This window comes from Megalops cyprinoides, chromosome 16 (genome assembly GCF_013368585.1).
Source record: "Megalops cyprinoides isolate fMegCyp1 chromosome 16, fMegCyp1.pri, whole genome shotgun sequence".
NCBI classification, from domain to species: Eukaryota; Metazoa; Chordata; class Actinopteri; order Elopiformes; family Megalopidae; genus Megalops; species Megalops cyprinoides.
In genome coordinates this window covers 5,873,385-5,934,023 of record NC_050598.1, presented here as the reverse complement: position 1 = coordinate 5,934,023, position 60,639 = coordinate 5,873,385, and the positions used below count along the sequence as shown (strand labels likewise).

The 60,639-nt window shown below is 45.3% G+C and overlaps 7 protein-coding genes across 7 annotated transcripts in view; 3 read left to right on the top strand and 4 right to left on the bottom strand.

Moving 5' to 3' along the window:
* Positions 1-4,224: 4,224 nt before the first annotated feature.
* LOC118791162 (transmembrane protein 272-like) lies at positions 4,225-13,677 on the bottom strand. The gene is made up of 6 exons (XM_036548443.1): positions 13,647-13,677; positions 13,150-13,278; positions 12,807-12,872; positions 8,542-8,730; positions 8,211-8,326; positions 4,225-4,242 (listed from the first exon to the last, which is right to left on the bottom strand). The coding sequence occupies exons 1-6, from the start codon at positions 13,675-13,677 to the stop codon at positions 4,225-4,227; spliced, it is 549 nt and encodes a 182-aa protein (XP_036404336.1).
* Positions 13,678-16,770: 3,093 nt separating this feature from the next.
* LOC118791160 (transmembrane protein 272-like) lies at positions 16,771-18,128 on the bottom strand. Its single transcript, XM_036548440.1, has 4 exons — positions 18,062-18,128; positions 17,680-17,730; positions 17,365-17,571; positions 16,771-16,976 (listed from the first exon to the last, which is right to left on the bottom strand). The coding sequence occupies exons 1-4, from the start codon at positions 18,126-18,128 to the stop codon at positions 16,771-16,773; spliced, it is 531 nt and encodes a 176-aa protein (XP_036404333.1).
* A 3,981-nt stretch (positions 18,129-22,109) lies between these two features.
* On the bottom strand, positions 22,110-35,541 carry LOC118791181 (calpain-5-like). Its single transcript, XM_036548464.1, has 13 exons — positions 34,801-35,541; positions 31,919-32,084; positions 29,866-29,997; positions 29,538-29,749; positions 28,400-28,592; positions 27,875-28,068; positions 27,221-27,298; positions 26,284-26,743; positions 24,775-24,897; positions 24,457-24,653; positions 23,556-23,674; positions 23,168-23,304; positions 22,110-23,022 (listed from the first exon to the last, which is right to left on the bottom strand). Exons 2-13 carry the CDS (start codon positions 32,081-32,083, stop codon positions 22,846-22,848), a joined length of 2,187 nt encoding a protein of 728 aa, XP_036404357.1. The 5' UTR covers position 32,084; positions 34,801-35,541; the 3' UTR covers positions 22,110-22,845.
* Positions 35,542-38,377: 2,836 nt separating this feature from the next.
* On the bottom strand, positions 38,378-46,463 carry taf6 (TAF6 RNA polymerase II, TATA box binding protein (TBP)-associated factor). Its single transcript, XM_036548518.1, has 15 exons — positions 46,242-46,463; positions 45,306-45,491; positions 44,981-45,067; positions 44,348-44,501; positions 44,088-44,144; positions 43,653-43,772; positions 42,879-43,000; positions 42,626-42,703; positions 42,335-42,436; positions 41,845-42,027; positions 41,448-41,522; positions 41,070-41,195; positions 40,180-40,353; positions 39,611-39,814; positions 38,378-39,113 (listed from the first exon to the last, which is right to left on the bottom strand). The coding sequence occupies exons 2-15, from the start codon at positions 45,459-45,461 to the stop codon at positions 38,790-38,792; spliced, it is 1,962 nt and encodes a 653-aa protein (XP_036404411.1). The 5' UTR covers positions 45,462-45,491; positions 46,242-46,463; the 3' UTR covers positions 38,378-38,789.
* Positions 46,464-46,777: 314 nt separating this feature from the next.
* cnpy4 (canopy FGF signaling regulator 4) lies at positions 46,778-49,909 on the top strand. The gene is made up of 6 exons (XM_036548840.1): positions 46,778-46,932; positions 47,150-47,276; positions 47,412-47,508; positions 47,669-47,791; positions 48,096-48,213; positions 48,568-49,909. Exons 1-6 carry the CDS (start codon positions 46,848-46,850, stop codon positions 48,687-48,689), a joined length of 672 nt encoding a protein of 223 aa, XP_036404733.1. The 5' UTR covers positions 46,778-46,847; the 3' UTR covers positions 48,690-49,909.
* Positions 49,910-53,295: 3,386 nt separating this feature from the next.
* LOC118791159 (zona pellucida sperm-binding protein 4-like) lies at positions 53,296-58,042 on the top strand. The gene is made up of 10 exons (XM_036548438.1): positions 53,296-53,500; positions 53,760-53,947; positions 54,027-54,124; positions 56,591-56,718; positions 56,792-56,981; positions 57,050-57,197; positions 57,274-57,349; positions 57,442-57,564; positions 57,733-57,831; positions 57,918-58,042. The coding sequence occupies exons 1-10, from the start codon at positions 53,296-53,298 to the stop codon at positions 58,040-58,042; spliced, it is 1,380 nt and encodes a 459-aa protein (XP_036404331.1).
* Positions 58,043-59,719: 1,677 nt separating this feature from the next.
* ntn5 (netrin 5) overlaps positions 59,720-60,639 on the top strand; it is a 16,568-nt gene continuing 15,648 nt past the window's right edge. Inside the window, exon 1 of the mRNA XM_036548167.1 lies at positions 59,720-59,858. The gene's annotated coding sequence lies outside the window, so the exon portion shown is untranslated. The remainder of the gene's footprint in view (positions 59,859-60,639) is intronic.

Here is a 60,639-nt window from a genome sequence, read left to right as displayed (position 1 = left end):
CTCTTTTCCATCCTGTACAGCTCACACTCCAATAGAACATACAAAGCTGTTTCAGGGACTCTACAGCGTCTCCACAGACTGCCAGAGTGTTTGCCCACAAACTGCAGACCTATCCCCAGCCCCCAGCCCCCGGTCCACCCCTATCCTATATTTCAGCTCAGCTCTGCCAAAACGGATGGAGACTCTTACCTGTGCTCATTCTAAGGATGCATTTTGCAGCCCAGTCTGCCATCTCATTCCCCTCCACTCCCCTCCCAACACGAGCTGGCAGGCACCTTTCCTCTCCTCTCCGAAATGTTCCCTGACAGTTCCCACAACTCTAATTTATGCTGCAGAGGAAAATATGGCTACTAGCCACCAGGTGTCACCAGTTACATGTTGCTAGTCTCTTTCAAACATGACGTAAAAATGCAACGTGCTAACACAGAATAGGTATTCATTTTATGTTAACACGTTAGTTCTTTCTAGTTAGCCAGATACTGCAGTTTCGAAAGAATTGGTTGTATTCACAGGTTGGTCAATACTATCTTCCCTTGAAAGCAATGGTCTTATAGAACCAAATCACAATGCAGAGGTTTAAATACTTGCAGGAAATAGTGTAAGTTGTACTACATTGTGAGATTGCGAGATTGTGTATGGGATATTAGCTACAAACAGGCAGAAGGCACACCTGGATCCAGAGATGGGAGAGGGGTGTCTCTTTTGTCAGGCTGAAGAATGTATGTATGTGTGCCTAAGAGCTGTATTTTATTAATTTTGGCCAATGGCTACAGTATTACCACAATTCTTTTTGAGTTTGATTTGAAACTCACATCACAGCAATTTTCAGGTTAATTAAAACCAAATGCAGTTCATAGTACGCAAGTCCTCATATCTGATGTCAATAGCATTTAAGATCAGAAATAAGTAGATTAATTTTCTTACCTGTTGTAATATATGTGTAAGTGGCGAGAAAGCTACAAGTGGCAGCTCCTTCACTCAAGACTCTTGTGTCACCAACAGTAAATGTGACAGTAAGGTATATGTCAGCTATTAAGGACCAAGGTCAGATCAGAATACTTCCCTATTCATTTACGGTAATTAAGGGTTGGGGTCTGGAGGCTATGTGCTTCAGAAAGGGAAGAGGGTAAGAAACGTGATCAGTGCATGTGAAAAAGACCTTGCTGTCTGTCATAGTCATGAACTTTGTGTCCGAGCACAGCTTGGGTCAAACAAAAGACACCTCGAAAAATATGCAGTCTTAGTAAGACATGGTGTTTTTCTTCTGGATTTTGGATTCACGCAAGATTTGCATAACATGCATGTAGGTTAGGCCTTTTCCCTCAACAGCCAGCATACCTTTTAGGTTCCCTAGCGTATATAGAGCCCATCTGCTCAAGCTGAAGGTTGTTTTCTGGTTTGTGCTGTATTGCTTCTGTAAGGACCACTTCTTTGCGTGTTGTTGCATTGCTTCCTTTTGCATAGCGGTAGAGTTTGCTGTATTCACAGAAGATTTTTTTAAAAATGCAAAGATTTAAATACTTGCAGGACATAGCGTAAGTTATACCTACAGGATAACAAGATTGTGCATGGGATATGAGCTACAAACAGGCAGAAGGCACACCTGGATCCAGGAGTTTCGTCAGGCTCAGGAAAATTGCACCTGTTCATTGACTTTGTTTGCTCATGGCAAACATACTGGCATATTCCCAGTGGTTGGGGTGGTGGAAGTGTTTGGGGGAGTGTTTCTGTTGGGGATTGTTTATTTATCTCCCAAAGTATGCCGTGTCAAGAACACAGAAATAATTCCACTGAATTATCTTTCCATCTACTATTCATTGATTAAGAACTTGGTTGCTTTCAAGGAGTCATGTGGGGTTGAGGAGTGCATTTGTGAGGTGAATGAGGGTGGGACACTCAAATGTTTAATTTTCCTCCTGGAGGTTTAAATGCAGTCAGTTGCATGGCACTTTAAAACATTGTGGCCACTGGAGTTTGCCTGGTTAAAGTATGGTAAGGTGAGACAAACAGCTTGTTGGTATTTTTGTGAAACAGCAGGCCACAAAATCAATACGTTTCCAAAATTTTCACAAATGTTTATTTGGCCTCAGTGTACAGACCAGGTTGTCCGATTAGCAGTCAGAAATTTGCGTTCTGCTTGTCCATGCTTGTCCTAATATAAAATGCAACACAAACTCTGTGTGTAACACACATAGCATTGTCAAACAGTCCATGTAGGATTTTCCTTTCAGAATCTACCATGACAAGTCACTGGAATGCCAGATTGTTATTAGAAATGTTTATTAGCAATTCTTGCCAGTTGGAACACTTTCATGTTCAATGAGAAACATTGTTACAACATTAACACTCTTTAATGTGTATGCAAGTAGTTGTACGAACAGCAATATTGCGTTGCATCCTGTCCCTATTTCTTCAAACACAGCGAGCAGAACAGATCTTTGTTCCGGCAGTCCTTGATCGCGGCTTCTCTACTTCTATCCCTAGGCATCAGATTAGCGTAGCATGTTTTATACCGTGACATACAGTGTGAATCTAAATTAAGCAAGTGAATCTAAATCAGTCAGCTGATAGGATGTCGCACCTTTTGGGCATTATAGAGAGGGAGATATGGGAGAGGAAAGAGAGGAAAATGGCACTGTTCACAGCATCAGAGACAGGGAAAACAGAGATTTTGGCTCCTACAAATTTGTTTTAGAAATGAATGGTTTTGGTTTAGGAAGCAATGGCTCCATGGGTAAATCTGTGTCTGCAGCCAAAATGATGAAGTGTCACTTGTATGAAATTCTGTAGGTTAATCTTGTTGCGCTTAGCCAAATTTCTTATTTGGGTATTTCATAGAATGATAGAGTGATGAGCCCAAACTCAACAGGCCCAACTCATCAACAGAAGAACTCCCTCTTCAGACTGGTATACTTCTAACAGAATTCCTTTCTGAGGCTTGTAGAGATGCAGACACCCTGTTCTTCAAACACACTTTCTCCTTGAGGGAATTTTATCATTTACTCTTATGACTTTGTTGGCTGAGCTTCACTGCTCGAGTTTTAGCTCTGCTACATACATTGTCCTTTCTTGTTTAATAAATTTAAATGCAACCTCTGATGCTTCAGCGTCTTTTACAGAAACAAATTCATCAAGAAAAGGCTTGAAAAATGTTTTAAAAAGGCTTTAAAAATGCTCATACATCCCCCATTAGCAGTATGCAGACAGCTGAGCAAATCCCAAGCAAGATAGATGCAAGCATAAATATGTAAGGCAGTGTGGTGATCCAGAAGGCAAACTGATACAGGGTCTTGTCACAGTACTCTGGGTTGGGCTGGGTCTGATTGTAGCTGGGAGGATAGATGGAGTAGATCCACACGTTTCCTGCAGACAAGCAAAGACAGAAAGTTGGTGGGTTATGGATTTCAGGCTGCTGTTCATGCTTGAGTCTCACTCTGTTCCATCCTTCATTTTTTCCTTCTTCAGCACCCCCCCCCCCCCCCCCCATTCAACCTAACCCCTTTTCTTTCCCCTGTCCTCCTGTCTCCTCTACCCTTTCCCCATCTTCTCTTCTGCTCCCCTCCCTTTTCCTTTTCCCTCAGTTTGTCCACACTCACCCGCAATGAACCAGCAGGAGGTGAAAAGAAACAACAGGACACAGCAACCAATACCAAAATATCTTCCTGCTTCCTCCGCCAGGCAGCAGCTCCAATTCAATAGGGCATTTGCAACCAGGCAGAACACCCCAGTTACTATTAGGTAAATGGGGATGTAGGGCTGTTTGGGGCAGTCGTGGAGGTACAAGGCTCCTGGGAGAAATAGCAGAAAATGAAATGGAAGTGGGTATACAAAACAGGGAGAACACAGTTCCAAAAGGCATGTTCCCCAAAAATTCTCATCAGTGGTCTGTCAGGTTTTGTATTATTTAAGAGTACATGACCTTTGACTAAATTGTGACATGCACAATATGTCATATATGGAAATGTTACCTGTTAGGAATGAAAGGATTCAGGTAATTAGAGCTCACCTATAGCAATCATGGCAATGGTCAGAATGTTTGAGAAAACTGTGGTGCAAATGCATGTTCCTGAGGGAGAGAAACATTAAAGATAGTCAGAGGATCACTCCTGCATTTATCCTCCAGAGTCCCACATAAAAAGAGATGCTTTGTTCACAGATGCACATTACCTAGCCCAAACACCTTAGGAACTTCTGTAGGAAGAAACCTTTGTAGGTTGGCCATTCTTAGTGATACTTATTGATCTGCAAGAGAACGTATTGAGTGTCAGAACTGCTTAGACACAGTAACTTAACTTTCTTACTTTAATTATTCAGCATGGTACTACAGGTTGCTTCTCTGACATCAACAACCAAGGTCTAATAAGCCCAATTTAAAAAAGTGGCGACAAACTTGCCGTCAATAATAACCCAGGCATCTGTGTGAGCAGTGAATTAAAATGAATTCCAAAATAAAAGGCTTGCTGAACAAACACAGAGATTTGAGTAAGAGGTAAGCATGGCTTCTTTCCAAACACAGCACTCGTGATCAAATTTAAAGTTTGCACACAATATTTTTTTTCTCCCTTATCTACCCCTAACTTTGGAATCAACAGCTGTACATTCGGTTTGTCTCACTACAACATCCTCTACACTCACGCAAAAGCTCAGGGGTGAGATGAATGTAGCCCTCTGATACACTCACAATCAGCCAAAGACTGTTTTTTGCACTGCACGTCACACCATCTAAATGGACGAAGAGGAGTAAGATGAGGGAGCCCTGGCCCTGTATTTTTAACCCAGGTGGAATGAATTTGTTCAGCCACTGTGCAATCCTGGTCACTGCCAGCAGATGACACAGCCACTTTCAAACTTGGGTCGTAGGGTTCAGCCTGCACTCATGACGAGCCCCTTCAAGACTGAGCTACTCATGAACCCACGTTCATTAATGTTAAAAATGCATTTAAGATTTTTTAACAAGGCTACACCATTCATGAGATAAAAAATTAAATTGCAGACACAAATTGTGAGGATTGTGAGGTACACCTTAGGTAAGTATTGCAGAGCACTCTTAATATATTGTATTTTTACTCATTTAGCTGAAACAGGTCATTGCAGATATCATATATTGAAAGGGACATAATAATATAATGTTCTTCATTGTCTGTTTCATTGTATAAATCTGTTGTTTTGGTCTTGGTAGGCTCTTTTCTGAACTGTTTTCCCCAAAATTCATTCTCAGCACTTTCACTAAAGAATTCAAATTGTAATAAGACATTCATATATAACCCATTCAGGTGTGCCTAAGACCTCTATTTGATTTATTTTGCCCAGCGATGGCTAGAATATTACCACAATTTTTTTGATTGACATGAAACTCACACCACAGCAAAATTCAAGTAATGTGAAATATAATGCAGTTCCTGGTATGCAAGTCCTTGTATCTGATGTCAATAACATTTAAGATCAGAAATAAGTAGATTCATTTTCTTACCTGTTGTAATATATGTGTAAGTGGCGAGAAAGCTACAAGTGGCAGCTCCTTCACTCAAGACTCTTGTGTCACCAACAGTAAATGTGACAGTAAGGTATATGTCAGCTATTAAGGACCAAGGACAGATCTGAATGCTTCCCTATTCATTTACAGTAATTAAGGGTTGGGGTCTGGAAGCTACTTGCTTCAGAAAGGGAAGAGGGTAAGGAACGTGATCAGTGCATGTGAAAAAGACCTTACTTTCTGTCATGTCATGAACTTTCTGTCCGAGCATAGCTGGGGTCAAACAATAGACACCTCGAAAAAATGCAGTCTGAGTAAGACATTCCATTTTTCTTTTGGGTTTTGCATTCACACCAGATTTTCTCAAAATGCGTGTAGGTTAGGCCTTTTCCCTCGCCAGCCAGCATACCTTTTAGGTACCCCGGGGTATGTAGAGCCCATCTGCTCAAGCTGAAGGAATAAACTTGTGACGACTGGGGGCTTGTCTGGGATGTGTTTCCTGGCTTGTGCTGTATTGCTTCTGTAAGGACCACTTCTTTGCATGTTGTTGTGTTGCTTCATTTTGCATAGCGGTAGAGTTGGCTGTATTCACAGAAGAATTTTTTAAAATGCAAAGATTTAAATATTTGCAGGACATACGTAGCGTAAGTTATACCTACAGGATAACATGATTGTGCATGGGATATGAGCTACAAACAGGCAGAAGGCACACCTGGATCCAGGAGAGGGAGAGGGGTGTTTCTTTTGTCAGGCTCAGGAAAATTGCACCTGTTTATTGACTTTTGTCACTCATGGCAAACATAGTGGCATATTCCCAGTGGCTGGGGGTGGTGGAAGTGTTTTGGGGGATTTTTTCTCTTGGGGATTGTTTATTTGCCTCGCAAAGTATGCCGTGTCAAGAACACCAAAATAGTTCCACTGAACTTTCTGTTCGGCCAAGCCAGGATGGCAATATGGCTGTCCAGAGAGAATAGGATGGGGTTCAACTGATCCTGGACAGGTTTTGAGAAGGCTTCTAAAGTCAAAGTTAAACACTGAGTTCATCTACTATTCATTGATTACGGACTTGGTTGCTTTCAAGGAGTAATGTAGAGTTGAGGAGTGCATTTGTGAGGTGAATGAGGGTGGGACGCTCAAACCTTTTTCCTTCCAGTCCTCCTGACGGATTGTGGTTTTAATGTTTTTGTTACATGTTTGCTCCTTTTGGATACTTTGTAATGCTCTTTTATGTTTGCTTTTCTTGTTTTATCCCCTTGTCCCCCTTTTACATTTATTTTTAATGTGTTTTTAAATCTGATGAGTAACAATGTTTGCTGACTTTAGTGGTTTTTGTTGCGTTAATAGCAATGGCCCAAAAGTCAAAAGTCAAACCTTGGTTGCTCCTAATCAGCAGATTGAGACTCCCTTCAGACTAGCTGAGACAAATTGAATGTGAGATATCTCTGCACTCTCTACAGGGGTCGGTGCAGTCAGTTGCAAGGCGGGTTAAAACATTGTGGCTGCTGGAATTTGCCTGGTTAAGACACGGCAAGGTGAAACAGATGGCTGATTGTGATTCTTGTGCAACAGCAACAAAATTGAAAAGGAAGCAGAGTTTTCACAAATGTTTATTTGGCCTCAGTGTACAGACCAGGTTGTCTGATTAGCAGTCAGCAATTTGTGTTCTGCTTGTCCATGCTTTTCCCAATATAAAATGCAACACATACTCTGTGCATAACACACATAGCATTGTCAAACAGTCCATGTAGGATTTTCCTTTCAGAATCTACCATGACACTGGAATGCCAGATTGTTATTAGAAATGTTTATTAGCAATTTTTGCCAGTTGGAACACTTTCTTGTTCAATGAGAAACATTGCTACAACATTAACACTCATTAATGTGTATGCAAGTAGTTGTACGAACAGTAATGTTGCGTAGCATCCTGTCCCTATTTCTTCAAACACAGCGAGCAGAACAAATCTTTGTTCTGGCAGTCCTTGATCGCGGGTCCTCTACTTCTATCCCTATGCATCAGATTAGCGTAGCATGTTTTATACCGTGACATACAGAAAGTGAATCTAAATTAAGCAAGTGAATCTAAATCAGTCAGCTGATAGAACATTACACCTTTTGGGAATTATAGAGAGGGAGATAAGGAAAATGGGACTGTTCACAGCATCAGAGACAGGGAAAACAGATTTTGGCTCCTACAAATTTGTTTTAGAAATGAATGCTTTTGGATTAGGAAGCAATGGCTCCATGGGTAAATTTGTGTCTGCAGCCAAAATTATGAAGTGTCACTTGTATGAAATTCTGTAGGTTAATCTTGTAGCGTTTAGCCAAGTTTCCTATTTGAATATTTCATAGAATGAGGTGATGAGCCCAAACTCATCAGGTGAATCAACAGAAGAGCCGCGTTTTCAGACTGGAATACTTCTAACAGAATTCCTTTCTGAGCCCTGTGGAGATGCAGACACCCTGTTCTTCAAACGTCTTCTACTTTTCCTTGGGGGAATTTTATCATGTACTCTTGGCACTTTGTTGACTGAGCTTCATTGCTTGAGGCTTAGTCCTGTGTAACAAAATAAATTGTCCTTTCTTGTTTAATAAATTTAAGTGCAGGCTATGAATGTAGCATCTGATGCCTCAGTGACTGTCTGAGAAATGAATTAATCAAGAAAAGGCTTTAACTATGTTCAGAAGACATTGAAATGTTTTCACAGCAGCAGGCACAGCAAGTCAGAAACATAAACACGTAAGACAGTGTGGTGGTCCAGAAAGCAAACAGGTACAGGGTCTTGTTACAGTACTCTGGGTTGGGCTGGGTCTGATTGTAGCTGGGAGGATAGATGGAGTAGATCCACACGTTTCCTGCAGGCAAAGACAGAAAGTTGCCAGTTTATGGTTATCAGGCTGCTGTTCATGCTTGAGTCTCACTCTGTTCCCCCCTTCATTTTTTCCTTCTTCAGCCCCCCATTCAACCTATCCCCTTTTCTTTCCCCTGACCTCCTGTCTCCTCTATCCTTTCCCCATCTTCTCTTCTGCTCCCCTCCCTTTTCCTTTTCCCTCAGTTCGTCCACACTCACCCGCAATGAACCAGCATAAGCTGAAAAGAGAGTACAGGAAGCTGCAGGCAATAAAGAATTTGTTGACTCCGTCCTCGCCCTTGCTGTAGCTCCAATAAGACAGTGTGTTCACGAGCAGGCAGAACACCCCACTCACTATCAGGTAAATGGGGATGTAGGGCTGTTTGGGGCAGTCGTGGAGGTACAAGGCTCCTGGGAGAAATAGCAGAAAATGAAAAGGAGGTGGGTATACAAAACAGGGAGAACACAGTTCCAAAAGGCATGTTCCCCAAAAATTCACATCAGTGGTTCTGTCAGGTTTTGTATTACTTAAGAGTACATGACCTTTGACTAAACTGTGACATGCACAATATGTCATATATGAAAATGTTGCCTGTTAGGAATGAAAGGATTCAGGTAATTAGAGCTCACCTATAGCAATCATGGCAATGGTCAGAATGTTTGAGAAAACTGTGGTGGAAATACATTTTCCTGCAGGAGAGAATGGTTAAAGATAGTCAGAGGGTCACTCCTGCATTTATCCTCCAGAGTCCCACACAAAAAGATATGTTTTGTTCACAGATGCACATTACCTAGCCCAAACGGCCTGGGAAAAAATCTTGAAGCGGAGACCATTCTCAGCGATACTTTCTGACGTGCAAGAGAAGACACTGAGAACCACTTAAACACAGACACTGAACTGCCATCGTTTTGATCATTCAACATGGTACTACAAACAGACTGCTTCCCTGACATCAACAACCAAGGTCTAATAAGCCCAATTTAAAAAAGTGGTGACAAACTTGCCGTCAATAATAACCCAGGCATCTGCGTGAGCAGTGAATTAAAATGAATTCCAAAATAAAAGGCTTGCTGAACAAACACAGAGATTTGAGTAAGAGGTAAGCATGGCTTCTTTCCAAACACAGCACTCGTGATCAAATTTAAAGTTTACACACATTCATTTTTTTCTCCCTTATCTACCCCTAACTTTGGAATCAACAGCTGTACATTAGGTTTTTCTCACTACAACATCCTCTACACTCACACAAAAGCTCAGGGGTGAGATGAATGTAGTCCTCTGATACACTCACAGACAGCCAAAGACTGTTTTTTGCACTGCACGTCACACCATCTAAATGGACGAAGAGGAGTAAGATGAGGGAGCCTTGGCCCTGTATTTTTAACCCAGGTGGAATGAATTTGTTCAGCCACTGTGCAATCCTGGTCACTGTCAGCAGATGACACAGCCACTTTCAAACTTGGGTCGAAGTGTTCAGCCTGCACTCATGACGAGCCCCTTCAAGGCTGAGCTACTCATGAACCCACGTTCATTAATGTTAAAAATGAATTTTAAAGTTTTGAACAAGGCTACACCATTCATGAGATAAAAAATAAAATTGCAGACACAAATTGTGAGGATTGTGAGGTACACCTTAGGTAGGTATTGCAGAGCACTCTTAACATATTGTATTTTTACTCATTTAGCTGAAACAGGTCATTGCAGATATCATATATTGAAAGGGACATAATAATATAATGTTCTTCAGTGTCTGTTTCATTGTATAAATCTGTTGTTTTGGTCTTGGTAGGCTCTTTTCTAAACTGTTTTCCCCAAAATTCATTCTCAGCACTTTCACTAAAGAATCCAAATTGTAATAAGACATTCATATATGTCCCATTCAGGTGTGCCTAAGACCTCTATTTGATTTATTTTGCCCAGCAATGGCTAGAATATTACCACAATTTTTTTGATTGACATGAAACTCACACCACAGCAAAATTCAAGTAATGTGAAATGTAATGCAATTCCTGGTATGCAAGTCCTTGTATCTGATGTCAATTGCATTTAAGATCAGAAATAAGTATATTCATTTTCTTACCTGTTGTAATATATGTGTAAGTGGCGAGAAAGCTACAAGTGGCAGCTCCTTCACTCAAGACTCTTGTGTCACCAACAGTAAATGTGACAGTAAGGTATATGTCAGCTATTAAGGACCAAGGACAGATCTGAATGCTTCCCTATTCATTTACAGTAATTAAGGGTTGGGGTCTGGAAGCTACGTGCTTCAGAAAGGGAAGAGGGTAAGAAACGTGATCAGTGCATGTGAAATAGACCTTGCTTTCTGTCATGTCATGAACTTCCTGTCCGAGCATAGCTGGGGTCAAACAATAGACACCTCGAAAAAATGCAGTCTGAGTAAGACATTCCATTTTTCTTTTGGGTTTTGCATTCACACCAGATTTGCTCAAAATGCGTGTAGGTTAGGCCTTTTCCCTCGCTAGCCAGCATACCTTTTAGGTACCCTGGGGTATGTAGAGCCCATCTGCTCAAGTTGAAGGAATAAACTTGTGACGACTGGGGGCTCGTCTGGGATGTGTTTCCTGGCTTGTGCTGTATCGCTTCTGTAAGGACCACTTCTTTGCATGTTGTTGTGTTTCTTCATTTTGCATAGCAGTAGAGTTGGCTGTATTCACAGAAGAATTTTTTTAAAATGCAAAGATTTAAATATTTGCAGGACATACGTAGCGTAAGTTATACCTACAGGATAACATGATTGTGCATGGGATATGAGCTACAAACAGGCAGAAGGCACACCTGGATCCAGGAGAGGGAGAGGGATGTTTCTTTTGTCAGGCTCAGGAAAATTGCACCTGTTTATTGACTTTTGTCACTCATGGCAAACATAGTGGCATATTCCCAGTGGCTGGGGGTGGTGGAAGTGTTTTGGGGGAGTGTTTCTCTTGGGGATTGTTTATTTACCTCGCAAAGTATGCCGTGTCAAGAACACCAAAATAGTTCCACTGAACTTTCTGTTCAGCCAAGCCAGGATGGCAATATGGCTGTCCAGAGAGAATAGGATGGGGTTCAACTGATCCTGGACAGGTTTTGAGAAGGCTTCTAAAGTCAAAGTTAAACACTGAGTTCATCTACTATTCATTGATTACGGACTTGGTTGCTTTCAAGGAGTAATGTAGAGTTGAGGAGTGCATTTGTGAGGTGAATGAGGGTGGGACGCTCAAACCTTTTTCCCTCCCAGTCCTCCTGACGGATTGTGGTTTTAATGTTTTTGTTACATGTTTGCTCCTTTTGGATACTTTGTAATGCTCTTTTATGTTTGCTTTTCTTGTTTTATCCCCTTTTCCCCCTTTTACATTTATTTTTAATGTGTTTTTAAATCTGATGAGTAACAATGTTTGCTGACTTTAGTGGTTTTTGTTGCGTTAATAGCGATGGCCCAAAAGTCAAAAGTCAAACCTCGGTTGCTCCTAATCAGCAGATTGTGACTCCCTTAGTAACAGACTAGCCGAGAGAATGAATGTGAGATATCTCTGCACTCTCTACAGGGATCGGTGCAGTCAGTTGCAAGGCAGGTTAAAACATTGTGGCTGCTGGAATTTGCCTGGTTAACATATGGCAAGGTGAAACAGATGGCTGGTTGTGATTCTTGTGCAACAGCAACAAAATTGAAAAGGAAGCAGAATTTTCACAAATGTTTATTTGGCCTCAGTGTACAGACCAGGTTGTCTGATTAGCAGTCAGCAATTTGTGTTCTGCTTGTCTATGCTTTTCCCAATATAAAATGCAACACATACTCTGTGCATAACACACATAGCATTGTCAAACAGTCCATGTAGGATTTTCCTTTCAGAATCTACCATGACACTAGAATGCCAAATTGTTATTAGAAATGTTTATTAGCAATTTTTGCCAGTTGGAACACTTTCATGTTCAATGAGAAACATTGTTACAACATTAACACTCATTAATGTGTATGCAAGTAGTCGTACGAACAGTAATGTTGTGTAGCATCCTGTCCCTATTTCTTCAAACACAGCGAGCAGAACAAATCTTTGTTCTGGCAGTCCTTGATCACAGCCAGAATTATGAAGTGTCACTTGTATGAAATTCTGTAGGTTAAACTCATAGTGTTTAGCCGAATTTCTTATTTGATCATTTCACAAAATGAGGTGACGAGCCCAAACTCATCAGGTGAATCAACACAACACTTTTCAGACTGTTGAATGAGCTTCGTTGCTTGAGGCTTAGTCCTATGTAACAACATAAATTGTCCTTTCTTGTTTAATAAATTTAAATTCAAGCTATGAATGTAGCCTCTGGTGCCTCAGTGACTGTCTGAGAAATGAATTAATCAAGAAAAGGCTTTAACTATGTTCAGAAGACATTGAAATGTTTTCACAGCAGCAGGCACAGCAAGTCAGAAACATAGACACGTAAGACAGTGTGGTGGTCCAGAAAGCAAACAGGTACAGGGTCTTGTTACAGTACTCTGGGTTGGGCTGGGTCTGATTGTAGATGGGAGGATAGATGGAGTAGATCCACACGTTTCCTGCAGGCAAAGACAGAAAGTTGCCAGTTTATGGTTATCAGGCTGCTGTTCATGCTTGAGTCTCACTCTGTTCCCCCCTTTCATTTTTTCCTTCTTCAGCCCCCCATTCAACCTATCCCCTTTTCTTTCCCCTGACCTCCTGTCTCCTCTATCCTTTCCCCATCTTCTCTTCTTGCCCCCCTCCCTTTTCCTTTTCCCTCAGTTCGTCCACACTCACCCGCAATGAACCAGCAGATTATGAACAGAGACAACAGAACGCTGCAGGTGATATAGGTACCGCCTGCTTTCTCCTCGTGGCTGTAGCGCCAATAGGCCAGTGCGCCTATGAACATGTAGAACACCCCACTCACTATCAGGTAAATGGGGATGTAGGGCTGTTTGGGGCAGTCATGGAGGCACTGAGACCCTGGGACAAAATTGCAGAAAATAGAAAGGAAGTGGGTATACAAAACAGGAAGAGTGCAGTTCCAAAAGGCATGTTCCCCAAAAATTCACATCAGTGGCCTTGTCAGGTTTTATATTATTAAAGAGTATACGCCCTTTGACCAAACTATGGAAATAATCACAATATCACATATATGGAAATGAAAGGATTCATGTAATTACTGCTCACCTATAAATATCATAGGAATGGCCGGAAAGTATAAGAAAAAGTTTGCACAAACGTATGCTCCTGAAGGAGAGAATGGTTAAAGACAGTCAGATGATCGTTCCTGTGTATACCCTCCAGAGTCCCACGCACAAAGAAATGTTTCAGTCACAGTTGCACAATACCTCGCCTAAATGACCTAGGATGGGAGGCCATTGTCAATGATACCTTCTGATCTGCAAAATAAGATCATGTCAGACGCGTGTCAGAACCATTGAAACATAGTAACTGAACTATTCAACTTTATCCTGCAAACAGGCTGCTTCCCTGACATCAGCATCCAAGGGCTTATTATGCCCAATTCAAAGAAGCAGAGACAAATTTGTCCTCAATAATAACCGAGGAGTCTGCGTGAGCAGTGATCATGAATGCGAAAATGAAAGGCTTGCTGAACAAACACAGATTAAGAGTCAAGCTTGGCTTCCTTCCAAAACACAGCACTTGTGATCGTATTTACAATGTACACACATTACTTTTTTCTCCCTTGTCTACCCATAACTTTTGAATTGATGGATGTACATTAGGTTTGTCTCACTACAACATCCTCTACAAAAAAGCTAAGCCACTGTGCAATCCTGGTCACTGTCAGCAGATGACACAGCCACTTTCAAACTTGGGTCGTAGGGTTCAGCCTGCACTCAAGACGAGCCCCTTCAAGGCTGAGCTACTCATGAACCCATGTTCATTGATGTTAAAAATGAATTGTCCTTGTATCTGATGTCAATAACATTTAAGAAGAACAGAAATAAGTAGATTAATTTTCTTACCTGTTGTAATATACACTATATAGAAAAAAGTATTTGGCCACACCTGTTTTTCAGGGTTTGGGCTAGGCCCCTTATCTCCAGTGAAGGGCAATCTTATTGCTTCAGCATACCAAGATATTTTGGACAATGCTATGCTTCCAACTTTGTGGCAACAGTTTGGGGAAGGCCCTTTTCTATTCCAACATGACTGTTCCCCAGTGCACAAAGCAAGGACTATAAAGACATGGTTTGATGAGCTTGGTGTGGAAGAACTTGACTGGCCCGCACAGAGTCCTGACCTCAACCCATTGAGCACCTTTGGGATGAATTGGAATGGAGATTGCGAGCCAGGCCTTCTCGTCCAACATCAGTACCTGACCTCATAAATACTCTACAGAATGAATGGGCACAAATTGCCACAGAAACACTCCAAAATCTTGTGGAAAGCCTTCCAAGAAGAGTGAAAGCTGTTATAGCTGCAAAAGGGGGACCAACTCCATATTAAAATACATGTATTTGAATACAATGTCATTACAGTTCCTGTTGGTGAAATGGTCAGGTGTCCAAATACTTTTGTCCATATAGTATATATGTAAGTGGTGAGAAAGCTACAAGTGGCAGCTGCTTCACTCAGGACTCTTGTGTCACCAACAGTAAATGTGAAAGTAAGGTATATGTCAGCTATTAAGGACCAAGGTCAGATCTGAATACTTCTCTATTTATTTACGGTAATTAAAGGCTGGGGTTTGGAGGCTACGTGCTTCAGAAAGGGAAGAGGATAAGGAGTGTGATCAGTGAATGTACAAAAGACCTTATTTTCTGTCTTATAAGACACCTCAAAAAAACATTCAGTCTTACAAGACATGCCATTTTTCTTTTGGGTTTTGTATTTGCACCAGATTTGCTCAAAATGCGTGTAGGTTAGGCCTTTTCCCTCGCCAGCCAGCATAACTTTTAAGTTCCCCAGGGTATACAGAGCCCATCTGCTCAAGTTGAAGGCATAAACTTGTGACGACTGGGGGCTTGTCTGGGATGTGTTTCCTGGCTTGTGCTGTATTGCTTCTGTAAGGACCACTTCTTTACATACTGTTGTGTTGCTTCATTTTACATAGTGGACAGCTTTGTGTTTGCTGTTGAGAGGCCTCTGCTGCAGGTGTGTTGTAGCTGGCCCTACCAACACCATTTGCTGATTTTGTGTTTTCACCTTGGGTTGTGTCTGGTTCATTCCTGTCTAGATTGAAGCCTAGATGCTTCACAATGATTGTAACTGTAGGACAATGAGTTAGTCTGAACTAGCATAATCTATGTATTGCAGGAAAAGACAGTGTCACTGCAGACACATCATATAAGTCCTGAGAAATGGGGTCTAGGTAGGATTAGTTTTAATCAAGGAATATTCTGTTACATTTACATTTATGTCAATGCACATTTATGTCAACTTGGTATGTACATAGAATGTATTATAGTGTGCTCATTGAACAGAGGAAAGGAGGTGCAGATGTGTTATCACAACCCATCACATACACACATTTTTGACTGAACTACTCATGAACCCATCCCCTTTGTTGCTGAAATACATTTTAGTTGTACTTAACAAGGCTACACCATTCCTCAGATTAAGGAACTGTGAACACACTACCTGTTTCAGAAAATAATTAATCTGCCAATGAACTTTGAGTTTCAGGCATCAACAAGTTTAATGTAGATTCATGAAAAGACTCCAAAAAAGTCTATGGAATGGATGATATTGTCACAATGGGTCAGTAAAATATGTGTTTAATATTCAAGCATATATATCATTAAACTGACATGTAATCAAAAGTAATATTATTTTAATAATGTTATCTTAATCTAAAAAACCCTTATCCCAAAAACATCAATCCACTGTGATTGAAAAGGTAATGTTTACTATTTATGCAGTCTAAGGCAGGGGAGGGTAGTAGTAGGAAACCCTGGTGCAACGTGAACGCTGACACAGCTCACAGCCTCTAATGGGGATCACCAACACACATATCATTATGAACACAGTTTACTCTCACGCGCACAGTGACGGACACAGAACCACCATCACAAACATACTGATCTGAAAATATAAGTTACAACCACTCAAGTTCACAAAAGTCAAGATGTGGTATTTTGAATGGTAGACATGTAAGATAAACGCTGCATCTCACAGACAGAAAAGAGTTCCTTTCAGATACAGGAATGGTAAAGGTTAAAGATTAAATCACAGATGTGACATTTTGTATCAAACAGTTAATTCTTTACATAAGAATTAGGAGCATTAAAAGGGGGGTGTGGAGAATGGACAGGTGGAGAGTTGGAGAGGGATGGAGCCTCAGGGTGGAGGGGTGGAGAGTCTCAAAGGGGCAGAGCTGGCAGTGTAGGATGGGCGAACAGTGCTTTGGGACAGTTCAGCAGGGAAAGAAGCAGTACAATGTGTGTGTCACATGCTGCGTGCGCTCATTGGCTCAGAGACAGGGAAGCCCCGCCTCCCATCCACTCAGGCGTCTCTGCTGTAGTCTCTGTTCCACCCTGTCTTGTTGCACAGGCACATGCAAATGAGTGCACAGCAGCACAGAGCGAAAAACAGGTAAACCAATGTGGTGATCCAGAAGGCAAACAGGTACAGGGTCTTGTTACAGTACTCTGGATTAGGCTGGGTCTGATTGTAGCTAGGGGGATAGATGGAGTAGATCCATACGTTTCCTGCAGACAGACAGACAGAGAGCAGTTTACATCATTAGCTGTCTTTCTATGCAGAGGTGCATGTGATCAAAAATTGAGGCTGTTTTTTGTTGTCTTGTACAATACAAGAACCACTCATCTCCCCTACACTTCTCTTTCAGCAGCATCAGCCCTGTGATGTGTGTCTGAGTGATTTTACCATGTGAGCTCCCTGTTCTACTCTCCACCAATGAGAGGCAGCTCTTGTTCCCTCACTCAGCCAGCCAGTACCCTAACTTCCACCTTCCCCTGCCTTTACTCTACTCCCACTCCACTGCCTCCACCTTCCTCTCCAGCCTCCACGTCGAGGGTCCCTCCCCCCCTCTCTGCTGCTGTCTCCTGTCCCCCCCCTCCCCCCCCGGGGCCTCACCGGCGATGAACCAGCAGAAGAGAAAGGCGGAGACCAGCGAGTTCCACACGTGGCACAGGGTGCCGAGGGTGCTCTGCCCCCCGTCCTCTCGCTCCCGGCTGCAGGGCAGGCACGACAGCACCCCTAGGGCCAGACCGAACACCCCCAAAACCAGCAGGTAGATGGGGATGTAGTGCTGCCGTGGGCAGTCTTTCAGGTACACCACACCTGTGTACATACACCAGGAGTCAGGAGGCATGCTGTCTCTTGGTTACGGTGCACCAAGACCGTATATGACTCTATTAACAACAAAGCATTTTTAGACGGTATACTTGCCTATGGCAATCTGAGCAATGGGTAGCACACACATTAAAAGTTTGGAGCACACTAGAGGGTGAGAGAAAAGCCAGAGATAGACAGTGGGTCAGAAGCTGCTTAATTTGCAAGCCTTGGTGTGAAATACAGGTTACAATCCCTGTAATGCAGGACCACAAGAGTGGTCCTGCATTACACTGTCATTAAGCACAGTATCGCAAGAAGTTAATTTGAATCAACAACAGCAGCATTCAATGGAGTTACAATGAACATGTTGTGCCACTGTGGTGTGTGGTCTCTGTTCCTAGTGATTATTTTGAGAATCATCATCATTACTGTGGACACCGAACACCCCTGGCGTTGACACAGGGACAGGCACTGGTAAAGGCTGCAGGCAGTGTACCTAGCACTGGTGTGCTGACTTGTGGAGGATTTTGTATGTTCTGCAGCAGATCTCGCCTGGCTTCCATAGTTACTGATGTGCGTGCACCTGCAGGGGGAGATAGAAAGCCTACTGAGAACTGTAAATCTTTCAAGTCCTCTGACTGAAGACATTACACTCATGGCCTGAGGGTTCATTTATCACTGCAGTTGCATCCTGAAATAACACATTTGATCTGTTTCACTCCAGGAAAGACCTAATTGTCCAAATTAAATACATAAAAAATATGTGACTGGAGTAAAAAGCAGGCCTAGGGGATGAATATCACCCCAAATTTCTTTCACACTGTGGTTCCTTTAAGGAATAATGTATGCTTTCATTTAAATGGATCTTCTTGACCTACTCTCCTCTAAATGTCACATGATTTGAATTGAAATCTATTGAGAATAAAAACAATGTTCTCATATCTGAATTTGGTTCTTTCCACTTGTGATTGCAAGATGCAAGAATGTTGAAAAACAAATTGAAATGAGATGCTTTCATTTGCAGAGCAATGCGGGTGTGTCCAAAGTGAAGGTGCATTCTACATATTGGTTGAAATGTAACTTTTAAATTCCATTTAAAGAAGTTAAAGTAATACCAGCTTTATTGAATATCCGTCAGGACCAGCATTACTCTTTTCATTTTGTGAACTTCTAAATATAACCTCAGTGCGACCTCATACTTACCTACTTATCTGAGTTCATCAGCGTGTTCCCACCTTTTAATTCCAACCGAGATGCCCAGTGTGACGGAGTGCCGTGTGACAGAGTGCTGTCACTACAGTTGAGTATGCGCTCTGACTGCCATACCAACGAGCCTGGCTCTTTGGCATCGTGGTCAAAGTTGCATGGTTGGTACCCTGTAGACCCTGGTTCGAGGCTGGGTGGAGTGACTGCTCTTGCCCTTTGCTGCAAATGGTGGAATGGCTTGCCACGAGGCCATTGGAGGCGTGTCCAGTGTGTGAGCTGTATGAGGGACCCCCAGGTTTGGTTGACCCCAGTGTGTGAGGGACCCCAGAGATGGGTGAAGCACAGTGTGAGGGACCCCAGAGATGGGTGAAGCAATGGTGAGTGGGGCACCCTGGGATGGGAGAAGTACGGCAGGGGAATGTGTGAGGGATGCCTCGGTGCGTGAAGCGCATGGGCGCACTTCCTGAAGGGGAGGGCAGTGTGACAGAGTGCTGTCACTACAGCTGAGTATGCGCTCTGAGTGCCATACCAATGAGCCTAGTTCTTTGGCGTTGCGGTCAAAGTTGAATGGTTGGTACCCCATAGACCTGGGTTCAAGGCCGGGTAGGGTGACTGCTCTCGCCCTTTGCTACACCCAGCCTCAGCCGCCCGTGTGCACACACATTTTTAATGAGAGTGAATTTGAATGAAGAGACACTGATCCCGCCCTAACACCTCGGACCCACCTCTTCATTCCAAACCCATTCCTATTCTAAACTCTTATTTTGTGCGTTCTCTGCACTAGCTCTTTCATTCAGGTTGATCTCATTGTTCAGTGTGATTTTTGCTACCCATTAATTTTGTAAAGCACCCTCGTCCAATGCAATGCACCTGCTGCACATGTGTATCTTGCTGCATTGGAGGTCAGAAGTGCTGTGGCTATATGGTTCAGGTGGCTGATGAGCATTACGTCCACACACGAGTTGCAACACCCTCTATAGCTTAACCTCATGTTGTGCCTTAGTGCACAATAATAAGACTCTGGAGTGAAAATAAATAATATGAAACAACTGTAAAAAAGGTAAATATTATTGATGGCTTCAATACACAAAGAAGAAAACTGGACACACTCACACAGCACAGCTGTCTCAGAATGAAAGCCCTGATAAGTCAGTGCTACAGTTACACAGAAACTGATAATGGGCAACCAGACCTGCCAGAGGCGACCATATTTTGCATTCAGGCTGTTAACAGAGCTTTTTACAAAGGCAACCATTCAACAGAAGATTAGTGCCAGTAATCAGAGAGCCAGCAGCCTCTGGGATATTACAACAGCACTGTCATTTCAATGGCAGGTACTACAGAGACATAGGGAAATTCCTAAACCTGGAGCTACTCACTTCTAACCCGAGTTTAACGAGTTTAAATTCAGCTGGAGTCGTTGCAAACACCCCTTCCTGGCCACCCTATACAGACAGCAGTTGTTCAGCCTTGATCATGCTCAGCACCTTGTGATCAGGGACAGTTCAGTTCTGGTTCTGGTCAACACACCATGTTTCTGATTATCTGATTATCTCTAGGTTGATTTAGCCTACCATATCTGAGTCACTGACTGGACGGTAGCTGAAACGATCTCTTTTACCGGATCGCAATCCGCGGCTGATTTAATTGATTCAATCTGCGCTACTGTTACTCTCCAGCACAGCACCAACAAAACATGTGCACTAACTGCCCCTTTATTTTAGGAAATTCAATTCGTCGCTAAGCCTTCTTGTTTGAATGATTAGTATCTTATGAATGCATCCATTTGCTCATCCCAAAATAGGCAGCTAGAGAAATAGCCTTTTGCGTAATGTCATTCCTAATAATTGGTGGAGACTAATTAGAAATCATCTTTAAAAGCAAATTACTTCAATCAAAAAATTTAAACTCGTTGGGAAATGTTTATATCGGCAAAACTGAGTCTATCGGTTATGTATAAAATACAGTGAAATTGGCCTACAGTGCTGTATCTACTGTACACTGTTTCCACTCTACCTACAAAGCAAAACTCACTGAGAAAAGTTCGTTTATGTCTTATGAATACCGTGTATAACATCATAACAGTCAGTCAGTGTTGAGCTCTAATGCTACAAAATAATAATAAACAAATATTTTAAATGTTGTAATGTTAGTGCGCGTAGGTTTGTAACGGTTTGTAATCCTTTTTCTCTCGCTATCTTTTACTTTTCTGTTGACCATATCTGCAGAACTTTGCAAAGGAAGGCAGCAACATGCATTTTTTAAACTTCACACTTAAATTGTTAATGTACTCAAGCATTTGAGTGTTCGAGAATGTTTTCGTAGGTACATAGCAGTTTGCATCATGCAAAACTGAAAGCAAGTAGAACTATCGTGATCCGTGTGAATAAAAATATTTGAATATCTCGTTTGCAATTTAATGGGATTATGCGAACAAGCCTTACCTCTCGCAGAAATACTTGCTTGAAAGTCAACGACAGATGTGAAATAGACAAGTTTCGTTTTCTATCTAAAAATTAAACTAGAGGAACAGTATAGCGGTGCAGGGCTGCAGGCTTCGGTGGAATACAGACACGTAGGCTTTCCCGGAGCGCGTGCTGATGCAGGTGAGATAAATTGCATGTAAAGTGAGCGAGCTGATCTGGTGTTCTTACACACTGATCTCTGGTGAATATTCCAGATATATTTGCTTATTCATATATAGGTTTGAATGCATATGGTGGATCTAAATGTATGTAAAATATTACTGTGACAAGTACGTGGCAAGTGCAAATACGAATAGCAAATAGCGAAAACGAACAAATACAAGATCATAACTAACGTGTTTCTTCAGCTAGGTGTAAAAGTAGGATGCCAAATCTGCCTTCTTTCCCGTTTCATTTCCAGCCAAATGTTGTTCATGACATCCTTGTGTTCAGATCTAAATGAGCCAACTCTGCGAAACCGATTGATTTCAAAAGATTGGGTGGCAGGCAGCGTATACTATCCGACAGGTTACAGGTTGATGGGGCATAGCCTACACCATAACCATACAGCTTCATCAGTTTTTGTTTCTGCTAAAAGAACTTTTTCAACTCGATTTACTTTTTGGTAGTTCACCAGAGGTGCTCGAAATCAACAAATAACCCATACGAAAATGAAATATGTTGTCATATATTGAAAATATGTTGTTCGGTCCAAGGATATATTACAAATACATTTAAAATATTTTACTGCAAAGCAGCAATATATTGCAACATACCATACAAACAGCAATCGTTTACATATTTACGATGTATTGATTGATCTAAAACATACAGTATATATAATCTAGAACTGAAATCGTTTTTTATGGGAAGACATTGTTTTGTGGAAGGCAAGAAAGCATTGTGATTATAGTTCCAACGCTGCTGTTGAGTGGACAAAATAACACATAATAACAATACCCTGCGAAGCAGTGTTATTTTTCGTTGTCTGACCAGCAGAGGGTGATGTAAAAAAAGAACATCTTTTTGTAGGCGACTTGGCTTCACTTCCCTGAAGCTGAACCTCGCTGGAGAGGACAGCAGTGAGGAATTTTGCCACGTGCGGTGCTATTTTAGCAGTGTTAAGCGGAGTTATCCTGAAAAATCTGACCTAAATTCTTCTGCACTGCCCCCCTTTTCTCGGCCTTAACGTCCAATTACACCGTAAGTCCAACGACACTTTGTACATACTTTAGGAGCTCATAATCTAGACACTGTATAATGTAGCCACCTTCAACTTCTGGATATTCTCTGTTTGTTTAAAAATGTCCATAACACAGAGTGCCCTTAGTGGCTTATAAGCAGGGGTGACAGTGCTGTACCTCTAGTGCCTGAATAGTATGTAATGGCCCTGTTTTATCAATGTTTCATTGGCCCTGTGCCACCCCTCATCTTACGCTAAATGCTCCCAAATTTCCTGAATGGGGCATCGTCCATGTCTCCAGGGCTGCATATTCACCCCCAAGAATGTCCAATCTTGCAATATCCCTGCCTTGTGGGTTCAGCCGTGTGAAGCTGCAGTGAGCATAGATGTCCAGTGGGTGGCAGCAGCAGCTGCACCAGCAGGCAGTCACAAGTCGGTGAGACACTGACTGGAGGAGGTCTCCACGTAGATGCATCCCCGGGGTCCCGGGCGCGATTGGCCACCTTGCAAGTCAATCACCCGGCTGCGGCACCTCTCGACGTCTCCGGTCTGCAGACGTGCTTCTCCCAGCAGAGAGTCCCACAGCCAGCCCCGGCACCACAGCTACGGAACACAGCATTTCACATACGTTCGCACGCGCGCACACACGCACACGCACATACACGGAGTTATGATGTGGCTAAAAGAAACAGACACAGACCTGCCCTATACCCCTCCAGCAATGCAGAATCCCAGCAGCCAGTCTAACCTCAATGGAGATGTGTGTGTCCGGTTGCCTCCTGTAGAAAATGGCTTTTGTGTTGAACTCTGGGTTACTGTCCTCCTTGAACACGCGTGTCCTTATAGTTTCGTCCTCACATCGTATGGTGGCATATACGTCAGGTGCTGAAGCAGCCAAGGTCAGAGTATTAAAACATATAAAGTATTACAACATATACAGACCTATATCACAGTACATGAGAGAGAGAGAGAAAGAGAGAAGAGAGACATGTTGGTCATGCTGGTTAGCTGAATAAGAAGCCAGATGGTCAACATTGCCAGTCAAATGGTCAGTGGTTATCCATGTGCATAGTCAAACAGTCAGCATTGACTATGTACAGGCAGAGGTTACCTGAGCAGCAGGTGGTCGGTGTTACCTGTCTGCTTGGGCTGACCCACACCAGACGCACGGCGCAGGTGCACTGTGGTGACCACACATGGTTGAGCCATGCAGCACAGCCAGACCGAGGGAGGGGGCAAGTCCTCCTTCAGCTCCCTGCAGGACAGCAACACACAGGTGGGTGTGGAGGGCCGGGGGGGCAGAGAGAGGAGTACAGAGGGTGGGAACAAGAGGGGGAAGGGAAGAAGAAGAGAAAGGAAAAAGAGAGGGAGAGGGATACGTTAGGAGTCAAAGGGAGGCGATAATGGTGGAAGAGGGGGAATGAGAGGCAGAAATGGAGGATTTTACATTTACATTTTGTCACTTAGCAACCACTCCTATTCAGAGGAATGTATAGGATGTGAGTAAATTTAACATTACAAATTTCATGTTACATTTTTGACCTGCGGCACACACTCTTATCCAGAGCCACTCCAAAATTCGAGCACAAAGTGCATACAACAAAATGACACTCAAAAGTTACACAAACAAGGAACCACTATCCTCACATGAATTAGAGCTGCTGCCAACCATAGGGTTGAAACACAATTGTTCACCTGGCACTGCACACAGGTGCAAATACAATACACCCAATAGAAGGACTGCACCAATCCAACACAGTACCAGTGTATTACATGCCAATAAAGAAAGTTTGAGTTGAGTGTGAGTGTGTATGTGTGTGTGTGAATGGCACTAACACAGGCCAACAGTGTGCTCCGTGACACTCTCTTCCTCTCATTTTTCTCCCAGAGAACATGGATAGAGAAATCCCTGCTTCATATTATGCAGCAACATACTCTGTAAACATGCCCACGAGACATGAGTATTCAGTCTTTCGCACAGAGACCTGCTCTATAACCTTGTGTTAGAGGGTCGGGGAAGGGGGGCGGGGTTTTCACCTCAGCCGGACGTGTGAGTGGGAGAAGAGCCTGAGCAGGAAGCGCCCGGTGGCCCCGGGCTGGAAGGTGGTGGGCAGCAGGGCGTAGCGGCCGGGCCCAAGGGTCACTCTGAGCGCCACGCTCCTGGAGTCCATGTACACGGAGCTGGCGGCCTGCTCGCCCACACACTGCACCCGGCTTGTCCGGTTCACCTCCACCTGGGAGACAGAGAGGGGGGGGGGGGGGGAGAGAGGGAGGGGTTTATCCATCCAAGTTGCAATTGTCCAAGAGGAGAGATGAGGAGCCTGGGCGTGACGCATGAACAGCGCTCCCACTTACCCGCAGCACCTCAAACCCGATAGGAAGGTTCTCTCCGTTTCCCTCTCTCCTTCGTATCCTTCTGTCCTCCTGCTGGAGGCAGATCAGCACCTCATCTCCCTCCCCCTGCACCTCGAACATGAACTGAGAGAGACCGGCTCATCAGACACTCACACCAATGCTAGCAGAAGGAGAGATAAGAGAGGTTTCAGCATGCGTGGAACAGCACCTCCCTGTGCTGTGGATCACTGCGAAAGTACAGAGATAAGTGTTAAGTCCCTCTGACGCTGCCAAGAGGTTAAAGAGAAGCAGGGGCGACCAATGGCTTTGACTGTACAAGGGAGAATTTCAGAACTGATAAAGAATTAACTAGTTTCTGTTAATGTTCTTTGTCTAAAACATTCTAAATAATAAACTAAATTGAACTAATACCTTGCATTGAGTACAAAAATGCAACATTTGTAAACATTGGAAAACTGAAAGTGTCTCTGTCCAAACAATTTACAGACAGTCCCTTTCCCAGTGAAGTATCTGAACTTTATATCTTTAATCTGGGAAGGCCCTTGTAAAGCAGAAGCCTTCACATGCATTTTCAAAATACATGTCCCCAAAAATCTCTGACTGAAAATGTGTGTTGTTAAATAGTCAAGACCGTGTTTCTATTTGCATCTTTCAATAAGAGCGGGAATGAGGATGAAATGAGGATTCTGTGTGATCAATAACTTACCTTCTTGCCAATAACAAAGCTCTTTTTAATACAACTTTATTTGAAACTGCTTAATTGTAACTGCCATTGTGTGACTGTGCAATTGTGCATGTCAGGTGTGTGTGTGTGTGTGTGTGTGTGTGTGTGTGTGTGTGTGTGTGTGTGTGTGTGTGTGTGTGTGTGTGTGTGATTAACAGGGCTTTAAAGTAGTAGTAGTGTGATGAACAGATTTGTTTGTGGCTGTGCAAATGCTGTCTCCTGTTTTGCTGGGTTTTTAAAATAAATTTGTTTTCATAAAGATTTCTGCTGCTACTGCGCTCATGCAAAAACATTCATCTCAATCATATCCTTTGCCCAAAGAGAGTACAGCTAATCTCCCACATTCTCCAGGAGGTTTTCTAAGTAGGCCAGACCTATCATCGAGGGTAGTTATCTCCAAAGTTTCCAAAGTCACCCCAAGGTACTCTGACCGAGGGGCAGTGATCCAAAAAAAAGCAACCCTTTGGGTGCAGCCTCTGCACCCCTGCTGTGGCAACAGCTCGAAACTCTTACTAAAGTAAATAACGTGATGCTCCCCAAATACATGGCCCCCAGAATATCGTCATCGGCTCTATTTTCTCACTGCGCTGAGATGTAGAAATAGGAAATGTGAATACCAAGGGTGCTAATGTCAAAGATAGCGGCACAAACAGTGCGCCTGCCAGTGGGCGGGTCGCTTAGCTATGTGCCTCGGTCAGCACTGTGGGACGGAGTGTCCCGCCAGGGCGTTTATGGCGGAGTGTGCCCGGCTGTGCAGAGTGGTACCCTGCAGACCCCTGCCTCACCTGGGGGTTGTTCAGGAAGGTGTCCCGATGGTTGATGCAGCCTCCACACCTGCTCCTCTTGTCCGTCTGTCTGTCCCATTGCTCTCCCGCTGCTGCCCCGTCCTTGCTTTGGCTCTCCCGCCCCGCCCCCTCCGCACTCCTCTCACCCCCCTTCCCTCCCCTGCCCCCATCCCTCTGTCCCCAGGACGGCCCGTCCCTCTGTCTCTCCCCGAGGCGATCCTCTTTCCTGTTGCCCTTCAGGCCCCTCTGTCCCTCTCTGGAGGGGTCCCTGCGGCGGTTCCCCTGGCTCCCCGCCACGGTATGTGGGAGGGCGCCCCCCAGAGGCTGCCCGGGTGCCGGCGCCCACTCCCCACGGCAGCGCACCTCCCTCCAGTGAGAGCCAGGCCACAGCAGGGATCGCTCTGCCAGCCGGCACACCACCACGTCAGTGAAGAAGCGGCAGAAGTCCTCAAACTCCATCCTGAGACACACACACGCATATGCATGTACACGTACATACGCATCCACATGCACACACGCACACAAACACATGCACATAAAGTGTATGATCACACAATCAGATCCATGGACATTTACGGTATCTCATTTTCATCATTGCAAGTTTGCTTATATATTTTGTTTCTCACTCTCAATAGCTATTCGGACAAAATTAAATATACTTCACTGTGTGTTCAATGCTGAATTTCACTACAATCTATCATAGAGTAACAGGGTACTGTAGGCCTACTGTGAGTTTTGAACCATGGCCCTTGAACAACCACAGATTTTGAGATTTAACTCGCTGAGCTAAAGTCCAACCTCCCTGGGTTAAGCAAACCAGTAATGCTCCTGTTCTGGCTCTAGAGAGTTATGCCACTCTCTGTAGCAGACTTCCAGATGCCTGCTCAGGTTCTAAGCTCAAGGAATATTTCGAGGGATTGATTGACAGCTGATTTACCAGAACTCCCCGACATCCCTCACTGTGAGGCCCATCTTCTCCCTCTCACTGCGGCCCACCAGCTGCCACTGCTGTGAGCTGTGAGGGGACACAGGAACAAAGTCACTATCCTATCACTGAGCAGACAGAATTGGGAATGTGTATTAAGTGGGTAGTCGTACTAACTAGGTTGATATAAAACGAACTCATTGTTATTATTACTATTATTTAGTGGGTTGAAAAATGTGCTGATATGATGGAAAGCAGCTAGAAATATTAATTGATGGGACTTTAGCCATGTTCTCCTCTACACATCTATTCACAGAGATGTGCAGACACACAGCCACCCGCACACACAGACACACAGGTGATACAATAAATTCACAACTCTGATCCATACTTTACAATCCTCGGCAATATTGTCTACTTTGAATTTGTCTGGTCTAGTCACCTCTACTCTGAGAGGATCTGAATAGCTATACTTCAATGAGTATTATTCAATTACGACTTAGAACCAGGGGCATTTTCAGGGGTACTATCCAGTTAGTTCAGTGATTAATAAATGTCTGCCAAGTGAAGCCCTTTGTCTTTTTTGGCCATTGTGGGCTTCCGTACCACACCCCATCCGGCCTGCCCATCCTCAGGTCCCACCCTATCAGCAAACGGCACACTCACCCCTGGCTCCATGCTCCAGTCCAGTCGGCTGTGCCCCAGGGGTTCCGCATGCGCACCATGTGGACCCGGGACATCCCACAGACGCCCAGCAGCTTCTCCCCGAGGCGCACCCTCCGCACCGCGGTGATGCCATAAGCGTGACCCCGCACCAGGCCGCAGTCCAGGACCGACTCCACCCTCTCGCCCTCCGCTGGCTGGGGGCGGGGCCACCAGGGAGGAGAGCCAAACAGAGGTCAAAAGGTCAGCTCTCACCGGCATTCCCATTGCATAACAGAGGCTATGGTTCACGACAGCCAGTGTGCTAAACGGCTGACTCTCATGTAATGTGCAGCTATGCAAGGCGTGAATTGTTGACTCCCATCAAGAGTAAGAGGGAATCAGACACGCCCAAAGTAACTCAATATGACACAAGACGGCACCGGAAATAAACTGTGTTTCTAAGTGAGCGCAAGCAATGCCCATGACCCCAGCACTGACGCCTCAGAGAGCATGACCCAGTCCCACAATCCCGCATCCGGCTCTGACCCGAATGGAGCAGGTGATGAGAGCCTGGCGGCTGTGCGCCCGGGCCAGAGTTTGGAACAGCGCCTTCCGCTGGTCGGGATGCATGGTCAGGACCCCTCGGTCCAGGCTGAGGGGCTCGGACACCCCTCCGGTGAAATCCACCAGCGCCTCTGCCGTGTTGCCCCCTTCCAGCGCCTCGTAACAGCCATTTAGCCTGTTGGAGGTGAGGGGTGTTGGGGGTACAGACAGGATTACACAAGCGGATTCCATGTTCATCTCTGACTCTGTGGAGTTAAACATTTCTCTGCCCGTGTCTTGCTGTCCTTCACATTAATCAAATGCACTGGGATAAAACTCCTCACAGTGGCCAGCAATGACTAAAGGACAGATCTGACAGTGAAAAAGGAGTCCCTGTTTCACAGTGGTCTGGGTTATGACAGTCAGCATTTACAACATTTCTAAAAATGCCACCGTTGATTGTCTTACATCACAAAATCCAGATTTACAACAAGAAAGACTAATGAGTGAGACTGAGAACCGGTGAAAGCTGAGCAAAAAATATATTTTTTTTTAAATTGGGGGTTTCCTTTCCTTGAGTTTGTTTTGCTGTCTTTTGTTGTTTGTTGGTTTAAATCAGTGAACCTTTTGGGGACAGCTGAGGAAAATGCATTTGAGTCTTATAGTATGTTTTTCCAAAGACCACAGTTTGTGCTTTATTCTCTATGTCCTATCTTTCCAAAACCCTCATGCAGTGCATTTCACAATACTTAATATTTAAACTATACTTCATGAGTAAGTATATTTACATATACAACTACTGTATTTATACAGTTTAAATTTTTTTTTTTAATCCAATATGTATCTGGTCCCGTGTTTACTCAATTTGTAATCTGTGGTAAGGAATGCAACTGCCAATCATTGCATCTATGAGATAATGAGATCCAATCCCGAAGGTCCAGTTTATGATAGGATTTCCAGAAACACATTGTGTCACACAAGTAGGAACTGCCTGTATCCCCGTCTGCTTCTGTCTAATCTCACTGAATGTCGCCCATCTGCCAGCAGGGTTCCTGACTCTGTGTGACAGAATGAACACTTTGCTACAGCGCATTAGCACAATGACCCAGTAAAGCAGCTGAAGCTGCTGGACGCCGCTCACTTGGCGTAGGCCTTCTCCAGCAGGGCGCTCCAGAACTCGCGGGGCGTGGCAGAGCGGCAGAACAGCAGCGCCCCCTCTTGGCTGGTCGGGAGGCGGTCGTCGACCACCACGTCCGTCCAGCGGCCCAGGCGCCAGAAGCGGAAGTGGAAGATCCCCGCGTACAGGTCCGGCCGTTTGGGGTTCCACTCCTGCTCCGTGTGGTCTGGAATCACCTGGGAGGCAAGAGCAGAAAGGTCCTCCCAGTTTCAATATCCTCCCATAATGGATGGGAAAGCTGGAATTTTTGCTACACGCTGTCTATCGATACCTGGATTAAACAAGCTCTCACCTTCTTCCACAGAGACGGCTCAGTGGCTAGGCAGGATGTGGCTGCCACCATCCAGCAATTACCCAGACTGCCTTGGTGCAGGTCCCTGGTGCTGATGCCATCCACAAAGAGGCGAGGGTCTTTACAGAGTTCCTGAGAGAGAAGGAGAGAGGGAGAGAGAGAGGAAAAGGAACATAAAGAACAAGAGAGGAAGAGAAATGAAGAAGGGTAGAGAGAGAAATAAAGAGAGAAAAAGAGAGAGGGGACATAAATAAAGAGAGAGGAAGAGACAGTGAGAAAGAGGAGAGAGGAAGTGAAAGGTGAAGGAGAGAAGCAGAGAGAAAGATTCACCAGGTTAAGTCATTTCCACAAGTATTTCACTTCTCAGAAAACAGTAGGCAATGGTGGTGTCAGTTTTTAATGCAGAATGTTATATATTCTTCTGCATGCTGGTTTTGCTCTGTGACTGACTGTGGTTGGATCTAATTGATTTTGTTTCTGAATTTGCGTTTGAAAAGCATCTGAGGGCGAGATACTGTCAGCTCGGAGCCACTGATCTGTGTTTTGACACCTGAGTGACCCCTCTGTGCGTATCTTGGTCTCACGTTACTGAGCAGCGAGTTCAGACGCTCTGCCCCCTCTCCCCCTCACTGCCCCGCTCTCTCCCTCCCTCGCAAACAGGCAGACCGACAGACGCAGAGCGCCGGCCTCACTTTTGGAAAGCAAACTGAGAAGGACAATCACCAGCCCTTTCCACCCAGAGCCCTTTCTGTTCAGCCCAGACTCAGAGTGTATGGGACGAGGGCAAGGCGCAGAGGTGTGAATGGGAGATTCTCCTGTGCTGTATTGTGTGCGTCGGTGTCCACACGCACGGGGAGAGGCGACAGATGTCACCCTATCATTCGACTCCCCACAGGAGAGTGCTTAAAATACCAGAGAGGCACATTAGGACCACAGTACCATTAACCCTTTGTGCACACAGGGAGGCCATGGCCCCCTCGGACAACGGATCTCAGCAAAAGAGTCTGGATCTTTTAGCAATGTGGAAACAGGATCATAGCTGATTCCCACAATCCTCCTTTAATGCTCCACACTCGCTCACAATCTTAAATTCACCTTGCTGTGCTTAAATAGCAGGCTCTAATGTAAGATAAACAGCTGCAAATACGCACATGCACCGCGTGGCCTCCATGTCCCGGTCACACATGTGCTATAGCGATCAGCGTTGTTTTTATATATCCCCGGCAAACGCGGCAATACCCCGGCGATTCCTCCGCACACGCGACACACACACTTTCCCGGGGCTTCAGTTACACTGAACAGACGCCTCTCCCTAATTAGAACAGCCCGTAATGAAGCACGCCTTTTATAAGCCATGCTGAGTGGATGCCTTGAATTAGACTGTCAGCACCGAGGGGAGAAAGGAAGGAAGCGCGTTGGGGAAAGGGCACGAACCCACCCCCGTGCGTGAGCGCCCCGAGCCGTGAGCCCGCTCCGGGTGTCGTGCACGCTCCTGTATGTGCATGTGCATGTCCGTGTACATGCACAGGCAGGCAGGTGGGCGTGCTCGTGTGAGGTAGAATGTTCCAGTCCATATCCCTTGCCTCTCCTTCACTTGGCCCATCCTGATGGGCGCTGTGCTGCAGCACTGTCTGTCATGGTGCAGTCTGTGTAACTGTCTGTTGGTGTGTGTGTTAGCCTGTCACTAGTGGAATCTCTCTGTCTGCAGCTCTCCACTGTGAATGTGTGTGTGTGTGCGTGTGTGTATGTCAGTCTATCACTGCCTGATTTCATGTGTGTGTGTAGGGCAGACTACCACTGTCTGAACTTTTGCTTGTGTATGAGTGACTGCTACTATATATATATATGTGTGTATGAGGGAGTGTGATTGGTTGAGTTTATGTGGATGCACATGTGTGTGTATTTTGATCTATCTGTATCTCTGCTGGTCACTTTTCAAACCTCCAGTGAATCCGTATTCCTTCCTCTCTCTCTCAAAGCTTGTCTCACCCATGGAGGTTTCTCTTTCCCTCTCTCTCTCTCCTCTTTCCCTCTTCCTCGGCGCGTGTCTCACCCTGGGTCTCCTCCAGGTGAGTCCGGGCGGGGGGGAGCGTCGGTAGAAGAGGGACTGGGGAGAGGGGGGGAAGAGGGGGTCCTTGAAGAGCACTCCCCGACGCAGACAGTCACGCTTCAGCTTGTAGTAACACTGTCCCTGGAACACGCACACTCGCTCCGGCATTCTGGGTAGGAGGAAGCAGGAAACAGAGGGATAGAAAGAGAAAAATAAATGGCTTTTCACCCCAGATATCATCCAAACATTTGCTCATTTTTTTTAAGATGAAATGCAAAACACAGACCACGGAGCACACCTGCAAACATCCGCGGAAAGAAAGCAAAGTGGTATGATGTCCCAACAAAGCCAAACTGCGCACGCACTTGCACTGGCTGCGCCAATTCCAGAGGGCAAAGGTCAAAAAGTCAAAGATGCAGATCCCTGTGGGGTTAAAGGTCTAAAGTGCCCAAGATCCCTGGACCGAGACAGGGTTAACAACACACTTTAAGCTCTGTGAGAGGGTGAGAAGAGGGCGGGAGAGGGAACGTGTGAGGAGGGAAAGAGAGAGAGAGAGAGAGAGAAAGAGAGAGCGAGAGTGATTTCGCCATTACAGTTGGTGTGGGCAGAGGGCCCAGACCCCGCCTGTCCGAATGCGTCAGAGAGCGTGACCCCCCGGCCGATTCTGTGTCACTGCGTGTGCCAGGGGAGAGTGTGGGTGTACAGTGTGTGTGTGAGTGATCATTTCGTGAGCAGTTTGCATTTGCTTCGGTGTGTGTTTGCTTGAATGTGTGTGCGTGCAAATGCCAGAGAGGCCACCGATGTGCTTGATTACACTCTCTGTCTCTCATTTTTCTCTCAGGTGGCCATGGGGAAGCAAAGCCATCGATGTGCAGCTCTTTTTTAAAAATGAACATTACAAAATGTCTGGATCCTACATCGACACTTCGAGGTCAAGGGATGGGTGATCTTAGTGTTGAAGACATTCATGGACAAAAGCTCTTGGACTGAAAGCAAGCTATCCTTGCACCTATGGCTTTCCTGGACAAAGTATTGCTTGTTCAACAACACAAAAGTCTTATTGATAATTAGAGCAGGATTAATTCAAATCTGTGTCATTGTTAACGTTGTTGTGCATTTTAATTTAAATATGTCATTTTAGACCTGGCCTTGTTGGTGTATCTGGAAGTTTTCTTTGGAAAAAAAAGTGTCTGGGTTGATGTTGTTGGGTAGTGTGGTCAGTGTGATGCTCCAGCTCCAGTCTCCAAAAGGATCATACAGGCATGCTAGCTCATAGGTGGTTCATTTTGAGGCTCCCCGGACTACAAGAGGGAAATAGTAAAGATAATGTGCAAGGGAATGAAATGTGTGACTCGCTGAGCCTGTTGTGCTTAAGCCTGTGAGTGACTGCCTGCTGCCACAGCCTGCCATAAAGCCCTCCTTCATAGGCATACTACATATTTGTTGGTGAGCTCTGATAGGACCAGCAAGAGCGTGATCCGAGGTTTAAAGACAGCACTTCCATACAGGCACATATTATATCTATAAATAAATACTGTGCATATTATTGGTACAGTGTACATTTGAAATGGTACAGGGGCATATGAAATGATACCAGCATAGGAACATTCTGCTAGAATTTTGAGCAGCCCAATTTCCATTTGTTACATTTCATATTTTTGGTAATTATTTTTCAAGGAGTTGGTAGAAAAAGGCAAAGCCACAGCAATATGAGCAAAAGTAAAATCTTGGTATTGGATCTCCTCCACACCCTCTCGGCGCCAATCAAACTCCTGCCAGACTAATCCCTCCAAACATTAAGCCCATTTAGGGCAAGAGACATGGCAGCTACACAGACACAACCTTCTGCATCTCTATAGCACATCTACTTTCATTTCATTAGCTAAAACTGGTGGAAGAATGATGGCAGTCATCGCAAGGGTCATTTCAGTTCTTACAGAGCTAGGGAGGGGACCGTTAATGTGTTCTTTAACGAGAGTTTCACAAAGTACAGAACCATGACCACTTTCAACGAGTATTTTTGTCATTTTTGGCCCTGAAGCATCAGGATCAATTTGGACAATGAAAAGAATACTATGGAGAAAATCTTTTGAATATTTTTATCTGCTTTGGTTTCACATTTTCCACAGCTTCCTGACTCACCCTTATCACTCTACCTCAGTTTAAGAATCAAATACTTTCATCTTTCCAGACGGTTTACAAATAATATAAAGCTCTTGATTAAGATGTTGTTGAGATAAACTTTGGAGAGAAAACAGCTTTAGGAACCCCTCAATGGAGCCAAATTTTATGCACAGTGGGTTCTAAATCAGCTAAACATACTAAGATATTAACAACATTTATAATAAAGAACATCCATCCTATACCTACAAGTCCATTATCCCACATGTCACTAATAAGTGCTATTGTACAATCTTTCAATTTTTACAGACTAGTATTCCTTAGGGTGTGTATAAGCAAGAAGATGTTTACAATCTGTATAACAACGTAATACTAATAATATCAAAGGCTGCTAGTTCATTTCTCTGGCTGGGCTGTGCTGTTATACCCTTGAGCATGGTACTTAACCTCAGTTGCCTCAGTAAACATCCAGCTGTATAAACATGTAAGCTATTTAAGTCACTGTGGCGAAGACATCTGCGAAGCAACTGAATAATGTAATAAAGGGAGTGAACTGTTCCACATGACTTGCCACAGGATCTTCCTCATATTTTACAATGCCTGAATCAGGCAAAAACTAAGCAGATAAAAGCAGACACAGTATGAATTAAGGCACAAAGCTGTGTAATATCACCACACATCTCACGGTGACAGTGCAAAGGCAACGTGAGCATGAACACAAAAGAGTTTGCGTCAACCGATCTGAGCGAGGGATGGCCACTTACCTGCTCTCGATGACTCAGGTATGTCTGCTTCGCTCCGCGCGGCAGACGGATCCTGGAACTGAGGTAAGTTCAGTATAAGGTTCCTCTGGCTCATTAATACTATCCCGTCTGCCGCCTTCGATCCATGTGGCTCCTCCCTCCTCTTATATGACTAATTGAGGCCTTTATGGAGAGGTCTGAACACGGCCTGGGCAGGTTCTGGAGGCTCTGGGCTTTGGGTACCTTTGTGGCAGCGTGTATGTGCAGTTTGCACAACGGCTGTGGTGCCGGTTCTGTGTGTCCTGGTCTGTTTGTGTGCCTGTTTTGTGTGCCTGTTCTGGCTTGTGTGTATGTCTACAGTGCCAACCGGTGTGTGCGGTTCAGCCTGTGTCTGTGCGCCCGCCACTGACAGTGAATTCAAGTCTTGATGCGTGTGACCATGTGTCACAGAGAGTGCGCACACGTAGCAGCATGCGGTGTCATTTAACGATGTGTATGTGTAACAGCATGTGGTGCTGTGTGTGTGTGCGTGTAGCTGCGTATACGTCTGTCGAACGGTGTGGAGAGTCGTGTGACAACGTGCATGCAGAGTAATATCAGTAGACCTCCTTGCCTGTGTGTTAGTGTAACCTCATCCTACCAACAGACAAAAGGCTATCCCCTGCATAGTGACATAACAAACAACTAGAGGCTCACACGCACCAGGCTGGACACACAGTGATGGCCACATAAGCCCTGATACATGTTAGTATACAGTTTACATATGCCCACACACACACACAGGCAAAGGCAGACAGAGCTTTTGAAGAAACACAAATGCTATCAGACAAGAGGATAGAAAAGTAATACTAAACTACATGCCAACTCCCATTGACCCTCACACACACAGACATGCAAAACCAAGATGCGTCCACTGCTCGTCTCCTGTGTGTGAGTGCGTGTGCGTGAGGGCTAGCTCTTTTGCTGTGCTGTCTGTCTCCCTGTCAGCACTGCTGTGCTTTTTGGCCTGTCCCCCCTCTCCTCTCCAGCTTCTTCTGTCCTCCAAGCGGCGGGCCCAACTTGTGCTGCTTCCTCAATGCTTCCCTCTCTCTCCCTCTTGCTCTCTCTGCTCCTCCTTCACTCCTTCCCCCGGGACTTTTCATCCCCCCCCCCCCCCCCCCCCCCCCCCCCCGGCTCACTCCCAACATATCTGTTGTCATTTAGCGCGTGTCGTTGACACCTGAATCCCCCAGAGGGAAAAAAAGAAAAAAAAAAAACCCTCCTGTCATTAACCCCTTCATTTCCAAACTCAAGTCAAGTTCAAAGAAGTCCACTTTACAGAGCATCCACTTAGTGTTATTATATAGGACTAACAATAATATCAGCTAGGACCTTTTGTTTTTGTTTTTTAAACTTCAGAGTTCACATTCCCTTAGCCCTGACAGTTTATGGCAGACTTAAATGTATCTTGGCACTTGAATGTGCTGATCTGACTTGTTAAGTACGTTAAGTACTGACAGGGTTTAACTTCTACGCCCATGACCACTGCTTCAAAACCTGTCAGATTGCAGTCATTCCCTTCCACAGACTGGAGTGAGATTCTGAGGAAGCACTAGCCCTATCCAAAGGTTTCCATATGCTTAATATAAATTCGTTTATACCTTCAACAAAGTGCGTGCTCTCCATATTTATTCATACCTGAAATCTTATAGAAACAGCAATCATGATATGACAAGTTAGGAAAATTTCTGCTTTAAAATCTCCTAATAGCATTTAGCTAATATTATGTTTTAATCTTCATAGCATTGCTGAGAGCAAATTAATATTGTTCACAAATAACAAATACCAAAAAAACACCAAATACAACTCAACATCAACATTCTGATTTTTGGAAGTCAGACTTCAGGTTTTGAAATGATACATAGCCTTCGGAAGTTTCCTCGTTTCCCTGGGGCACAAAAGGAAGAAACACAGGGGAAATTAATTGGCAGCTTGCATCACCACAGTTAAGGTCAGAGATCTCTCTGTAGAGTGCAGACAAATGGTCACTGACCGCAATGCAAATCTGTTTTGCCACCACAGCTATGAGAAAAGTGGTTCAGAAGACAGCTATAAATTCAGAGGCGACAGTTGGAGATTTCCAAAACAACCTGTCGATCTTCGGGAAACCAGCGTTTGGTGTCACCAGCGTGATCATAGAATTCATGGTCATGTTGCAAGGAAAAGGTCATTTGTTAGGGAAAAACCATTGAAAGAGGCACTTTGAATTTGGAAGAAGAAATGAAAATTGAGCTGTCTGTACATGCAAATCAAACATAACCTTTGGTGAAGCTTGTACAAAACACATGCTGTGAAATATTGTAAGGTGCTATTATGTTTGCTTTTTCTCCCCACTTACTGGTCCTGGAGTTCTTATGAAGACAAAGGGAGCCATGAACTCCTGAAATTTACCAGGACATTTTGGCAAGAACAGATTACCCAGCATAATCCAAAGCATTCATCCAAGTCTACAAAGAGTTAGCCAAGCACAAAATAACTGGCCATTTCAATCTCTTTGAACTCCATAAAGCAGCTCGCAAACAAAATCCATAATGTCAGCACAGAGGGGCACACGTCAATCAGAGGATTGGCGAATCCCAAATGACGCCACTGAGGGACTTCGCAGGCATGTCACAAGCCATCAAAGGGCACCACACTGGAGACAAAGGGAACGCTGCTGACATACCATCCTGTCCCTTGTGGAACAAAGCCGATTTGTTCCGCCACTGTGGTCACTCTCTGCTGATGTCACCGAGACACTCGGGAGCACCTTCATTATTTTTTATATGACCTATTGTTTTTTCGGTTATGTCATGTTTTGTGCTTATTTATCCAAAGCTATATACACTATATGGACAAAAGTATTTGGCCGCAGCTGTTTTTTAGGGTTTGGGCTCGGCCCCTTATCTCCAGTGAAGGGCAATCTTAATGCTTCAGCATACCAAGATATTTTGGACAATGCTATGCTTGCAACTTTGTGGCAACAGTTTGGGGAAGGCCCTTTTCTATTCCAACATGACTGTTCCCCAATGCACAAAGCAAGGACTATAAAGACATGGTTTGATGAGTTCGGTGTGGAAGAACTTGACTGGCCCACACAGATCCCTGACCTCAACCCCATCCAGCACCTTTTGGATGAACTGGAAAGGAGATTGCGAGCCAGGCCTTCTGGTCCAACATCAGTGCCTGACCTCATAAATACTCTACAGAATGAATGGGCACAAATTGCCACAGAAACACACTAGAAAACACTTTTGCAGAGATTGAAAAATACAGGACGCAATATGAGTCCTGAAGGTCATGAGTCTGTTGAAATGTGTGGTTAAATGTTATTGTACACTACAGTATCGTCAGCTCAGAACAATTACACCACCTGCTAGCTCTATTTTTATACTACACCTTTGCTTATCAATCTACACTTTACTGTGCTACTCCTCTGTCTCTGCCACAACTAACATTGCTGATTCAATCAGATAGAATGTGAAAGTTAATAATCACAACAGCAAAGAAAAATGTACAAAATCAGATTTATTATAGCATATAAAAAGAAACATGAACAATGTCAATGCTGAGACAGGGTCAGACAAAGAGAACCATGGTTTGTGTGTGTGTGTGTGTGTGTGTGTTTAAGACAGGGGGAGAGGAGAGAAAGACTCTCTGCTCAGAATCCACACAGTGCCTTGCTGCTCTTTTCCACAGTTACTGTCAGACAGTATATTCCCCCTCCAAGCTCCTCCTCATATCACTTCCTCTGTCTTTCTCTTCCCCTCCTCCTCCTGTGACGCCGCTTATGTTTACCCCCCCCCGATGCCTTCAAGCCTTGGGCCTGTGTCCCTTCCCACGTTTCATCTTTGTCCCTGTACCAGCGTCACACAAACAAGAAGCACCTAAATCAGTCTCCCTGCGCTATCTCCCTCCTGGTGTTGTGTGACGTGGCTCTACATCACCCGCCCCCCAAACCCCACCCCGACCCTCCCCGGTCGGACTCAGTCTCAGTGGGGGGAATGCGTGCTGGCCCCGGGGGACTCGGAGCGCTCCAGCTTGACCCCGGACTCCAGCGAAGTGGCGGAGGGTGGGGCCGAGGACAGCGGGGACGGGGGAGGCAGGCTGGAGCCCTTGCCTTCGGCGGCCGACGCCGACGGGAGGGACACCACGATGTACTTCTGCAGCGTGCGGGAGCCGCCCACCCCGCCGGCTCCCCCGCCACCGCCCGCGCCCCCGTGCTCCACCTTCACCACGGGCTGCAGTGTGGAGGCGGAGCTGGGGGCCGTGCTGGTGATCGGGGAGCTGGACCGGGAGGAGCTGAGCGTTATCACCTGGGGGGGGGGGGGACGAAAAGGAGACAAAGACGAGACGGAGATGTGAGGGAGAGAGGGGAGAGAGATATCAGAGAGGAGACAGAGAAGAATTAGAAGAGACAGAGAGGAGTCCGAGAGGTAGCAGAGAAAGCAGAAAGGAGTCAGATTAATTAAAGTTAATTAACAGATTAATTAACAATTAAAGAGAGGAGACAAAGCAGAGTCAGAGAAGAAAGAGCGAGGAGATGAAGATGGGACAGACAGCAAATAGTAGAGAACATGGAAAGAAGACAAACAGCAAATAAAGACAGAATATGAGTTGGAGAGGAGATACAAGACAGGGAAATACAGATAGCGACAATAATGAGAGATGACACACAGGAGAGACAGGATACAGACAGGAGACAGATTACATTACTAAAAAATCTTAAAGATCTATCCAGCATCTTCAAATAATTCATTGATTTCTAAATCCACACTACCTTACTACAGTTGAAGAAGTTAAGAGTACGCACCTGCTGCGTGGAGGCCGCCCCCGCGCTGGTCGCCATGACGATGTACTTGGCTGCTGGGGGTGAGGGTTGGGTGGGGGTCCCGGGCCGGGCTGACACCAGGGTCTGCATGGGGAGGGTGAGGGAGCTGGGCACCTTGATGATACTGGGAGTGCGGGACACAGACCCCCCAGAGCCCCCCTGGGAGATGGTGAGGGTGGGGCGGGGCTTTGGAGAGACAAGTCAAACACAATCTATAAGCTTACCAACCCACGTGATGACTGACCATAGTACATATAACTGATATGGGTTCTAAATACCACTGAAAAAGTCCCCTGTTTAAATAACTCACCCTTGTGTAAATCATCTAAATGACAGACAGATCCTGCTATGACTAACATTTACCTGTCAGATGGATAGTTGGATGAGACCGACAATATGCTATGTGGCTGTCATTTCAGTGGGCAATTCAGTGTTACCTCCGTGATCAACACTGTACTGTGTGACTGACGGTACTCTTTGTGACTAACACTGCCCTGGGTTATGAACAGGTAAGGTGTGGTACAGCCGGTGGCTCTGTGATGGACGGGTACCTGGGTGATGGTGAGGGTGGTCCTGTTGACCTGCTGCGCCTGCAGGGCCGCCTGCGCCCGGGCCTTCGCCACGTGGGAGCACAGCATGGGGCCCAAGTAGCCGTAGTCAGCCCGGTACTGGTCCGGGTTGTCGGGAAGCGGCCGCGTCTTTGCAATCACGCCGGCACAGTGCTTCTAGAGAGAGAGAGAGAGAGAGAGAGAGAGAGAGAGAGAGAGAGAGAGAGAGAGAGAGAGAGAGAGAGAGAGCGAGAGAGAGAGAGAGAGAGAGCACTCAACACTCAGAGCACAGAGGACACCTCTACTCCAAGATCTCATTAACCCATGGACATAAGTGTGGCGCAGTCCTCGTTCCAAGGTGGGGCAGCTGTTGTTACGCTTGGGCACGGTGCCTAACCTGAACTGCCTCAGTAATATCCTATGTAAGTCACTCCCACCAAGAGTGTCTAAGTAAATTCAATGTAACTGCGTCTGTTTCAATGATATAACCCACTATGCCCTACACACATACACACACACAGATACACACACCGACTGACATGCACACACTTGTGCATGCAGGTATGCTCACTGTGACAGACTGCTGTCACTACGGTTGAGTATGCACTCTGGGACTGCCAAACTAACGAGCCTGGCTCTTTGGCGTTGCGGTCAAGTTGCAGGTTTGGTACCCCGTAGACCTGGGTTTGAAGCCGGGTGGGGTGACTGCTCTCGCCCTTCGCTACACTCACACAGACACACCATGCAGACATTCACATACACGCAGATACACAGACATGCAGAGACACACCCATGGGTACATACACACACACACACACACACACACACACACACACACACACACACACACACACACACACACAGAAGCACATGCTTTGCCCCGTCGCTCTCACCAGCAGGAGGCTCTGTACATGGTCCGCCCCGATCTTGTCGATGTTGGACACGACGGGTCCCTCCATGACCGCTTTGATCCGAGCTCCTTCAATCGTCAGGCGCGGCAGGATCAGGGTCTTTATCACCTGGAGGAGAAGCAGGTCAGGAGAGCAGGTGAGACAGAGAGAAATGATAACAGGGGGAAAAGAGAAAGCAGGAGGGAAGTATGCAGGAAGCAGCATTCATACTGCTGTACATGACCAATACAACACAAAGGGAAGATAGGAAGGCAGAGAGAGAGAGAGAGGTGACTGACATAGCGTGACTTTGGAGGGGAAGGAAGGGGGGAAACAGGGAAAGAGAGAGAGAGAAACAGGCGGAGAGACAACCCTACTCACATCAGGCCCCAGCTCTGCCAGCCCTGCGATGCAGCCGTAACGTGTCGTCCACTGCGTCTTATCATCCAGCCAGCTCTGAGACACAGGAGAGAGAGTGAGGACAGATACTGAACAAGCTGAACTACACAGTCTGCCAGCATGAGGCTTGCGTCAGTGACATCGCTTCCTGTAGACACAGGACGAAAACCTGTTGGGTCTTTTCAGCCATGGGCCAGGTTATTTTATCGCTGCTGAGAACTGAAAGGAACCAGGAGATTAGAAATGGCATCCCATCCGGGCCACCGAGAGTATCAGCCACGCAAGCACACCTATGCGTATACACACACACACACGCAGGCGCGCACACACACACACGTACACGCATGGATGCACACACACACACGCGCAGCAGCAGTACCTTGGTGAAGGTCTTGGTGATGCGGGACTGGATGTTGTTGTTGGTGGTGCTGAAGGTCTTGCAGCTCTGGGCCATGAGGCGGGCGGCGAAGTCTCGCAGGGCCCAGTGATTGTCCATATCTGGCCGCAAGCACAGCTGCTTACTCACTATGCATGTCACCACCGCCGGGATCAACTCATGCAGCTACGAGGGAGAGCAGAGGAGAGGAGGAGAGAGGAGAGGAAAGGGGACATTCTCAATGAATATTAAGTGACTGCTTTTAGCATATTGACACAATGGGTTCGTGGTCATCTCCACAAGAGACACATAAAGACAACACTGAAAAGAAACCTGATCTGTCCTACAGTGAAGGGCAAAGAAAACACACACACAGATAAGTAGGCCACCGGGGAGTGGCAGACAGAAACGCAGGCAGAGACACACAGACATACAGACAGGCAGACAGACGGCCTGCAGAAACAGAGGCTGACAGACAGAAGGCCAGACTCACGTATTTCTCCAGGTAGAGAGTGGGGTTGTCCATCAGAGCCTTAACCATTCGCATCAGATAGATCAGCAGAGCCAAGTTATTCTGCACGACATTCACTCGCACCTGAGAAAGAGGGAGAGGCGGGTATTACATATTTTACAAGATATACAAACACATTTTAGGAGCCCCAAAGCCCATCATAGCAACCATTAATAGAACAGGGTAAGTCTGTTTGGGAACAGGGAAACTGTAATTATGCTCTGCTGCCACATTCATAAACTCTGTTAAGCCCACTGCGTGGCTGAGGCTTACCCCTTCTGAGATGAAGGTGCTGAACCGAGGCAACATCTGGTATAGACCAGGATCTGTGGCTATGCTCTGTAGCGCCTCCTGTAGAAGAGAAAGAGAGAGAGAGAGAATTGTGTCTGTCATATCAATAAAGCTGACTTGAATTTGAATCAGTGTTCAGATATTGCAATGGGTTAAGTAAGGAGACAACAAGCATCTCAGCATGCACACATACATTCTCTCGCGCGCACACACGCGCACTCTCTGTGAGACTTACGGCTCTCTTGGCTTCGCAGGACCCCACGCAGGCCTCTGTGATCTCCTTGTAGTAGAGCTGCTGCTCCACAGACAACTCGTGGGTGCTGCGCGGCTTCAGCCTAATCATGCACTTCTCCTTTCCTGAGAGCCAGCAGAGACAGGGCAGGAAAGAGGCAGCAGAGAGGTGGAGAGAGACAGAAAGGAGGGAGGAGAAAGAGAGGAAGAGAGAGGAGGCAGGGAGAGAGGGAGGGAGGGGAGAGGACAGAAGTAGGGAAGAGAGAAGAAGGACGAAGGGGGAAAAGAGAGAAGAGAGATAGAGAGAGTAAGGGTGTGGAGAGGACGGGAAAGACAAACTGTTTTATTTTCATCTTTTCGGCGTGGAGTGATGTTGAGTATAATGTCTTGTGTTGAACCCCTGTTCAAGGGGACCCGGGTTTTAATCACAGTTGTGACACTGCTGTTGTACCTTCTGCAGTAATGATGATGGACTGAAATCATATGCCACTTTAGTGAAGCTCAAAAAGTGCTTTACTCTTTGCGCTGTGCGCCACAGGACATTTAACAATCACTGCAAGCCATGATTCCCAGATCACCCTGTCATTTGCAGACAGTGTGTCTCCTTCAGCTCAGCGGCCTCATCGCAGAACTGTTGCGCATTGATTTTATACTTTCCAGGGGCAACACTGCCCCCCTCTGGCCCAGTGACACCACCTGCAGCAGCAGCTGCATTCTTCCAGAAAATCCTTCTGTCCAGCCCAGTCCAACCCCTCTTAGAAAACGGTGACATGCTGACCTTTGCTGTCTGCAGCGGTCGCCCCTTGACCTTTGCCCTGGATGGACCGCTCCTCTTCCTGTCCCGGTTTGACAGCTTTGAGCGGCTCGGTGGACTCCAATTTCTGCTGTTCTTTGGGGGCTGACAGGGACAGACAGGCAGAGATGCATTAAACACACACACAGCACGTACACCTGCAAATACATACACGCGTCTGCTTTGGGAAATAGATACATCTGAACGAAAGAGAGGCAGAGAGATAGAGAAAGAGATGACAAAAGAATGATGGAGAGAAAAGAAGGGAGAGAGAGAGAAAAGACAGTGGCACATTTACATCCAGTCGTTTAGCAGATGCTCTTAACTAGTGCAACTTACAAACATGGATGCAACAGGCACAAACACAGACACAGCAAACAACTTCAGACAGACAGGTAGCAGAAGGAGAGACCATCTCACCTGGGGGAGGGTTCTCTGGAATGGCAGGCTGGACCCCTTCAATGCTTAACCAATGAGCTGAAACATCAAGGAGATGAAAGATGATCGCAGGCACAAGTAAACTGCAGCCACTGCTTCACTCGCTCTACTTATGACCACCATGACAAATGCCACTAACATTGCTTCCAAGGCAACTATGACTATTAATAACAGCCCTACTACAGCCGCAGCAACAACCAGTAAGTCCCTTCTGATGGCAAGAGCCATGTTCTGTGGGCTACCTTTGAGTGAGACGTCGAGGGGGACACGGGGAAGGGGCGTGTTGATGATGTCGCTGAGGTCCACTTCCTTCTCCTCGTAGAAATGCAGCTCTCTCCCGCCTCCGCTGGCGAAGCGGAAGGGGATAAACTCCTGAGACTGGAACCCATACAGTGGCTGCGTATGAAGACACACACACAAACACATTATATAGTGTCAATTAACAGACTTTCTTATCCAGATTACAGTTTAACATGTTACCCATTTATACAGCTGGATATTTACTGAGGCGACTCTGGGTTTAGTACCTTGCCAAAGGGCACAACAGCAGTGCCCCAGAGTGGAATTGGAACCAGCAACCTTTTGTCTACAAACCTTGCTCCTTACCACTATGTCACACTGCTGCCCACACACAAACACACACTGCGTCACTGTCTGTCAGAGACGCTGACGCCACAACCTTCTCCCACCACCTGGACTTTACCAATGTTGACAACACAGGCAGTGCCCATCTCACAACGATCTCAGAGAGCGGTCAACTCTAACCAGTCTACAGGCGCAGCGTAAAGATGGCTGAGCCAAAGAGCAGCGGAACGCGTCTCCCCTGAAACCCAGGCGCCGTAACTCCCCCACCTTCTCCTGTCGGTCTAACTCACCTCTACGTTCTTCAGTTTGAGGGCGTGGTCGATGTCGCTGGTCGTCAGTTTCCGTCTCTTCCCGTGGTGCATGAACTTAAGAGCGTCCTGCACAAACAGCAACACACAAACACAAATTGTTACGAGGATGACTGACGCCGGTTTAAATCCAGTACCCAACTCACAGCTCGTCTCCCATGCCACACACACAAACACACCTGTTACTAGGACGACCGACCTACGTATTAAAGTGTCGAGTCCATTAATAGCCAGTCTAGCGAGTGAAGCCCTCCCCTGGTCAGAGGCGCATACACACGCACCCCTCGGAAGCCCTCGGACCCGTTACCTGAGCAATCTCCTTGATGCGATAGCTGACCTCCTCGCTCAGCGCCACGCAGCTCTCCTCCTGGAGCTGCCCCACTCCCACGGACTCCGCCATGGCCTTCATGGACTCCGTGGGCAGAACCATGCTGCACTGTTTCGGTCTCCTCTCCTCCGCCATGGCTGCGGGAGGGGTACACGGGGAGGTGCGCTGAGACAGGGGGGACGGGAAGGGATTACCGCAGCCGTACTCACGCAGCGAAATAGTCTCTCATCTGTTGGAATTAACTTTCTCGACAGAACATGACACTTGTGAGGTACCGGGTGCCCACCTGTTTAAAGTAGTCTGAAGTCACCAGTTTGCTAGGTAGATTAGCGAAGTTAGCCACATCAACAAAACCGAACGATGACAAGATGCATGTAAGTTAAACGCGGAACAGGATTCGTTGTCTCCCGCACAGGCTGTTAGCAAGCTCGCCGGTTTATCATGATGTAACGCTTGCAAGCTACACAACGTCTCTAAGAAGTGCAGTTATGATGCTCACGTACGGATTCATTAGTAAAATGACAGTGTATAGCTAGATCGCGTCGATGTGGAAACTTATTTAAGGGGATCACTCCAATCTTATGCTTAAATACAAAATCCACAACATGGGAAAAGCACCCAAAACCTCATGCACACAAATTAACTACCAAAACATCTGGAGATCTACGCCGCTGCAGCTAGGTGCTAGCTAACTTTCTCCAAGGCGACCCGTGTGTCAGACTCAGCCTGGCTAGCGAACACCAGGAGTGCGCTGTGGGCGCTCTTGAGCATTCATTAGCTTAAATTTTAAAACACATTTGCACATGTGACATTGCAAGGGGAATAAACCTAATGGTCGTTATATGTCTACAAGTAATCTAATAAACTTTGCTAGCTAGCTGCAGCAGCTAAGCCAATAAAGCAGTGTTAGCTTACCTTAAAATAAAATCAGTGAGAAAGAGAAAAACCTTCGGAATGAATATATAAACTGTTATAGAAGCAAACAAATAAAATGCTACTTCTTGGTTCGTATTTATATGTTTAGTTACGCTGTACTATTAATTATTTCTGTATTATTTTTGAAAATCTTCGAGGTCCGACCCTTTTTTCTGAAATTCCGCCATCTTGTTACTGGCAGAGAAAGCTCCTAGGTCCTCAAATACGTAACAACCTTTGTATAATTCTAATCGCCCATTGTGTAAATAAATACTTTAAACGAACATGTTTGTGTTTAAATTTTGTTTACTTTAGATATTTAAAGTTTCATTTCCACTTTTCATAGTTGCTAATTTCTAAATGCTGTGTCATTTTTATACAGCTTTTAGGACCAGATTGATGTTTTCGCTCGACTGCTACTTGCGCCTGGTAGCAATCGGTGCAAGAAAGCGGTTCCCTTTCTGGCCGCCATAGTTTACAAATTTGCACATGCGCTGTTCCATTCGCTCATGGTTGCTAATTTAAACATGCCGATGTGGCTATAGCTAGCGCCCACAGTGCTGGAAAGGGAAGAAACGAATAACGAAATAAAAACGAATCCGAAGTATGGAAGTTTTTCTGCTGATTTTGTTGTGGGCTTCCAGCTACGCTCTGGCGGAGCAGGACGAGAGATTGCCAAATAAATGCGAAGGTGAGTTTTTATTGCACTGTTCCAGTTTATTTCATGAAGCCGTCTCATGGTGTGTGAATGTCCTGCTCGGTTGATGTGTGTCATAAGCGTGGCAGAACAGACCATGCTGTATAAATGTATTGAATGGAAGACCCTATTGCTCATGTGCACTGTTTCATGTAACGATAATATGTTTGTTTATCATCTTGTTGGTCTGTGTTGTCGCCTGGCCCAACAGTGTGCAAGTTCTTAACTGTCGAGCTGCAGGCGGCGCTGGAGAAGAGTGGACGGTCGAAGGAAGTTCTGGAAGTGGGAGAAGTACTGGACACTGGCAAACGGAGACGCAAAATCAAATACAACACCTCGTAAGCTGGGGGACGAAGGCGATAGAAAGGGAGGAAGGACAGGGATGGAATCATGCGTAGGTGTGCAGAAGTGGAAAGATTGAGGTAGGTAGTTTCGTCACGCACTTAAATTTATCTGTCTGACCGCATTCCTAGGGAAACGCGTCTCACGGAGGCTTTGGACAACATATGTGAGGGAATCTTGCAGTACAGCGTCCACGCAGAGAGACCCGGCAGCCTCAGATACGCAAAGGTGCGCGTCAGCTTCCTCATAAGAAAAAATTGCCGCAGAATTTCCTTTTTGTTTTCCATTATTGGACGATTATAGCGTTATGAATCGTAAGGGTTAAGCGTAATCTCTCCTCTCTCTGTCGTTTTTCTCTCCCGTTAACTCTTCTCCATGCCCATCTCAGGGAACGAGCCAAACCATGGAGACCCTGAAGAACTTGGTTAATAAGGGAGTGAAGGTAGAGCTGGGGCTGCCCTACGAGCTGTGGGATGAACCCTCAGTAGAAGTCGCCGATATGAAGAAGCAGGTACGTTCCTCTGACCCGAGTGCAGGTTCCCAACCACATTATAATGGGAACCAGTCAGGGCACTTTCTCAGAGACGTCTGGAGGGATGAGTAAGGAAGCAAATTTATAGTTGCACTTTCTTAACTTCTGTTGATTGCATGTGGTTGGTCAGTAACAAGCAAAGGAGAAAAATGTATTACAGGCTTGGTGTAACCTGTGTGCTGTTCTTTTTATACAGATGAAGTGTTCTGTATAAAATGTTTGTGTTTGAATGTGTGTGTGTGTGTGTGTTTGTCTGTCTCAATGCTGTGTCCTGCCATTTCAGTGCGAGACCATGCTGGAGGAGTATGAGGAGGTGGTGGAGGACTGGTACTTCCACAATCAGGAGGAGAGGCTAGAGCAATATCTCTGTGAGATGCACGTGCTGAAGGCCTCGGAGCAGGGTGAGAGATGCATGCAGGCACCCCCCCCCCACACACACACACACACACACACACTCACTCACTATGTTTACACACCATGTATGTTAACACTGAAAAATTAGACTTTATCAGCCTCTAGACTTCAAATTAATGGCTCAGTAAACAAAATGACTGTATATTTTCCTAAATGTAAATTCTTGTCCACAAACTCTTGAGCACTTGTTCATTGTGTGTTTGTACAGTCATCTCTGCATGTGTGCACATCTAGCCTTCTCATACGTGCTATACCCTATAGACAAGCATGCATAACTCAGTTTAACCAACAGCGGTCCACACACAAATGCTGATGCAAGTGACTGTCTCTTTGTCCTGCAGGGTGTCTGAACGAGGTGTGGAAGGGTGATATGGGGGTGAAGGGGTCAGAAGAGAAGGCGGTGAGTGAGGCGAAGATCGAGGGGGAGAGTGAGGGGACAGCGCACGACGCCGGGGAGCTTTGAACTGCAGGGGGCGTGGAAAGAGAGACCAATGGACAAGCCCCCTGCCTGAGCACCCTTTTCATCTACCTGTTCTTTGCAAAATGAGAGCGCAGGGGCACATTGAGAGGTCAGGGCAGGTCCATGAGCTTGCGGGTATGGCCTGGTGATCCAAAGCCTCATTACATTTCACTTGTGCAATGAACACTGCCTAACCCCGTAACATGGATGCTACGTTTGCATGTTCCAAAGCAAACGAACTGTGGTTCTCTTAAAGGTTGCCATGCTTACAACAGCCCATGGGTTCTTGCATTGCACGTTGTCTTATGGTCTTGGGAAAGAGTGCAGGGGCCAGTTGCTGCTCCAGTGCGGATTATGTTTACAGATCATGTGTTTAAGCCTGATTAACTTTGCTGCAAAGTCATTGTTTTAGCAGGTTTCCTGTTACAGAATTTGTTCCTGCACACACCAAATTAGAGCTGAGAAACTCCGCTATTATTACATATTGGATTTTTTAAAAGTAGGTGAATAATTTAACCATGACACCTTGGTTTGAATGGGTGCACACACCACAGTTATTTCAGGTGTCTTAGTCATGCATCAGTGTGTTACATTAACATATAAATTTTATGAGATTGTTTCTTCTTTTACATAGAAAATAGGTACGTGTTGTGTGTGTGTTTAATTCCCTGAATCTGAAGGATGGCTGTCACTCTTTGGAGCTGCGTGTCTGCAGCAGGTCTGGTGAGACTTGCTCCCTCCCGCGCAGCCTGCGATGCAAGAAATGTGTCAGGTTTGAACTCCTACTGCGTTTGTGCAATATGAGCTTTCCTGCATCGTGGGCCGAGATCCGCACAGGGGTCTACAGCATTTGAACGCATCGAGTGACTCCGGGTGCCATATTACCCAGTACCACCTGCCTTCCAAGTGCCTTGTGGTCCATCATTAATCAGTACTCGTTTACACAGAATCATCCGCTGTAAGAATTGCAGCCCCCCAGGGAAAAGCCCTGTGGAAACCACACCGGGAACATAGTGCAATTTCAAGGATCCCTAATGCCATGTGTGCAACTTGTGAGTGGCCAGATATTCTGTATTTCATGGACAGTGTTACCACTTGAAGCACTGGAACCTCTCATAATCTCCATGTTGTGCCTTTTTAGTCATAACTGCCCCCCCTGCAGCAGCCCATCTCTTCTGGTGCATAATTATTTATGCCAGGCAGGTAGTGTGCAATTCAACGTATCACTCATTTAACATTATGTAACACTCCTAGTAGTACTAGACACTACAGTATTTTTGTATCCTTAAAGGTCAATATGTTATGCAAAGTTGTAGCATTATTAGGAATATTTTGCTAATTTTGCATTTTAGTGAAAGATGTAGCTGTATCTCTATGTGTGGATGGTGTTTTTTACTATGCAATTTGCTCTGCATAAAATATATGTACAGGTGGTTGAATAAAGTGCCATTTTAAGTATACTGTCTTCTCTGATTAACACAGTCAATGCACATTTTCATCCTGGTGCCACAGGCACTGACTGGGAATTGAAGCATGGTAATGGCAACAGTGGAGCCAACAGGGTCTCACAGGTTTCTGCCAGCTGACTCCTAGTTAGCCTGCTGTAGGAAACTGGTGTTTTAGACCCTTTCTCCAAATGCAGTGGCATGTAGAAGTGAAGAGAGAATACTAGCTTTTACAGATTTTAGCACTGTATGTGAAAAAATTACAAGACTACAGGCTACTTAAGGTAGAGTACAGATCATTTCAATTTCAATGCAACAGAAACAAGTTTTGTGATGATCGTTCAACAATGGGGTCAACAGATACAGTTTATTTTTAATTTACAGCAGATGCTCAGTATTATCCAGTTATCCGTGGAAAACCTGGACCTACTGGTTAGACATATTCATCGGAGCCATTAATTAAAGCAAGGCCTTGTGTTCTGACAAATAACGGTTCTCTCTGGGCACCGGAGAACTGCTATGCATTATTACTATGCCAGTTACGACGGTTTGTTCCTCATATGTCAAATCTAGTCATTTAAACTGCGGCAGATACGGTTTATTTTTAATTCACAGTAGTTGCACAGTATTCATCGGTTATCCGTGGCATACCTGGACCTACTGGTCAGAGATGTTAATCGGAGCCATTAATTAAAGCAAGGCCTTATTTTGTTACAAATGACGGTTCTCTCTGGGCACCGGAGAACTACTATGCATTATCACTATGCCAGTTACGACGGTTTGTTCCTCATATGTCAAATCTAGTCATTTAAACTGCGGCGAACTGAAGAAACCTTGCCCTCTAGCGGTAAAAAGCGTAAAAACGTTTCTCAACCTCTACCGTTTGTCCACGTACTGTATAACAGTATGCCTTTTCATACCGCTATCATTGTGTCAGATCCGACTTTGTGGAACTAACTGGGTCTCGTATTGTTAAACTGAATTCATATCTTTATGTGAAGCTAAGATGACGTCTGTGCTTCCTGAAAGACATAAAATGTATCTCTTGCAGCTATCTTTCTTATTTTTACCAGATTTGGAGTAACATGTTCACAGAGCAGGGCGCTGTTAGCTTTGATGAGTGATTTTCATGAAGTGTCTCCTGTTAGCTGTCTCTCAGCGTGTCATTCTCCTAAAGCACGGAGCTGGTGATAGGGGTTTTAGAGCATCATGCCGTGCAGTTCCTGCGCAGTTTCGGTTGTTCCTGTGACACGTGTTGGAACGGATTCTGCAGTGGAACGAATGGGATGAGCAGTCCAAATTAAAGGTCCAGCAGCTGTGCAGCAGGACGGCTTCATGCACGAACTGTTAGAAGTAGCTGATTTTGTTTCTGTATGACTGAAATGTACGTTCGTGAATGTTTCTATCGAAGTTTAGGTTCCTGGCTGGATTACATCAGGATGGTTTCACTTGACCTGCTGCTGTGGTCAGTTGGCGAACAAATCCGACTCGATTAGCGCGATCTAATTGGTTCGTCGAAGTTCCGTGAGCGCTGAACTATTCAAAGAGCGGTTCCACAGGTATTGCAACACAGCCCTACTGTAAAGTGCTTTTTAATGGCGTGCACATGTACTCTGTCTCTGATGATGTGGCCTTGGAGGGCAGATATAAATGTCCAGCTCAGGCTTGTGTTAACAGCTCATTTCACTTGGGTAATTAGGACTTAAGTTGGATGAAAACCAGTGTGCACCGGAAGCCCCGCGATTTGACTTTGGGAAGCGCTCCCTGAGAGTCTCCGGGTGACCGGTAGAAGTTCATAACTAAACCTTGTGGCTTCACACAAAACAGGGATTGTCCTGCCCATCCCAGCAGTGAAGAGTAACGACTTGTTATGTGATGTGCTGTTACGGATAATGCTGTCAACAGTTCCCATTACACTCGGAGAATCCAAAATAATAAATCATAATCGGGATTCAGACTGCGCCGCTATGTAACAAAACGTCACTGAATCAAGTTAATAATGTCGGTTCGGCATTACGTCATTGTTCGTCAGAATTTAAGGACAATAGAAAATAAAATAGAGGATAGAATTCGTTTACCACCTAACTTAACTATTCGCACTTTGTGCTACCTCGGAAAAATGGTGAACCCTAATTAGGTCACAGAGTAGAGGTGATGTAAGAAATAGGCTACTAAATTGATAGCACATGGTAGCCTTTGTCCAATAATAGGCCTGTATGTTCTATCAGAAATATAAAAGAAATGTACCTTTTAAGTAATTTTTCACTATTAGTTTCTCACACTAGATGTAGGTACTTAAGGTGTGTAGTAGAGGTTGCGTGGGACTGGCGGTACTTTTTCCATAGGCTATACGAATGAAACCTAGCGAGTTGGTTATATCCAAATTCTAAGAACACTGGAAAACTTGGAAGTGATTTTAGGATAAACATTTGTCACGGTTGTCATTAAAAATCCAAGTTGAGCGAGTCTTTACAATTCTCTGTAATTACCGGATCCGGACATTAACTGGATACAATGTGCCGTCGGAGCAAATTTTATAAACTCAGTTTTAATTCAATTAATTGGTAGCATATGGTACAAAGGAATTTGCCTTGTGATAGCCTACTGGTTCAATTAAAATGTTTTGCAAGGTAATTGGGGCTTTACCCCAAGTATGCGTTCTATAATGTAGAATACTTTTATAATAGTCTACATGAATGCATTGGAAACGGCAAACAGCGCCGCATGCTCTTTGTAATTTCTGGATGGTTTCAATGAAATTCTCTTGGCCTATTGTTTGTTAAGGTTGGTTATTATAAATTTTTAATATTATAAATACTATACATTTCTTTGTCAGCCATTAAATATGAATAACCGTATGTCAAATTAATCAGTATGTCGCTTATTTTGCATGTTAACTTAACACTGTTGCGAGCGCACGCTTCCCAAACACATAGGCTACAAACATCATAGGACCGGATGTGATTTTAAAATATCTATGTTGTTTGATTAGGTTTAATCAGCGTAGTCATATTTCAGTTCCATTCGGGACACACCCACGTCATTCGGCCCACGTGAACAATTATCATCCACTTAAGAAGCTGTGGCAATTAGACCAGCACACTTTGCCAATATGTAAACGATCAGTCGTGATTTTAGCGGGAAGTGCTTTGCTGAGTTCGATAATGGAGAGAGCTAGCGACAAGGAGCAGTTTTTGCCTTTCGTTGTCCTCTTGGCTATTGTGTTTGAGTTGGCCCTAGCTCAGTCGGACAAATGCAATGTGAACGAACACGAAAAGCTACTGTGCGGTGACTCTGATATCACTAGGGCTGATTGTGAGGCTAAGAACTGTTGCTTTGAAGCACAGCAGTGCTATTATGGGAATGCAGGCAAGTGTATTGGGTTTCAGCAGAATGTAAATATTAAATGCTGCTGTGGAGAAATCCTTCCTCTTTAAGTCTGTACCATGTAATCTAAACCAAGGTGCAATGTGAGCCCGAGGTGGAGGTAGTGAGATGAGTAATTTTCCATTCTTAGCAGGTGTAACTGCCATTAGCTTCTCCACCTTTTCAAGAAGTAGGCTACACTCCTTATCCCTGTGAAGTGGTTACTAAGTGAATTACAAAATATTCCTTTTCTGCCTGCCAGTGACTGTCCAGTGCACCAGGGACGGACAGTTTGTGGTAGTGGTGGCCAGGGATGTCACCATACCTAACCTGGCCCTCTCCTCCGTCAGCCTCCTGGAGGGCAGCGATTCCTATTGTGGTCCTGTTGGCACCACGGCTGCTTTTGTCACATTCCAGTTCCCAGTCGACGCCTGTGGCACAGTCATGAAGGTGGGCTGGGCCTTGATTCGGAGTTACAGCTGCTGTGTGGCAGCCTGCTGGCTCTCTAATGCCCTCTCTTCCCTTACAGGCTGACGAGGGTCATGTGGTCTATGAGAACGTGATGTCCGCTCCATATGAAGTGGTGGCTGGACCTTCTGGCTCCATCACAAGGGACAGTGTCTACAAGTGAGTGGATGAGTGCTGAAACCATCTTTCTGGCTGGATTTTGTTGTGTATAACCTAGTAATGCTTTTCTGTAGCACCAATGTCACACCCTGTTTCAGCTGTGGTACCAACCTGCTTGTGTGTATACCTTTATTACACAGAACAGAAAATGGTTCTTAGTGTGGGTTTGAGTTACATTTATACATCTGTGAGATGTCTGTTGGCTGATGTGGCATTTGATCATGGTTACCCATTGAATGCACTGAGCGTAGAGAATCTTAGGAACCGAAGTGTGCTTGTGACCTTTTCTTTATTGTATTTGTCTCATTTTTGTCTGTCATTGTGAATGGGCAAGACCCAAACAAATTCCTGTGTGTGGCATGGACATGCTAATCTAAGTTTATATGAACAAAACCACCTGCTGAATTAAACTCCACTTTGCAACATGCAAGATTGGAAGGACAAGCACTTTCTAAATTTAAGGTTTATTCCTGGGCTTTTACTCTGGCTTTAGTGCTTTACTCTGGTTTTAGTGTTAATACTGCTTGTCAGCAGATACTACCACCTGCTGGCATAAATAGGCATGTTGCCTTCAGATTCTATATTGGGAGATTTCCCTCTAAATGAAAATATTAATCCATCTTTGCTGGTGCTTTTAAAAATTTTTACATTCAGGTCATAGCTCTGTATATAATGTCCGCTGCTCGAATTAGTGCTCTAATTACTAGTCCAATAGTAGTTCTAATACCTGCAAACAGAAGTACAACAGTACAACTCAACAGAATCATCTTTTTGTTTGGAATTGCACTCACATGGCGACATGAGAGCGTGTAGATTTTTATTGTCTAGGGGAAAATGGCTAGCCAGGCATCCATTCATCAATATTGTAAGTACTACACAGTAGTCAAAGAGTGTGTTTGTTTTATATTTCTCGTGGCATGCAAAAAGCTTCCTAGCCCTACTGTGAAAATTAATGAGGTCCACCACAGAGTCTGTCAGTGTGACCACTTCCTGTGTATCAGCCTCACCGTTCTAATTCGAACATGTCTAGCGAGAACACGTGGAGTCTGTTGCTGTCCGTCTGGAGGGCAGATTGTTGTTAGACCAGCTTCTAAGTTGTCACTCCACACCCTGTCCCCTTCACATAGGGGAAAGTGCAATAAACAAAGCCGCATCATTCAAAATGATATGCATATAACTTAAAGGCATATTACGCGTAATTATTAAGTATAAGTATTACGCGAATGGGTTCTTAATTTACACAGTGTATTCAGAACTTCTAGAAAGCATCACAGAAGTATTGGGGGACACATCTTTTTGGAGCAGAGATGGATGAGGACGAAAAAGGAGGTTGGCACACTATCTTGAATGACATCACTATCTCTTGAAACCTGAACTAGCTGATGATCCATTTCTAAAGCTGCGCAGGGGGTTTGGTTTAGCACCTCCACGGGCAATTCCAAATTTAAAGCTGCCCCAGGTCTAATTGAACTCTGGTCTTTGGAAGCTGTTGGCACGCATGGGTATTTTGCGAGAATGCCCTAAGGTGTCACTCTCTGGAGCCAGCTCACTTAGATGTTTATCCTCCTTGCTCGGGAAGACTACTCTTCCCTGCTGGGTGATCCAGTTACCAAACGGTGACCTTGTCCTTGAATTTGCAAAATATATAAAAGAGGGGAAAAGTAATATAGATTGCTATTCCTGCTGCTGCCAAGAACGAGATAGGTGCCCACAGGGAAAGGCTTCATAGCCTGCCAGAACACCAGTGGCTCTCCGCTCTTGTAAATATTCTTACTGATCTATCGGCTGCAGGAATGCATGGCACTGGGGCAAATGTGCAAGCTTGGCGTTTAGCCGCCAGGTGCAAGGCCTTAGGCATATTGTAGATGTTGAACGGGGCATAACCATTTTAGTTACAGTTCCCCGTGTCCTTGGAGGAAGGAGAAAGGAGGCGGTTGGGTTTATAGATGTGTTTAATAATGCTTATTGTCAGTAGGGGAAGAGCAGGGTGAAAACGGGATGGGGAGGTGCTGTGTATTTCACCTGGAGACCCATCAGCTTGCTGCAGGGGGATGCCTGGGGGATATAGCCGGGTAACTGGCAGCCTCCAAGAGGGATGATGTTTGTTTTAATTTCATGTATGAAGAAGTAGAGCTTCACACATGAGCTTCTTTAAAATTTGTGTATTTCCTGCAACAAGATAGAAGTACAAAAACTGATATTAAGAGTTTTGTATGGCACTGTTGCGGCAAGTTGGCCCAGATACAATAGGGGTTGATTATAGATTACTAATGAGATTTTAAGCAGTCTGTATTGTTAGGTGAGTGCAAACAAAAATTATGATTTCATACTGTGCTGCTTATTAACTTGAGGACATTTTGATCAGGTTAGCATTATCAGTATTGTTGTTGAACTGCTATATTTTGACTGGTGGAACATGCATTTGTGACATTAAAAAACAACCATTACACAACCTCCCTCCCCCAGGCTGCTCCTCCAGTGTCGGTACTCAGGCAGTGACATAGTGCCCCTGGTGGCTGAGGTTAGCACGGTCACCCCGCCCCCACCTGTGATAGCTCCAGGACCCCTGCGTGTGGAGCTCAGGTTGGCAAGAGGTAACGCTGCTCAGGTAAGAATGGGAGGAGACAAACCCACTCCCTTGGCCTAAACCCTCCCTTATTTCCCCAGATTCTCTGTACAGGTCCTATTACGGAGAGGATGATTACCCCGTCACCAAGGTCCTGCGGGAGCCTGTGTACGTGGAGGTGCGCGTATTGGAGAGGACGGATCCTGATATCGTCCTGACGCTGGGAGACTGCTGGGCGACCCTCGCCCCCAGCCCCGACAGCCTGCCCCAGTGGACACTTCTGATTGACGGGTAACTGCCAACCTGACAAATGGCCTTGTGGCATGAACATGGAGGCCTTCATGCACGTCTCTCTCCAGGTGCCCCTATATGGGCGACAACTACCTGACCAGGCTAGTTCCTGTGGATGGCTCCTCTGGGCTCTCAAACCCCACTCACTACAAGCGTTTTATCCTCTACATGTTCACCTTTGTGGACAGCGATATCCTGGCCCACCTGAGGGATCAGGTACTGTATATGTACCATAACACTAGCCCAAGAGTCATGCAGATTGCAGCCGTTTTAACCTCTGCCTCGCCTCCAGGTGTTCATCCACTGTACCACAGCGGTCTGCCACCATTCTGCGGTGGACACCAGCGAAGAGAGGTGCAACAGGCAAAGTTGGTAGCATCTGGAAGTTTTGAATGCGATATAGACTGACACGGACGGAGCTCTTTGCAGCCGTGACCTGCTGTGATATTGTGCATTCTAGAAAGAGATCTTGGCGCAGTGCAGAGGGACTCCCCCAGGGAAATGGCAGTGGTTTCCAGTGGGAAAGTGATTCTGTCTGAACCAGAGCCCCCAGCGTCAGACATCGTTCAAACCAACAGTGAAGGTGAGGGAGGAGCTATGACACAGATGGCATCAGGTCTTGCCTGAGAAGGCCTGTAAACTGCCGATGCTGTGTCCTCTCCGTCTCCGCTGTAGCTCCTTGGCTAACGGCGCTCGGTTGCCTCAAGGGTGACACTAAAGATGACCGTTTCCTGTCTCTCGGTTTTTCCAGGAAGAGCCGTTGCCATGGAGCAGGACTCTATGGACGAAGGGGCGGTTGCCAGCTGGAAAGTGACACTGGCAGACCCATTGTTTCCAGAGGCAGACTTCAGTGAGGGTATGAGGACCTACTGTGCTGTGATTCTGCAGTGTCTCTTTTGTAAACTGCCCATGCTAACCCTTTCCTCCTGTCCACAGATCCCCACTCAGTCAGCTACGGCTTGCTAGCAGTGGCTGCGATGGCGGTGACCACAGCCTGTGCCATTGTGCTGGCCGCCATGCGGCGGTCAAGGGCTTCGACAGGGTATGACTGCAAATTGTAGACTTCGACCTAAAATAAAAACGCAGCAGTGTCTGGTTGATTTGTGGCTCACTTTTCTACCTAAGGAGTCTTGGCACTGGTCTGGGATCAGCAGGCCTATGTTGACTCGTGTTCAGCTGAATCCTTGATTAGGGTAATTTAGTCTCAGTGATTTAGTCGCTGTTTTGCTTGGCGCTGAGCAGAAAATAGTGTAAGCTCTTCCTCATGCCTGCTTCCCAGTGGGGCCTGCAGTATCTGCAGGCCTTTGTTAAAGAGCACCTCCCTCAACCACCTGATTCAACTAATCTTTGTATGGCTTGAACCACTTCAGTCCCCAAACCCCAGTCTTACATTACTAAGAACTGTTTGCAAAGTAACATGGTGACTCTTTGTCACCACGTAACCCTACCCAATCTAACTCTTCATATGATCTGGTTATAGAAAGATGTGAAGACTTACAAACTGTCCATCACAGATCATTATTAAAGGAAATTCCATTGGACATTACTGAAATGAAACCATTGTGCAATGGTGCTCCAGGGCCCTTTTCACAAACCTTGAATACGCCAAAAAGTTGAGATGAGGACTGGGTGTAGGCGGTTACATGTAGCTGTGAGCACAATTTAAAGAGTAGCCATCTGTGGGAAAGTAACAGAATGATTCGTTCTATATCAACTTTATGTACGCCAATGTCCTGCAGCGTAGGACACTTCCAAGCGCCCCAACTCATCATTACAAAAGGACTCTCTAGCTTTGCGAAAATGAGTTGTGTGTCGGCGGTGACAGGAGTCCTTTTAGCGCTTGAATTAATGACAGGGTGTTTGTACTGGAAAAAAACATCCGAAAAGAATTCTGGCATTGTGTTCCATTAAATAATCTGACCTAACGAGAATATTAATTACAAACTGCCTTTGACGACGTTTGTGTGGAGCTAATTACTTTCAAGCAATGACTTAAATTATACGCAAAACATCATCAGTTTAAATTATGTTATGCCCCTGATAGTATTGAATCGTTCCATTTGAATGCAACAGCCCTGGTCCCATCCAAAGCTGGGCAAAACGCCGTTTCTCACAATAAAATGGTTTGAAAAACTTCTACTGATGCACACGTGCCATATCTTTCCCAGTTCGCTTCGCTGCACTTGTCCTCCATCCAAAGATTTTTTTAAACTGCTCCAAGCGCTTGCGGTTATCCTTGGAGCGGGAATGAGTGTGTGCGCACACACCTGGGGAACTCTACTCAAGGGAAGTCATCAATCAGCTTTATGGGCTTCTCTGGGAACGTTTTTCCCATTCTCCTTCCTCAAATCACTTGTTCTGTTTCCTTTAACTTCAACTCATTTTCCCTCCCGTTTCACGATTTCCATCTGCATCAGCTTTAGTTCATCTGCTAGGTCCCTTACGCACGTGAGAAATGTCCTTGCTGCCATTTGCAGCATTGAAGAGAGGAGCAGGAGGGGATTTCTTTACAGGAAGCCTTTTGCACAGCAAAACGGACAGTATTGTGGCAGCTGTTAACGTCTGCTTACGCGCACTGGCAAAAAATTAACTTCAGTTTAGTGTAGTCTAGTTTGGGTCGTCTTCAAATTGCCCGCCAGTACCCAGCAAAATTCAACAGCGGGATTTCCTCCCTTGGCCTCTGTGCAGATGTGAGCCGCGGCAGTGTGTTTCCTGACGTCAGGACGGGACGCCCCCCCTGCCGCGGCGACTGAACCTAGCAGGATCCGCTCTTCAATGTGTACCGTGCGGCAGGGCAACTATCCACTTGTTACTCCCCAATTGATCAAGAACACACGAGACGAGGGCAAATGGTGATCGCGCATTGAGACGCTCATGGTTAGTGGAATCCTACGTTCTCTTTTTCTCCCTCTTCGCGCTGCTTTCTCGTGTTTGGCTGTGTGTGTTCCCGATACGTCGGCAGAAGTAGAAGGATAACGTTTTAAATTTAGAATCGAAGGACCAGGCATTGACAAGTTGATTAGTTGGAGCCGGTGAAGGTGCCAAAGTTCGCGCTTAAAGCGTTATGTTTTTCTCCGGCGTTAGAAGTCGGTGGACAAACACGCCGTGTGTCCAAAATAGATTTATGATACTTTATACTGAAAACAGCTCAAATTCACAACTTGCTTTACGTATCGTCATATTTCAGTTTACGTATGGTATTTATACCTACATGGTATATTCACACTGTAACTGTGAGCTTGTTTAAAAAAATATAGTAGCCTACCATTGGAAATATATGTAAGGCAACTTGTCATTTTTCGCAGTTGTAAGACGCATGCATGAGTCTCATGCAGTCATCAGGCCTTTATGGAGGAATGTTCTCAAATATCAACCTTAATAAAACTATACATTTTGGTTTCTAAGCAAAGACTGTATTGCAGAGATGAAAATGTGCTGTACAAGAGTACTAAACTGGGTGCAGCACACTTGTAAACCTTAATTTGTGTGAAGCCGAGCCGTTCTTTTCTTTACAGAGAGATAAAGGAAAGGTGTTCATTTGTATATTTTTTTCGAATTATAAAATTAAATTAGTCATTTGATATACCGCTTATCACAGTCTGGAACGGCCCGTTATCTGTCTTGTATTTGTGATCTGTGGTGAGTCAGTTTTTAAAAT

Coding starts and splice junctions, on each gene's coding strand:
- LOC118791162 (XM_036548443.1), bottom strand. CDS start 13,677: ATGGCCTCCCATCCTAGGTCATTTAGGCGAG. Junction 12,873..13,149: donor CCACGAGGAGAAAGCAGGCG/GTACCTATATCA, acceptor CTTTGCCTGCAG/GAAACGTGTGGATCTACTCC. Junction 8,731..12,806: donor CCAGCCCAACCCAGAGTACT/GTAACAAGACCC, acceptor TTCTCCCAGGAG/CCTTGTACCTCCACGACTGC.
- LOC118791160 (XM_036548440.1), bottom strand. CDS start 18,128: ATGGAAGCCAGGCGAGATCTGCTGCAGAACATACAAAATCCTCCACAA. Junction 17,731..18,061: donor AGTCAGCACACCAGTGCTAG/GTACACTGCCTG, acceptor CTCACCCTCTAG/TGTGCTCCAAACTTTTAATG. Junction 16,977..17,364: donor CTTCTGCTGGTTCATCGCCG/GTGAGGCCCCGG, acceptor GTCTGTCTGCAG/GAAACGTATGGATCTACTCC.
- LOC118791181 (XM_036548464.1), bottom strand. CDS start 32,083: ATGCCGGAGCGAGTGTGCGTGTTCCAGGGACAGTGTTACTACAAGCTG. Junction 24,654..24,774: donor TCGGGTTTGAGGTGCTGCGG/GTAAGTGGGAGC, acceptor TCTGTCTCCCAG/GTGGAGGTGAACCGGACAAG. Junction 23,023..23,167: donor ACACACACATCTCCATTGAG/GTTAGACTGGCT, acceptor TGTGTTCCGTAG/CTGTGGTGCCGGGGCTGGCT.
- taf6 (XM_036548518.1), bottom strand. CDS start 45,461: ATGGCGGAGGAGAGGAGACCGAAACAGTGCAGCATGGTTCTGCCCACG. Junction 45,068..45,305: donor GCATCAAGGAGATTGCTCAG/GTAACGGGTCCG, acceptor CTGTTTGTGCAG/GACGCTCTTAAGTTCATGCA. Junction 39,114..39,610: donor GGGCGGCCTCCACGCAGCAG/GTGCGTACTCTT, acceptor CCCCCCCCCCAG/GTGATAACGCTCAGCTCCTC.
- cnpy4 (XM_036548840.1), top strand. CDS start 46,848: ATGGAAGTTTTTCTGCTGATTTTGTTGTGGGCTTCCAGCTACGCTCTG. Junction 47,277..47,411: donor AAAATCAAATACAACACCTC/GTAAGCTGGGGG, acceptor CCGCATTCCTAG/GGAAACGCGTCTCACGGAGG. Junction 47,792..48,095: donor TCGCCGATATGAAGAAGCAG/GTACGTTCCTCT, acceptor CTGCCATTTCAG/TGCGAGACCATGCTGGAGGA.
- LOC118791159 (XM_036548438.1), top strand. CDS start 53,296: ATGGAGAGAGCTAGCGACAAGGAGCAGTTTTTGCCTTTCGTTGTCCTC. Junction 53,948..54,026: donor CCTGTGGCACAGTCATGAAG/GTGGGCTGGGCC, acceptor CTTCCCTTACAG/GCTGACGAGGGTCATGTGGT. Junction 57,198..57,273: donor TGGCCCACCTGAGGGATCAG/GTACTGTATATG, acceptor CCTCGCCTCCAG/GTGTTCATCCACTGTACCAC.